This window comes from Barbatula barbatula (assembly GCF_947034865.1).
Source record: "Barbatula barbatula genome assembly, chromosome: 10".
Lineage (NCBI taxonomy): Eukaryota > Metazoa > Chordata > Actinopteri > Cypriniformes > Nemacheilidae > Barbatula > Barbatula barbatula.
The window spans coordinates 22,476,730-22,548,818 of NC_136773.1; the positions used below are offsets into that span (position 1 = coordinate 22,476,730).

At 38.6% G+C, this 72,089-nt stretch overlaps 3 protein-coding genes across 10 annotated transcripts; 2 read left to right on the top strand and 1 right to left on the bottom strand.

Moving 5' to 3' along the window:
- Nucleotides 1-918: 918 nt before the first annotated feature.
- On the top strand, nt 919-14,107 carry golim4a (golgi integral membrane protein 4a). Of its 7 annotated transcripts, none has more exons than XM_079465536.1 (17): nt 919-1,013; nt 1,199-1,493; nt 4,694-4,768; nt 5,786-5,835; nt 6,396-6,449; nt 6,698-6,848; nt 7,538-7,620; nt 8,320-8,403; nt 9,193-9,366; nt 9,477-9,707; nt 9,846-10,123; nt 10,276-10,346; nt 10,452-10,519; nt 10,597-10,776; nt 10,913-10,981; nt 11,064-11,150; nt 12,705-14,107. In XM_079465536.1, the coding sequence occupies exons 2-17, from the start codon at nt 1,220-1,222 to the stop codon at nt 12,843-12,845; spliced, it is 2,070 nt and encodes a 689-aa protein (XP_079321662.1). In that variant the 5' UTR covers nt 919-1,013; nt 1,199-1,219; the 3' UTR covers nt 12,846-14,107. The 7 variants fall into 7 exon arrangements, with proteins under 7 accessions (XP_079321662.1, XP_079321666.1, XP_079321665.1 ...); XM_079465540.1 differs by having other exon boundaries at nt 923-1,013; nt 9,858-10,123; XM_079465542.1 differs by having other exon boundaries at nt 995-1,107; nt 9,858-10,123.
- Nucleotides 14,108-21,442: 7,335 nt separating this feature from the next.
- On the bottom strand, nt 21,443-37,467 carry serpini1 (serpin peptidase inhibitor, clade I (neuroserpin), member 1). Of its 2 annotated transcripts, none has more exons than XM_079465422.1 (9): nt 37,262-37,467; nt 27,029-27,291; nt 26,585-26,809; nt 25,178-25,372; nt 23,987-24,191; nt 23,707-23,816; nt 22,805-22,891; nt 22,404-22,493; nt 21,443-22,323 (listed from the first exon to the last, which is right to left on the bottom strand). In XM_079465422.1, the coding sequence occupies exons 1-9, from the start codon at nt 37,333-37,335 to the stop codon at nt 22,250-22,252; spliced, it is 1,323 nt and encodes a 440-aa protein (XP_079321548.1). In that variant the 5' UTR covers nt 37,336-37,467; the 3' UTR covers nt 21,443-22,249. The 2 variants fall into 2 exon arrangements, with proteins under 2 accessions (XP_079321548.1, XP_079321549.1); XM_079465423.1 differs by lacking the exon at nt 37,262-37,467 and adding an exon at nt 36,095-36,166.
- pdcd10a (programmed cell death 10a) lies at nt 36,551-43,454 on the top strand. The gene is made up of 8 exons (XM_079465426.1): nt 36,551-36,704; nt 38,733-38,902; nt 40,208-40,261; nt 40,669-40,786; nt 42,066-42,192; nt 42,367-42,445; nt 42,765-42,847; nt 42,965-43,454. The coding sequence occupies exons 2-8, from the start codon at nt 38,813-38,815 to the stop codon at nt 43,044-43,046; spliced, it is 633 nt and encodes a 210-aa protein (XP_079321552.1). The 5' UTR covers nt 36,551-36,704; nt 38,733-38,812; the 3' UTR covers nt 43,047-43,454.
- The last annotated feature ends 28,635 nt before the right edge of the window (nt 43,455-72,089 follow it).

A 72,089-nucleotide genomic window follows, 5' to 3' on the forward strand; every position in this document is an offset into this window, starting at 1 on the left:
TTGTGTTGCTTATGTAGTAGATCCTTTTAAAAAAGATGACAACCTGTCTATAACCACGAAGGTAGAAGAATAAAAGGTGTCATAATTTACAAGTGCAAAGAATGCTAAACAAAGAACTCAGAATGTGTATGTGAAAACCTGACCTCTATAGTTCTCATAGCTCTCTTATGAGGAGAAAAATAATATGCCATGACCAACCTAATGCAAAATAAATCATTTAAAAAAAGTAAGATGTTTAGGACGCACCATGTTTTAAAAACAGTGGTTATCTGCACATATATTTATGTACAATTTTATTGCATTTTTTTGGTTCAAATTGTGAGCGTATCAAGAGACTTAATACTCAATGGTCAGAGTTTTGGCACAGGGGGAAGGCGAGGATACACATCCTACATTTCTGTTTGATGATGCTTGTGGCACAAATAATACTTAATTCAGCTTTAACCAGGAGGGAGGATCTTTTTGTAAAAGGATTAATTTGAAACAGTTCAAAGAAAAGGCTTCTGTGCAGTATATAACATTCCCAGACAACATGTCTCCTGCTGCGTCTATAGCTAAACATTCATTCTTTGCGAACAAAGCTGAATGCATGTGTGTCTTTTTTTCGTGTTTTTCCCTTTCTAACTCTTACTCCATGAATCAGAACAGATATTTGTGCAAATTTCATTGTTTATTTACAAAATAAACAAACCACATGATTTCTCCTGTTGTCTGTAGCCCACTTGTAAACATCTAGTATTCTATAGTTTTATTTTGATGTGAAAAATATTCTACATAGATGTATGTAAATAAATGTCTTTACATAAAGTACTCAGTTTCATGCATTGTGCAAAAGACCTTTTTAAGCTGACAGAGACTCGAGAGGAACACACCCCTCCCATCGCAGCAAAGCCTTCTTGATCGACGCCAGCCTCGACCAATCGTAACAGCGGAGCGTTCGCAAGAGGCGGGACTTCCCTCAGCTCCAGCGCTGGATATATTATACTGCGGCTCTAGGTGACACGTAACGAAAGGTACGTTAAGGGCCTTCTTAAACTTTACACGAACAAGTTAAAAAGACTTATTTCCATAATGTAAGTAACGCTAGTCAACTTCGACCGAATTCAAGTGAGATTCACCTTCGGAAACTTTGCAAAAACAAATAAACTCGAGACTTTCCGAAAGACATTACAGACAGATATGCGTTATGTTTTCGTAGCATCTGGAAATATATTTGTTCATGAGGAGTCTCGGAGTCGTCTCGGGTAAGGAGGAAATCATTCCCAGGAAACTTTCTGTGGACTCCGGGAGGAGGAGGACGGCGATCATGGGCAACGGCGTGTGCTCCAGGAAGCAGAAAAAGATTTTCCAGTCGCTCTTACTGGTAACGGTGGTTTTCGGGATGATTTATGGTGGGATGGTGTCTTATGAGATGCACAAACAGCTGCAGAGGACAGAAGCTCTCGCATTAAAGTACCAGCAGCACCAGGAGTCTCTTTCAGCCCAGCTTCAAGGTAAAACGCACATGACGTCACGACGCTGATCCGTCACATTGTTGCAAAGTTTAAACATCGTTGTTTGCGATGCGTCACGACCCTTGTTGTACAGTGATGTTAATCTTACCTGTTGTTTGGTCTGGGCTGGTAAACAGAAAGTTGTCGTTTGAATAGAATTGAATAGAAGCTGTATTACAAAAACACACCTATTAAGTTACGTCGTTAAAACCCATTTTGAGTTTGTTAAATCTTAATTTGGGCTTGATGATGGGATGTCCCTCTAATGTGGCCACTGGACAAGTAACAACAGGTTTCGGATTATACATTATAGTTTTGTTATGACACATTGAGCAACTTCTAGATCTAGATTTCTGCAGGGTTGCCAACCATTTTTGCGTTTATCTTAATAAAGATGCATTTGTTCTTTTATTCAGAAGTTGGCTACGTCGCATTTACACACAGCTGATCTTGGGACCGAAAGAACTGTGGCATGTAAACTGTGTTTTTTTGAGTGTGTGTCACCTCTAGCACATCATATGCAGCGCTGCAGTAAAACAGGTCCATTCATGCGCAAGGAATAGTCAAGATCAACAGCAGTTCCTCGGTTCATCTGGTTACAGGAGATTCTTCACATTCTTGTCCAACGAACCTGTCCTACAGTATACGAGATTTAAAGTATTTGAATAAACTACGTTTGTGTGTAACGCGGCATTACTGGACACACAGGCTTCGTGCGAAGAAGGATGTGGATTGTGGACAGATCTGGTCCACTGTTTTGCACTGTTGCAAATCCGCTTTAGAGACTATAACGATATGTAGATAAGGAAAAAACTAATACTGAAGAACAGGAAAATGATATAATACACACATGCTCTTAAAATATGTGCATGAAAAGAGAAAGAATAGAAATCAAAATTTGCACATTCACTAGATCGATTTTGTTGAAGAATAAAGGAGGGGATGAGGTTCATTGATGAATTCACTATAGTATAGGATTGCTTCTTAAGATTAGAGTATTTATTTTATTTTTAGTATTTTAATAGGACTAAATATGCTATTTGGTTAGGCAAAGAGATAAACCCGTGTTTATGCTCACTTTATTGGCAAAGCTGATGTTTCTGTGAGGTGGCGGTCAGGTCACGAACACAAACACAGCAATGTTTTGATAGAGCCACAGTGTTTACACTTTTCTGAGAGTCATCATGCGATTGGTCTCTGCGTAATAAGCTCAAAGTTGAAAAACGGCCCGCATCACCTCTCATCAACGGCTGTTCCTGAAACCAGCATCAATTTTTCCTGCACAGCACTTAACCTCACATTACTACTGCGAAACTCGACCTGTGAGAAGTCTACCGTAAGGCACTCTGTATAAAAGCATTGGCTTACTTTACGATTTTACTGTTATCCTAAATGTCATTTCTGAAATTTGAGAAACAGAAGAACGGACACGGTGCGGAGTTCTCTCCTAAAGACATTTCTGTTTGACATCCTGCTGGCATCGCTTCCACACTAACAGTCACGCAGATCCAAGTTTTTTTTTTCATGAAGTTGGTCAACTGCTCTTCCCGATGCCCTGGTTTGATTCACCAGACTTACACTTATCAAAAGGTGATCGAATGCACTGAAAGTCACTTTGCATGGAGTTGTCTTTGCATAAGGGTGTGTAACAGAGAATAAGAACAGAGACTAACTTCCTGTGACCTCGGCGGGCAAACATTCTCTGTGTAAAACATAAACAAGGCATTTAGGTCACCACGAGATCATATTAATCCAGTTCAGATGAATGAACACTTTGGTTATCATGACTGCTTTTTTGTGTATCTGCGACTTCGTTTCAGAAGAACATTTGTTGGCTTTTAACCTGTGCCTAAAGTCCTACTCTTTCACTTTTGTGTTTGTGTGTTCTGGCACGATTCTTCCCTCTGTGAGTGTGTTATAGCTACAGAGAGGAAGAGAAGAAATGACCTTTGTCTTCAGATTAAATACAAAGGAAGCAAAACTAAATGAAACGGTTAGCAGTGACATATTCAGCCGGTTTGTTGCTTTGCCATATGGACTTTCATTTGTTTCATTGCTAAGTTTCTTGTATAGCTCTTTTAAGAAGTTTAGAGTTACGTGTTTTGCGTGTGTTTTCTTATGCAAACATATTTTGTTTGTTTGCACAGTATCGATTTATGTAATTTGCAAATTTGTATGTTTAATCATGCATTTACGCAAACAAATAATGTTACTGTGCAAAAGATTACAGAAGACCTGTACATATTTTTGTACGTTGGTTTATGCAGTAATGAATTTAGTTGTAAATGAATTTAGTTCATATGTGATGAAGCAATGTTTCCGTGGACTGCTTTCGAGATATACAGCCATGGAAAAAATTAAGAGAGCATTCAAGATTTTCATGAAATTCTCATTTCTAGATTTCCTTTTCTTAAATGCATGTAGATATATGTTGTGTTGCTTAAAAGTTAATATGAACTTGTTTTCTTTGCCGTATTTGAGGTCTAAAACATACAGAGCTTAATTTCTGATATTTTGACCCATTCTTTTTTTTTCATTTTTTAAAAATAAATGCAAATAGAAACAATACTTTTATTTGAAATTCATAAGTTATATTTCAGAGAACGAAACAAAAATGATAATTTTACACATACATATAAATAGTAAATTCAGAAAAACTGAACATAATTTTGAAAGGGTCTACCTAATTTTCTTCGGCTGTAATTGTTTCATCCCTTTTTACTCCAAAATGACTAACAGAGTGCATCAAGACATGCATTTTATGAGCACTTGTTCTCTCAGGATCAAACCCATGAACCTTTGTGTTAGAATACAATTCTCTACCATATTTTACATTACTGGATGTGTCTGGTTCGTCATTTTACTTGGAGGATTTGAGAAGAGACGTGAGGACAGAACCGCCCCACACATCAAGACTTCTCCCTGATGTTGGGACCAACACAAATATGAGGAGAAAGTGTCCCGTCAGGCTTCATTTCCTGTGGCATTTGAGGTTCAAGGAGGGTCATTGTATTGCATTCACTGCTCATGTTACATTTCAAAAGTCTTTGCACATTTAGAGCAGATGGGTAAACTTTTGCTTCTGATGATCGGAGACATAAAAGAGGCCAGAGCTGGCAGTGGAAGGGTCACCGGTTCACAAATTGGAAGTACTCTTAAAAAATAGCACTAGTAAATTTGTCTTTGTCTCTTTCTTCTAGTTGTATACGAGCATCGCTCCAGGTTGGAGAAATCTCTTCAGAAAGAGCGTCTGGATCATAAAAAGGCTAAAGAAGGCAAGTGAATTTACACTTTTATGACTGCATAATTATTCATCGATGAAGAGGAAATGACTCGCAACATTCCAAAACATCCATGATGGACACAAAGCAACTGTTGCACGCTGAGAGTACAGCGTAATGTTAAATGCTTGTTTTACTGGCTTTCGCAATATAAATTGATGTATAAATTGATGAACGAGATCACAACAGCATAAAAATCTATTCCAGTTTTCACATCCTGAAAGATAAGTAAAGTCGTCTTGTGCCGTCTAATTTCTAAAGAGGCAACACAAAATAGATCCTATGTTTATTTATTTTCTGTCCATATTATAGGTAAAATCATTCATCTTTGTGCTTTACTTAATCATTTTTTTCCTGTTGAATACAAAAGAAGATATTTTTAAGGAAAGCAAATAGTTCTTGGGTACTTTTGACTGACATTGTCATTTTTCCTACTAGTCAATAGTGGCCAAGCTTTCCTCCAAATATCTTTATCTGTGTTCATCAGAACAACGAAATGTATACAGGTTACGAACAACTAAAGAGTAATGCTGTGGCCACACCAAAAAATAATCGGTCCGATTTTTCCCCTTCCAACAGTCCTAGGTAAAGTAAACGGCTCTTAAAATAATCTCATTAGATTTCCCTGTGGTGTGATGTGTGTAAAGAGTGAATGAACCTGATCGGAAGAACATCGGAACCGCCCCGATCACGAATCTTAAATATTATACATACATGTACACATTTGTTTATATTGAACACATAAATAATAAACAAAGCTTACAGTGCAATAATAAATAACTCATTCTGAAGTCTCAGAATTTGAAAATCTGTCCACACATTATAGGACCAAATGATTAAATCTAGGATTATTTCTTCTCATGTTTATGGTCTCTTACCGTTCAAAACTCTTATAAGATTTGAAAAAAATCTTTTGGTGTGGCCCCAGCATAAGTAAACTATGACAGAATAATCATTTGTGGGTGAAGTTCCCTTTAAACCCCCTTACCTTTTGTTACCTTTGTTCCTCAGATTATCTTGTATACAAATTAGAAGCCCAACAGTCCCTCAACAAAGACAAGGTAAGTCATCCAAACCATGACACCAGGTCCCCCCCAAAAAACCCAGCATCAAATACATAGATTTTGGTGTAAATGAATGGTCGGTCATTAGCAGATATTTAGAAACTGGTATATTGGCGCAATCTGGTACGTGAAAATTCTTGCATTCCCTTTTATTATTTAATTTACCACAAGGAATATTTTCCCCGAAAAATCAAAATTGTGTCATCGTTCATTCAACCTTATGTGATTTAAAACTTGTATATGGCTATTTATTTTATGGAATAAATAAGAAGATATTTAATCTCAATGGTTTTGTGTCCATACAATTGAATGGGGGCAAAGTTTGGAATGACATGAGGGTGAATAAATGATGACAAAATTTTGGGTAAAGCAATAATTGATATGTTTCACAGCGAGAGAGTATGTCTCTGTCTCTGTATGGTGATATTGAAATCAAACATGTACTTGCCCTGCCGCCTAATGCCCATCTCTTTCCTGTCTTTGCCTGCCGTGACCTTTGGTTGGTATCATGATGCAATGACCACATCTATTGGTGTTTTGTGTGTGTTTGTTTACAGCAAGATGCCAGCATCAGGTTTAACTCTCTGCATTCTCAGCACCAGATATTGAAGGTCTGTGGTGTCCGATTTCCGATGCTTGTTGTATAAATCATCTGATAAGTTTTCTCGTCATAACCTTTCAGTGTTTGGGTATTTTTATAACAAAAATATAAAGTATTATATTGGGTAGTTATTGTGCGGGAGCCTTCATTACTGTATATTGTTATGGACAATTGCGAATCACTGATATAACTTATCAGTACTGTAGCAAACAGTTCTTTTTTAATCCACTGTTGTGTGTGTTTGTGTTTATTCACCAGAATCAACATGACGATCTTAAAAAACATTATTATGAACTACAAGAGCGACATCAGCTACAAGGAGACGAACACAACAGGGCGGTAGATGAACACAAACAGAAACTAGATGAACTTCATCAGGCTAAAGAGTCTGAGGTTTCTAAACTCCAAGGTATCACAAAACTCTTTCCCAAATGTCTTCGCACACTCACTTGTTTATTACTTTACTATTTGCTCATGTTTAGGAGTTTATTCTAACGCTGAGCATTACATTTCTGCTCCTGAACAATAACAGAGGATGAGTCTCTCTCAGTCATTTAATTATAGAAATATTATAGAATGAGGTCTCGTGCTGACATATTTAAATAAAATATTTGAATAAATAATTATTGACGTATTCAAATTAAGTTACTAATTCAACAAGTGAAGAGTTAATTTACATTTTAAAAACAAGTTTTAATTTTGCATTCCTATTAATATCAATCAAACCGTTAATAATAATTTTATACAATAAAATACAGCTTAACAAATAAAATAAAACACAATAAACAACATGATTTTTGAATTATTCAAAAAAGGAGTTATCTTTTGCAATAAATGATATGTTTACGGGCCCAGAATATCACAGATATAGAAATGCCAATGAATTTACTAAAATCCATCCCAGAATGTTTTAACATCACTCTGGCAACCACCCACAACCCAGTAGCATCCTGGTGGCACCACAAAACTTTACACACAGTAAACTGCAACCTGGTCAGGGTCTTAGTGCTCATAAGGTTTATGGCTCCACCTGTTGTTTGTATGCAGTAATTACAAGCTGCAGTCAGTTCATGTTTCTCTTTTCTCTCTTTTCTTCAGAGAATGTTTATAACCTGCGTGAGGAGAACAAGCAGTTGAGAAAAGCCCATCAGGACATCTATGTCCAGCTACAGGATAACAGGGTAATGTCCAATGGCATTATGGGTATTGCGGTTTATTTGCAAATCTGCCACACGCAAATGTGGGGCATGACATGCAAAAGGAATTGTTATTAAGCCTCATTTCCAAGAACCACCACATTTTTGTATAGACTGTTTTAACATTAACAACATCAAAAACGTGGCCCAAACTTAAAGTTTAAAGATAGTTCAAAAAGAAGACATTTTGAAGAAAGTTATTAACTGGCCCATGTTGAATTACATTGGTTTTGAATAGAAGTGAATGGGGGCCAATGCTGTCCGGTGACCAACTTTCTTCAAAATATCTACTTTTGTGTTCTGCGGAAGAAAGTCATACAGGCTTGAAACGTCAAGAGGGCGAGTAAACGATCACTTGGGGGGGAACTGGCACTTTACCTTCTGGTAGACCTCCGCAAAGAATCAATAGCTTTTTAGTAGTTTTTGTTTAATTTTATACAATGAATAAACAGTAAAATATTAATATTTCTAGCCAGACCGATAACCAAACATAGACCAAAAACTAACTTGGGGCAGTCACGTGTGTCAGTTGAAATCGTCTATATAACATTCTCCCGTCACTACATACTGTTAATATTCTTTTGTTCATTAACTGGAAAGTATGATTATATTTGTACGCTTCTGGGTGTCAGTGTGCAGTTTGGCTTTTTAAAATGTATGCTTTATCTTTTTTTTCTCTCATAGCAACAGCACAAGAACTTGAAATCGTCCCATGACCAGCTTGTGTTGACCCTGGAGGACCACAAGAGTGCGCTAGCAGCAGCCCAGGTTTGTGTGTGTGCCTGCGTGTTCGTCTGCGTCTGCATGCTTTAGACTAGTACAGGGGTACGTATACTGTGCATGCATTTCACCAACTGCCCTGCTGAGATAAAAGCAGAGATGCACCAATATTACATTTCTCCACCGATACCGACCGACGATTTTTTGTGCTGAGACTGATTAAATGAATATTTTTTAACTGTTATTAATTCATATTCAACCTCACACTGGTGATTTTTCTTAACATTTTCTTTATACCGAGCACAAATTCATTGCATTTTCCTGTCTTCTTTTGATTGACAGGATATGGTTTGTTGTTAAACTAGCGGTAGTGTGAAAATGGTGTATATATATAAAACGATTTATCGGTGCATCTCTACTGCCAAATGCATAAATGTAAACATGCCACCAACAGAAGCCAGTAATAAACACACTGCCAGTAGAGATCCAAAGAGATTATTATAGTTAAATCGCCGCAATTCACATTTGAACTCATGAATCCATCAGCGTTTCTGTGATGGTTCTTTCAGCAAGGTGATCTAGGAAGAAAAACCACAGAGCATTGTGGGAAATATGCTCCGGGCATGTTTCAAACATGCACGAAACTCTGAAGTATTTATTTGAAGTTTATTTTGCTGTAGTGTGCTGTTTAGTTGATACTCTCCTCAATGTGTTAACCCCAAACTCACCGTATAAAGCACAATACCACAGTAATGGCTTCAAGGTAAACACACATACTGAGCCTTTGTTCTGGTGTATTCTTTGATTGTGTTTCTTCCCGGTCTCTGTGTTTTCCAGGTTCAGGTGAATGAATTCAAACAGTTGAAGCAGACTCTGAATAACATGCCCAGCACGAGACAGACTGCAGCTCAACCTCAGCATCATGTGGATGCTCAACCTGTGCAGACGATGCAGAACAGAGCGCCCGCTCATCCAGAAGAGCATCATCAGCTCCAGGAAACCCATCAACAGGTATTAAAGCCTGTTTCAACCAACAACCATAATCACAATAGCATCCGTCCATGTTAATTCTGAGGTTTTACATTACTCACATATGTGTCTCATGTGTTTTTCTCAATCAGCTGGAGAAACAGGAGTTGGAGAGTCCAAAGTCGCACCACAAGGATGAAGAAGGAGACGTTGGAGGGGCTGAAGAGAGGAGGAGGGAGCTCGCGGAGGAGGAGATGGAGCAGGCGGGGCAGCCTCAGAAACTGGAGGAGGAGGAGTTTGATCTTGCCCACAATGAGGGGGAGGAGCCTCAGGCCAACCAACCAGATGAGAACGCAGTAGAGAGAGAGAAACGTGCTCAAGAGGTGAGACGAGATTAAAATCATTGACATGTCCACTCGAGTCCAATTGCAAACATTAAGAGACGATCCGTGACCCAAAATTTACATTTTTGGTCGTCAATGTTTCATTCACCTCTATTCTGTTTGAATGACATCACACAGTCTGACCCCCAGGTGGCGCCAGCAGAGGCTCGGGTGCAGCACCCGCAGGTGGACCGGGTGAAGTCTGCGTATGAACAGCAGCAGGAGCAGCAGCGTCTGGCTGCGCAGCTGGCAGAGGAGCGCAGGCAGCTGCATCTGCGTCAAGCGGCTCTGCAGAGACAGCAGTTACAACAGCAGAAAGAGAGAGAGGAGCAACTCCATCTGCAGAGAAAGAGAGAGGAACAACAGAACAGAGAAGCTGACCTTAAAGACCAACAACTCCAACAAGAGATGCTCAGGTTAAAAGCTTCACTTCTTTTCAAATCACCCAAATAGGTGCCCACAGAATGGATTAAATTGCTTAACATGCCCTTTTCAACCAAAGATATATTCAAACTAATCCGCATTAAATTAATTGAATAAATATGGTGTCATGTTGTGTATTCATCAGGAAGAGGGCACATTATGAGAACATGGATGCTGATGTTGTCCAAGGAGAAGCACATATCACAGAGGAGAAAGGTCAGACTCCATGACGTCACCGGCAGTTGGAATAAAGTGAATGTTTAGTGCAGCCCTCAGTGTTTTTCCTATTTCTGTGGGTGATATTTTGTCTGCTATTTCTAGAGAAGAACAAACATGAAGAACAACTGGAGCATGATGGAGAGGACCATGACCTCCAGGAGGAGATACAGGTGCGTTATAGCAGTAAAATTCACCTTTATAAATGTGTGAATGTCTTTGTTTTCTGATGGTATACGTCTACCATTAGCACCCTGTTGAAGCAGATGTTGACCCAGAGAATGACCCTAACAATCAGGGCGAGGATGAGTTCGAGGAGGCGGAACAGCAGCAGCATGGTGAGGTAGAGGATGAGCCGGTACCCGTGGGACACCCTGACATGCACTTGCCCAATGCGAACGAACGCCAGCCTGCTGAGGAACAGCTGGTGGTGAGTGACAGACATGCAATTACAGCCAATTGCAACGTATTTGTTGTTTATTTTACTACTTTGGAAAGTAATGACATTTGGAGATTAGTCGAAACCGAAATGGTAGCGTTTAAATTTAGTTTTGTGTTTTGTGCAGATTGCTGGAAACCCGGACCAGCAGGAAGACAATCTGGATGAGCAGTACCAGGAGGACGGAGATGATGAGGTCACAAAACAACACAAACACACTGTGACGTAAAACACAGTGACAATAGATTTTCTTTAACATGATGATCTTGTGACTGCAGGCTCAGGACGAGCTGATGGAAAACAAGAAGCGTGAGGTGGGGAGAGAGGAAGAGGGAGACCCCTATAATGAGGAGAATGGAGATCAGGTACAAATGAAATTGACTTCTTTGTGTTTTTGGATGTATTATACATCGTGCTGTCATTAAGAATGAAGCTTGTGCGTAACGGAAAATTTGACCAATAGGCTTAGATTAAAGCATTTGTATCTCCAGATTTATGGCTGGGATTTTATTCAGGCCATTTAGTAATGATCTACCCAAAACAACTTTAAATCACATATCTACACTTTAGCAACCAGCCACGACATTTCAGTAACTTAAATGTGTAAGCACCCCAAATGATTCTTAAAATGTAAAAACAACAACATTTTTAGCATCAGTAGTCTGTAGCATAAATCAAATACTGTTAAGATGTTAGCAAAAAACTAGAATAAAAGAAAACGTGAAAGGTTAAAAATGATTACTACATAAAGCAAAAGGGAGAGAAAGGAGTGAGAATTAAAATATAACAAAAAAATATCCAAAGTGTATCATACTTTCTTTTATCCTGATAAGTCATGAAAACTAAATGTTACAAATTGAAAATAGCCTGTTGTCTTTTACATATTAACAATGATGATAATAATAATAATAAGAGAGGAATAGAAATAAAAAAACAAAAATGCCATCATGTAAAAACCAGCATGTAAAAAGAAAATTTCTATGAGGACATCTCCCCGTATATACTGTACATGCACAATAATAAAGTTAATAATTCAATAAATAAAACGTGGCACAGGGTGATACAAAGAGCTACACAATAGGGAGAATTGAAAAAAACAAGTCATGTATGCAATATGCAAACAATTTAGAAGGAACATGAAGAAATAAAAAGGATACAGATTCATTCAATATCATATCATCTAATCTCTTTTACCCTTGTTCACAATTACAAAGAGTTTACCTTTTAACATTTATGTTGCCTGTCAATATTTAAGTATATTTGAATATCTGTGATGCACAGATCTAAATCTTAAATCTTCTATAACGTGTGTTTATTATTAATTAATTTTATAATTCATTTATTTACATTTATTATTATTTATTACTTTCAAATGAACGTTGTTTTGTAAAAAAAAGAAAGAGCAGGACTGTCTCACATCTGTTTTTATTTCAAAGCACTTTAAAACTCATAGTAACACATATATAAACTGTTTACTTGTTTATGTTTGCACTTCTTCTATTGTACAAGTTGCCTGTGTAACTGTAGACGGGCGGCAGCGGCACAGTCGGGTGAATCAGATCAATTCCTGGTGTCCGATTACTGCCGTGCCATCTCATGACTCGCCTCAGTGCACTTTCCCTTTTCATCTCATCTGTGACATTTAAGCAGAGGTCTCGGGAAATATTTCTATGTACATTTAACTAAACAATTTTAATGAATAAATCATACAGAGCTGTGCATATTTAGAGGAAAATGACAACTTGTCAAACCGATATGACCCTAGTTTGGCCTGCAGTACGTCGGATGAAAAGGTTTTACTTTTTTTTAGGTTTAAATGACACTTGAGTAAATGTGAGGTTTATGCATCTTCCTGTCCAAGCAAGCAGTTCTTGTCCAGAATACGTTAACCAGATTTTATGTACTCCGTCACCGTACAGGAAGTTGCCGGACATCCGGATGCCGCAGTGAAGGAAGATAAACTACCCGCTCAAGATCCAAATGAGGAGAACTACGAAGACGAAGAGGAGGAAGAGGAGGGCAACGCAGATAAAGCAGCCAATGGTAGGGCAGAAATGTGAGCTGTTGGGAATGAAGGACAGCTGGATTTAGATCCTTTTGAACATTGAACCAGATGTGTTGGCTTGTTCTGATGAATAAGAAACATGTTTCCGATCTGATCTGCATTAGTCAAACTAAGATGCACAAAAGCGGCGCTGACCACTAACAGACCGGACGCCCTGCGGTCTGCCTATGCCGTTTGTTCAATTTAAATGCATATGTTGGGCTTTTTAAATGATGATGCCGTTTTCCTTGTGCGGATTTTAAAAGCGCAGATTTCAGCCGGCAGAAAGATTTCCCAGGTGACACTTTTCATTTGACATTATTATTGCATTACGTCTTTCCTCGCAGCGGCACGTGTCTTTGAAGTTATATTATAAAAACTATTTTAACAAGACACCGCTTTTCAAATGAGTGTATCTTCCATTCAGCTGTTTGGAAATAATATCATATTTCTCCTGAAAATCTTTATTTTACAATGAAATGATTCACACAAAAGAAACTCAGCGTAAAGGACAGGCAGCAGTCACCAATCAGCATTAAAAGCTCAATTTGCCAAACACGTCCAGCGGCCACATTTCAATCAAACTTGAGGGAACATATATGCATCATCAATGTGATCTGACATAACGCATTCCTGTAATGACACCTTTAGATCCAAACATGATGTGGTGACGTCTTTCAAGCACACAAGTGTTGCTGTCGACAATACCGAACCAAAATCCCTGCATTATTTCTTCACTTTTTATATTTTAAATCAAGTGCCTCATGATACAGAAGAGATTGTGACAGTCTCTTGCCAAGATGCTTCGGCTACTGACCTCCTGTCAGAGGTCTCCTTTGCGTTAACACATTTGCGTTTTGTTTTTTATTCCTTACGGTCAATTCACATCTGCCAACTAGTATTCTAGTATAAACTTGTACTGGTATTCAAAGCTGATGGGCCTAAATGTCTTATTGTCACAGTAACTTTTAACATCAGACTGTCAAGAGTTTAGTGGCACATTGGAAGAGAATAGATGCAGACATAATGTTCAGATATTTGAGGAGTAAAAAACAGTTGCACGATTTAAACACGATTATTTGTCCAGAATGTACGCTGAATCACTACAATAATGGAGTATCGTATTTATTATGTATGTACTTGTTCTGTTTTATACATCGTCGTCTTTTTTTATTGTTATTGTTAGTTGATGAAATTTTTGTGAAACCAACTTTCAGTTTTATACATTGTATTTAAATAAATGTATCTGTATGTGTATTAAAGACATTTTCTCCTTCACAGTTTTGTTAACGTGAAATATATCCGTTATGAAAGGTTATTTACTGAGTGTGTGCCATATTGTTGATAAAAGGATGTGAGCAGAATCAAAATTGGTGGAAGGGTTTTATAGTTATCTTCCTCTTTCAATCGTGCACAAACGTTGAGACTGGAGGTTGACCTATTGTTGTTTGTTGACCTTAAGTAGAAAGAGAGTTTCTGTGAAGTGAGAAATGAAATTTTTTTATCATTCCAAACCTGTATGACTTTCTTTCTTCTCCAGAAAACACAAAAGAAGATATTTTAAAGATTGTTGGTTACCAAAAACAACATTGACCTCCGTTGTCTGCGCACAAAACCACGGTGACATTTTCCAAAATATCTTCTTTTGTGTTCCACAGAAATGACAGAATTAACAATATACGTTTTATTTTCTAATCTTTTAATACATGAACACACTATAAACTAGGTCTGTGTTTCACACTGTTAGATAACGTTGCAGTCATTTGACTATATAAATACATTTTGGTTTGTGTTATTCTTCTTGCAGGCATGTGTAATGAATCTTTGCAGATGATGTTCTCCGTGGGGAAGCCGCGGTCTGGTGACAAACAAAGCCGCCTCACAGATTTAATAAGCTGTGTAATTTTGTCAGATCTCTCGTTTCTTCTCGGCTTAGGTGTCAGAGATGGAATCTGCACCAAAATTAACACGCGTATGAATACGTGATGGAGGCGAACTATAAAGCGTCATGGTACACATTGAGTGTAGGCTTAAATCAAGCCGTGGTTTTTTCAATGTGTGAATTGTGAAATTCAATGAGGTCAGGGTTTGGCTTCAAAGTGTAAATCTAACTTTACTAAATACACCAGTTTGAAAGAAATGTGTAGTTAATGTATTATCATTATTATTGCCTATTATATCTGTAAAGCATTTTGGATCAATTACAAATTTAGCTCTAAAAATGAAGTTGAACCAGACTAACCGTTTTCAGAAATCGCGGTAAAGCGAATACACGTTATTTTGGAATTCTTCTAGCTTGTCATTTCTAAGGAAACGCATCCACGTCGTGATTCTGGACAACCACCTGACCCTCTGATAACCTGCGGTGACATCATTAGCCGTGTCACATTACTGTATCTGATTCAATCTCTCTGCCCTCTTTTCACACCATGTCAGCTGAGCATCGAGCAATAACACCCGAGAACCGACTCGGCTGTCAAAACAGTCTTCAGGATAGTGTGAACATTAAGATCAGGGTCGGCTGAGCCACCGAATAGCCAGCAGCAGACGTACTATGCTGCTGATAAACCGCACAATGTTAACCAATTACAGATTTCGGGTGTACAACTGAACTTTAAATGGATGAAATGTAAACCAGAGGTACATACATAGCTTTAATTTGTCATGAAAATGTACTCGACCATTTAAAACATTGCATTACAAAGACTTCTACAGTATTTAACAGTACAGTGCATTGGATTGGACATTGGCTTTGGGTTCTGACTTCGAGGCGTGAGTTCAAGAGGTGCCGTCACAGAATAATGCAAAACCTGGATGCCGCCCGTGACGGAGGAAGCGCACAATCTTCCGGCAGCTTTGGGATGCCATCCAGAACCTGGAGGTTTGGCAAACAGGCGAACACACTGCAGAGAAAACACCAAGGTGAGTGTGATTCTCTTGGCTCGCTCCGAACGCTTGATGATCGAGCAGTTCTTGAGCCAATTCTAAATTATGATCTCATAATCTCATATAGCTATTAAGTCTGGATGTAATGTGGTTTTCGAGACAGATGACCCCCCCCGTATGGCTTTTTACATTAATTGAAAGATGTAATTAGCTGATGAGATTTATTGAATCCACTTGCACTTCTCCCGTTTGTGACATGGAGTTATTAAAAGCCGAGTGGTGTTCTATAGATAACCTGAAGATAAATCCTCCGGTCTCACCGTGAGCGGTAGTGCTCCAGAAACTGGCAGGGGTTGCGTTTGAGGGTCAGAGACCGCAGCCGTGTGTTCCTCAGCAGACACAACTCGCTCAGGGAGGAAATACTGTTTTCAGAAAGGCACAAGTGCTGGATGTCGGGAACCTTTGGCAGCTGACGGACGGACGTCAAATGGTTCCGATGAAGATTTAGTATTTTACATCTGTAAACAAAGGGCGTGCTCTTAATCACATTTAATCCAATTTCGTTAGCGATTTTATCTAGAATTGAAATCTGTAACTTTGTTTTGGTTACAAATAAAAAAGATAAAGCTTGATCAAATAAGTGTTGAAAAGGGTCTGTTTTTTCTTTACCCCAAATCACAACCGTTTATCAGGATGATGAATGATGGTCTACTGTATTTTGAGCTGTCAGGTCCAATTTCACAGAAAATCCGACATCAGTCTGATGTCTTTTGATTTATGTAAAGCAACCTTTAAATTACGGCTTGCAGTTTTTAAAAGTAAACCAATAGAAGATCACATTTTGGTTTTACTTCGATCAAAGTGACACACATGTGGATGTATTGTGATGTCTAAAATATTTTATACGCTAATATTTGTATTCTCATTTCACACCGCAGTGTGTTTATAGGGCTGTCGAACTATTTATAGCAATTAAGCACATCCAGAATAAAAGTTTGTCTTTACATAATACTTGTCTGTGTACTGTGCATATTCATTTTGTATTTATATTCACATACATGCATGCATATTTAGGAAATATTTACAGTATTTATATTTACCAATAATTTATATTATATATAAATGTTTATTATTTTTTATATTTTTCTTAAATATATGCATGTTTGTGTAGGTGTTAATAAACTGCACACTACCTATATAATGTTCATTTGAAAGCAGATAATCGCGATTAATCATTTGACAGCCCAAGTTTATAGAACTGAATCCGCTTGCGATGCATAATAAACAGTTTCCTACTTACTGTAAAATAAACTCGTCATATGAGATTACACCACACGGCTAAAGTTGCACAACATGTATCTTTACACAACCTGTTACCAAACAACGTCCAGTGAAAGCTCACTTTCTTGCAAAAGGGAATGATTCTTAATGCTACATTACACCCCGTGTACAACAGATTAGATGACCAGATCATAGTCAACATCTGTACGCTGTAGTGTTAGCAGTATTTACAATCAAGTTATTTAGTTTTATACCTTGGCAGTTTGACAGAACTGATATCTTTCAGGGAGTTGTCCACCAGCTGAAGATGTTCCACTCGAATGAGTCTTTTCAGAATACGAGTAAAGTTGTCGAGCTGGTATGGATCACCCAGGTCCTGATAAGACAAGTTCAGTACCTACCCATAAAACAGAAAAATCACAGACGACATCGCTTTAATTGCTCAATTATTTCTCCTTTTTTTTAAATCTATTTTTCCAGATTGTTTTACGTCTACAATCCACATTCATTTTAAACCTGCAATACTCTTTTTCTGTTTTAGTTTCTTTGCAATTTCATCTCAAAACATCTAAGTTCGAAAGATGCAGTCGCTAGGGTGTTGCTAGGACATGGTAATCAATACCAGTGATGATGTCAGCATTATGATTATTATAAATAAATAAGTGTGGCTCACCACGCAGTTCTCCCAGTTCTCCTGAAGTCTCTCCTCCCATTTCTGCGTTCCGTCCTCTCTCCTCTTTCTCCTGCCGCCTCTGAGAAATATGTCTTCAGTGTTAACAGACAGCTCCTCTTCAGCGGGGCCTGTTTGAGCACATCATCCAAATATATGCAATGAAACGGTGTACTTTATATCATAAATCACTTGATGAATGACCTCTTACCCTCTCTGACTCTTGGGCAGGCGAGCTGGTCTCCGCACACATCATGCTCCTCTAAACAGTGCCACGAGGTGAACCTGAACCGACTGGACGGCAGCTACATACAAGACACCATACAGACACATGGGCTGTTGATCAGAGCACGCTTTTCATTCACGATACTGATCGAAGTAAGTCGTTGCACGATTGTGCTTCATAGCGTCACGCTTAATGCTTGGAGTGTTAAACCTTGATGAATGAATTATTGTATTGCTGTGGGTGCTAAGCATCACAGGGTTCACACACAGAAAACATCTTTACTTTAAGCTTTTATGTATAATGCATTGCAATAAGTAGTTTTAATGTATTCATTGTGCCTTGTAATGCACCTTTTAATGTCTCATGAATAATTGTTACTACAGTTTATACATGATAACACTTATAAATCCATTGTTACTATTCGCATTTAATGATGAATTATTCTTAAGCAACATTTAATAGATTATGAACAATTATAATGCACCATACCATTTAATAACCCGTAATAATGCATTATACCTATATATTAAAGGATTTAAGTAAAGTCTAACCAAATCGGTACTTACTGGTGTGGCAACAATGCCGGAGTCTGGAGTCAGTTCCACAGAGAGAGGAGTGTGTGTATCGCTTAACTCAGAGAAGTGAGAATGAGACTTTGGAAAACTTTCACTGCTGGTGATCACTCCAGAGGAACTAGAGAGAGAGAGAGAGAGAGAGAGAGAGAGAGAGAGAGAGAGAGAATTTCCCAAAGTATTCAAGCAAAGTCCTTTACATTTTTAACCGTATACATTTTATATGTTATTATGGTCAACAATGGGTGGTATTATGGGTGTTGTTTGTTCATCATTGGGAATCTGTTCTTTGCCATGTCTTTGAACCTCGTGAGCTGCCAACCTAGAAAACATTTTGAGTGACAGGAGCAATTTTTGCCGTAATACTGAAATGATTGAACTGTTAACGCATAAAAGACATAAATATAGCTTTTGTTTAAGCACGTTTATGTGGTTAAGTTGACAGAATCATATTAAACGTAATTGTTCACTTTAAATCACGATTTCACAGTAATAATTCAACGTGGCGATTCATTGTAAAGTCATTTTTTACAGAAACAAAGACCTTTCTTTTAATGAAATGAATAGGGTATTATTTTATCGTTTTCTAAATTGTCATATAACAAAGAACAAAATAAATGCGACCCGGTCTGTGAAATTCAGGATTAAGTCTCATAATCTGATTATGAGATAAGGAGTCAAAGTTCGATATTCACCATGATTTGAAATGGCTTTAGACAATATTAAAGATATCAAACGTATATTTTCCCGAAGTGTTCTTTACATTACTGTATGTGATCATGAGGTGATATTATATAGCATTAAATAACCAAAATGACCTTCTGGGTTTACACGTGAACAAATGTCAGATGATTTTTTTTGTAATTTAATAATTATGCAAAACAATTTTTAAGGTGCTTTGTGAAACTACTCGAACCGCTTTTTAAAGCATATCTGTCTGATGCCCAAAACACAGCACACACCCATGATGTGCTGTTGAATATGTTATGGTATGGTAGGCAGCTCAGTAGTTGTTGAGACAAAGCCGCAGCATGTAATGAGAGCCTGGGCGTCCTCACATCCGCTGGGCTGAGGTTCTGGTGTACATTACTCTGAACTCTGCACCCTGATCCGAATTAAAACCACCTGTCACTAGCATAGCACGTCACCCGAGCAAACTCAGCCATTGTATCAACAGATTTGATAGAAGAATAGATAGATAGGATAGAATAGATTTGATAGATATAACTTTATTGTTGATATTTTTAAAATTTAAAATTTTGTCGTGTTGCTGCTTGCCTTATAGACAAAATATTATCCCTGCTAAAATAAACAACAATAGCAACCATCAAAGATATTCTAATGGATTTAATGGTTATAATGGGAATTGTATTGATTTCAATGGATACTATAATGGTTTCTGTTGGGAATGTATTGGGCTAAATGGGGGGCTGTTATCTGGTGAATCATATTGGAATAATGCACAAAACACACCAATATAAACCATTAAATATGTTATAGTGGTTTTAAAGGGATTTGTACTGGCTTTAATGGAAACTGTAATGTTTCTACTGGTATTTGATCGATTCTATTGGTGGGATGTTAAATCCTATTGGAATAATGCACAAAACACACTACAAAAAGGAATTTTGTGAGGGTTTTAATGGAAAAATCTATTTGGTTCATAATGGTATTTTATTTGAACCCTTTAGAATTTCTGTAATGGTTTCTATTGTTTTTTTAAGCAGGGATAGTATCAAACCAATAGAAACCATTAAAGATATTATAGTGGTTTTAATGGTTTTAAAGGGATTTGTACTGCCTTAATGGAAACTGTAATGGTTCTACTGGTATTTGATGGATTATATTGGTGGGATGTTAAATTTCATTGGCATATCCCCCAAAACACACTACAAAAAGGAATTTTGTGATGGTTATAATGGAAAAAGCTATTTGGTTGTAAGGGTATTCTAATGGGAACCATCAGAATTTCTGTAATGGTTTCTATGGTTTTTTTCAGCAGGGATGGAAAACACAATTCCTGTTGTTTTATTCACTTAGCGAATAACTTTAGTGCCATGTAATATATGCAACATTAAATATATTTTGAATATAAACTAAATGATAAATAGGTTTATAAGATCGACTTTAACATACAGTCCACGCAATGCCCATTTTTGATGCAAAAACAGCATCTTAACGGTGTAAAAACAATACAATTAAACCCACGAAGCAGACATTTGTTAACAGGATACAAAAAAACAATGCGACATGTTCTTACCTTTCGGACATGTCCTTCGCTTCTGACGGATCCCTTTGGCATCGACACGCAGTTAAGATTGTTATTACAGAAGAATATAACGCGCTTTCCCATTGGTGATAGAATAGCAGCCCGTGTTCAAGTGCGACAGGTGAGTGCGAGTTCTGCGCATGCGCGAAACGGCATCAGGTTCACCGATCCGCGCGCCGAGGTCAAACAGGGCAGCGGGTGCGCGCGTTCGGTGTCTAAGGTTGCACTTCAGTGACTTTAGGAAAATGTCCCAGTTTTACTAAAAGCAGTACATTTGTTTCATATACAAACATATAAAGACTTATAGTGAAAATGCTTCTATTTTTATTACAAATCAGCATAAACATGTCAACTAAACGATGGATCTAAAATAAACATGGGTTTTAAAAGCTTTAGTGGAAGTGTGTGCTATTTCTAAATGATTTGAGAATGTTGAATCTGACCTAGAAATAGTACACATTATTTCATATTTATTTTTCATTTGACATCATAACGTTGTGTTTCAAAATCTTAGTGTTATTTGTTCAAGTTAAGCTTTGTTTTTTTCTGGTAGTTATAAATCCCACAGATGGTGTGCACAAACGCAGCATGGCCTGCATCTTTGTTGTTATTTTGTAAGCAAATCTCTTTTTAAAATGCTGGAATAATTCAAAAGCACATATATTTTTGAAAAACACGAACGTATTATAAAAACATTACATTTCATTTAGGCATTTGGCAGACGTGAAAGAAAATGTTTTATTAAATGAAATACTACGGTTGTTCACTTAACATTGATCACAACCGCTTCTTTGCGAGTTGTCTTTGTTACATTGTTCAATAGCCTAAGTGTTTCAGTCTGAACGGTTGTTTTTGTGTCAAAACATTACATGTCAAACTCAACCCTGCCGTCACTGAAAAACCGAGAGAGCTCTCATTGAAGACATTCATCTTTATTTCTGAAATAGAGAATACAGCTGGTATTTTTTTAAACCATCATACCAAATGCACTCTCTCCGGTCCGCCTGAGTTTCCATGGCAACAGCGCTACCTGTACATTCGCAAGCTTATATTAAATCAAAAACTCTTATTTATATAATAAGGCATATTAGTATGTGAGCAGTACTCGAGCCATGTAGAAAACCATAAGGGAACAGTATTTAAGGACTGAGATTACATTTGGAATACTGCACACATCATAAACACAATAGCAAATATACAGATCTAAGAATACAGGAGTGAATGATGCTGGTGTGGAGTAAGACATGTGATGGAACATGAGTCCATGTAATGGAGCGGCCGCAAAGACGTATTAAATATTTACAGCTTCGTATTTCTGGTGTGGTTAAAGCTTATCAAAACACAATCACCTTTATCATATAAATATTCTGCGTATATAATAGTTCCTCATGTGTTTAGAAAAAAATGGCGACGTCATGAACGGATAAACTTGTTATGTGTGATGATTTATCTTGTGATTTGTAGAAGATGCAGTAAGTAAATCGGTGGGTTCTGTCACATTGCGATCACAGCAGTTTTACATATCAAAGTTGTCATCAAAGGGCTCAATGACTTCAGGGGTCATGACGCGGCCCATGAAAAGGATTGACCCTATGAAAAAAAGAGAAATCATTCACAGATAATACACTTACATGTTTGTTTCTTTGTTTTTAGTTTAGTGGCCATTATACCTGTTTTTCTGTTTCTGATGATGAAGAAGAAGGGATGATCGGCCATCACCTGAGGGTACAACACCAGCGTCCTGGTCAATGACATCATACCTGCAAGAGATCACGAAGATTCGTGAAAGATTCTTACCAAGACCACACGATGACTGTGACACGTGGTGACCAGCAGGGGGTGCTTTTAACATTAACAATCTTCAAAATTCTCCAAGCAGTCTAGTGTATATAGCGCATATAGATTAGAAAGGAAGTGAAGGTCAAAGAAAAAAGACGAGGTAAAATGAAGATAGACTGTGAGGAGAGAATTAAAATAGGAAATGGCACAAGAGGAATGAAGCGTGGGGAGTAATGGAGAAAGTGTGAATATTATATAATGAAGTCAGAGTAAAGAGAAAAACTAAAATCACCTGATCCCGCGGCCCCCTCTGCCCCCTCCTCTGTCACTTCCAGACAAGCTTTCTGTACCACCTTCCCAATAAACAGATTCTGTCCATCTATAGACCAACAGAGAAGAAACAAAGAACAGTATAAAAATGTATTTCCGTCACTAAATTATTCATTTGCTGATATAATTAGGGATTCAGAGAATTGGGAATTTGTGTATAATAATGTTTTCACGGACATTTAAGATTCACGTTATTTAAACATGTAGGTTTAAACAATAACATTTCTTCAGCTTATCATTATGAAAATCTATAACAAGTGCCGTAGAACCGAGTCCTGCACGTCCTTCAGCTGTCAATCACGTTTTGGTAGCCATCGATACCCATAAGAAAGAAATAACTGTTAAGATCCTTTTCTTTTTTCCTAGACGTTAGTGAGATTAAATGGAGAGCAAATGGAAACTTTTGCTTAAATGAGGTTTTAGCGGCATCTAGTTGTGTGGTTGAGAATTGCAGCCAATGGCTTCCCCTCCCCCCTCCTTTCCAGGCAACTGACATGGAAGGAGATGTCGTCACGTTTTTGCTTCTTTAACAAAGGAGATAACGTATTTACAAAACACTTTCTGTAGAGCAGTTTGTCCGTCAATATTATTTAAGATCTTAATATGAATTTAAACATTTCTCATCAAATTGACCCAAATCCAGATTATTTTTATTTTATTTTACCTCTGCATTAATTTTACACCTCTGTGCTGTTCATGGATTTGATCGTCATTTGTTTCAGTTTTTTATTTCACATATTATTTATCATTTCTGAAGAAACATCATAGATACTCAGAACGCCGCCAAATCCTCTGAGCTTTGCAAAAGCAACACGTGAGCAATAACATTTTCAAAGTTGACAGGTCAATAGATTTATCGAGTACCTTCTGTCTCGGCTGTCATGGCTGACAGATCCGCGTCTTTGGTGTAGATGTTCTTGATGCCCAACAGCTGCAAAGTTTCCTTCAGATCCATCTTCTGTTCCACCTTAAATCTAAAATTGTGAAGACACATGAACAGGTAAATTTTTGGCTTCATTGCTTTTGATGCAAAAATATCAAGTGACTTTACAAATACGACAAAAAACCTCCCTTTTGTTTTAGATTTTGCCTTAAATGAGCGTCACACCCTTTCCATTTGTCTAAGTGATGAGTCATGACTCACCTGGGCAGGTAGACCTCCACCTTCTGTCTCTTGACATTGTTGGCCCACTCCTCCAGCAGCTGAGCTTTGATGATGGGCTCCAGGCTGGCCAGAGGAACCTCTTGACGGGGCAGGACGATCATCATGCTCATATCTTCACCTTCATAGAGCATCTCCAAAACCTGGTACACCCCTCCTGCCTCTGTGGTGCCATCGCTAAACTCCCCTGAACACGAAGAACTGGGTGAGGTCGGTGCTTGAAATGATCATGGAATCTACTGTACTGTTTGTTTGAGGAAACGGAAGGTCGAAGTGCCACATTTTCATTTCACATTTACATCCTCATGTCGTTCCAAACCTGACTTTCTTTTTTTCTGCAGAACACGAAAGAAGATATTTTGAAGAACGTTGGGTAGGAAACAACACTGAGCCTTGTTGACTTCCATTGTATGAACACAAAAATCACAGGGACAGTTCTGAAAATATCTTCTTCTGTGTTCCACAGAAGCAAGAGTCATATACAGGTTTTGACGATGAATAAATGATACGTTTAGGACTTCCAGGGTAAACAAATAAAGCTTCAAATCACAGCGTGCATGTGGTTACGTGATATAATCGTGTGTTCAGCTTTGTTTTTATTTGTCGTTCATAACAATGTCGGCTTCGGCCTGTCCTCCACCCGTTTCCCATTTCAAAGAGCTCAGCGTCTCTTGCTTAGAAACATTTCAGATCATTTTCTGTCCTGTCTCCTTCACTCTGTGTCCCGCTTTATTTATCAGCGGTTCACCCTTCCGTTCTTTTGTTGTGTTTTTCCCTCTTTCGCTGGGTATGATGATGCTGTTTCTATCAGATTTGTTCAAGTTTTCCCTGCCCCACATTTATCTTTGTGTCTCTCTCTGTGCTTCTCTTTTGTTCTGTGGGTGAGATGGATGTGACAGGTGCACTGCAGTCATTCTGCGGGACCCTAAAGATTCAACCTGACCAATCAGCAGTGAGCCATGAAGAAAACACACATCATGCAAACACAATCAAACACACAGAGTCCAAGAAGGAATATAGCACAGATCGATCCATCTGTCTGATAGATTTCTCCTTGGATCATGGTTTACGATTCTTAATTTTTCATTCTGAAATTGTTTTTTGGTGTCCAGATTGAAGTGGCATATGTGGACGGACCACATCTCTATACCGCACAACATTGTCTGTTCTTACCATAGTAAAACTCTCCCTGCTGGTACATCATCAGGGTCTGGACCTCACTGCCATCGTCTTTGGTGAAGGAGAAGGTTCTGGTGTTTTCTGGTCTGAACTGGTTCTTCCAACTGCCCCTGAAGTACATGGCGTTCCCCAACATGATCTTCGTAACGCTGCTGAAGTCATCTGCCGACACCAGGTTGTGGATCTTGCCTGAAAAAACAAACCCATAGATTGACGTAGATGTCACATCTAACCCAGCTTCACTTCTTCTTGAAACAGGAAAGAATAGGTGAGATCTACAACTGCATAAAATCGTGATCCGATGCTTTGAATTTGTGCTGGAATCTGACAGTCCTTTTGGAGAGAAAATAGATCTGTCTGGAAATCTCTTCAAGCAGAGAATGACTGATCTACTTACTAGTGTCCTACTTTACTAAAGTCAGCTTAATTCTCCCGAACACTAACCATCCAACCATTTTAAAAAGACCTGAAGAAAAGAACACATTACTAATTGGATTATGAGCTATGACTATATTGAATGTGCATTTCTACTTAAATGGCATCTGATATAAATGTCAAAATGTAAACTAAAATCATACAGGAAATCATCATAACATCAAACTGTTATAAGAGTTTTCTGATTTTTGGTCTTGTTCTATTAGGTGTCATCTATATGCTAGTGTACTCTTAGTTTTTAATAATGAACTTACGGCAGATGTAATATACATAATGTAAATAGATATACATGTCAGATTTACTTATCTTACTTGAAACTATTTAAAGCTGCAATGCGTAACTTTTCTAGTTAAAATCTTTTTGTTTAATGTTCAAAACTGTCGCCTTACTTTACCCTGATTTACAACTATAACCTTAATGATCCATAAATCGGGTTATCGTGTCAGATTTTGCAGGAAATGTCATTTTGACGTCATCCTCATAAAGATAAAGTACACAAAGTAACCTGTAAAGTAATATTTGAATTTAAGTTTTCTAAAAGAGAAATGTCTACGGAGGCAAAAGTTACAGATTGCGACTTTAAAAGACAAACATGATTCCTTCCATTTGTCCTGCCCCGTCTTACTGTTTAATTGGGAAACCTACTACTGTACCGTTCACACGCCAGAGAAAAGCGATTTTTTAGTCATACACCAGCGATAAAAACTGTTGGCGACATGATGTGGGCGTGTCTAGCGACGCGACAAAGTTGAGAGTTGCTCAACTTAATGCAAACGATGAGCGACTTTCTCTAGCAGCTACCAATAGGAGTAAAGCGGTGGCGGTCACGTCATCCGTCAGTTCCAGAAGGGTTTGTTTATAACTACTAGAGCAACCAAATCTAGGAACACCTTCTAACGACCTCGTATCAAGAGACGCGACACCCAGCTACAGAGTCTGAAGATGTATGGCTGGGAGTTAACTTACTCTCTGTGTGGTTTTCGACCCATGAGTTAATGTGTTCAGCCACGGCTGCTGATTCGCTGAAGTCCACCGTCTCCACCTCAGCTCTGAATAAGATCTTCATGAGTTGCAGAAAGTCTTTGTTAAAGCTGACCCCCGTCTGCAGGAAGAGCAGATTTACCAGCCGTACCACATACGTGTCGACAGACAGCGCCCGGGTGAGGTTGCTCATCAGCGAGAACTCCTCATCTAGGGAAAACATGTGGAAAAAACGCTTCTTCTTCAACTCATGAAAGGCCAACGTCTTGTACCTTTATCATTATTCCAACGTTTAAATGTTTGCAAATGTTATAATGCTATGATCAAGTACGTTTTTAGCTCATGAATAGGAGTTCACAAAGTACAACGTTGGAAAAGGGTAAACCTTAAAAGAAACCTAACAAGTGCTTCGCGTTTTCATGCTTTCACCTTCTCTTAAATGACTGTAGCCCAGCGCTTGTCTGGTCTCCTCTAAAGAGGAGCCGCGGGCACCCATTTCCACCATGCCCAGAGCCAACTCCACGCTCAGAGGAGAGAAGATGATGTTCTCCTCACCCCCCAGGATCTGAAGCTGGTGGTACATTCTGACCGAGAACTCTGCTGTTACGTCCAGGGGAGCGTCTGCCGCCTGGCAACAGCAACCCCTTAGCAACATGAGCGGTAAGAGTCCGAGCAGCAGCATGATCAACGTGCTGGAGAGAGATGAGAGAGAATGTGCGAGTCAGTGTGGATGACGGACACGTCACTGAATTAAACATGAAAGGGGACATGTCGTGGAAAACTGGATTTTGTTTAGAAAGAACAGTTAAGTGTACTATAGCAGTGTCCTTCCAAAGAAGCATATTTGTTGCTCATTTTGTGAAAATATAATGTGTGTGGGACAAAATGGAGACAACACTAAAATAGTTATTCGTGAAAAAGGCAAACTACAATGTATTCTGGGCCTTGACACGGTAAGCTTTGTTCGTGTGTTCTGTGTTTTAGCCAAGCCTCTTTAAATTCTTCTCAAAGCTGAGATTCAGTTTACACGTCAAGCACAACACAAAAATGCATACAGAATGTATAATAAATCTTTATAGTATTTTAATAAAGGCTTTTGTAGGACCTGCAATAATACCGTGAGACTTGTACTGTGTATTACATAGTATACAATGCATAGTGTTTACAACCGTAGAAATCACATAAAATAATATTTTGACCTTTTCCTAAATACATGCGCAATTATGAACTTGTTTTCTTTGCAGTATTTGAGGTCTGGAAAAATTTAAACAGAAGCAATATTATTGCTTAAAAATTGGGAGAAATGTTGTAAGTAGTTAACAGACTTAAACAAAAATGATGAAAACATAGCTATAAATAGTATATTCTGACATATACGGATATGTGCTTGTATGTGTCTGCATATGTGTGTGTATTTGTTTTCTCTTTCCTTCTCTATTTCTTATAGACTTTTAGGTAATATGTACTCCACATATAGCATATCTTAGTTTTTCTTGTGCAGCTGCAATGCAAATTGTAAAAAGCAATATAAAAATATTTTGACTTGACTTGACATACACAGTTCATCTGGCAAAACGGTCATGTAACTAAATTACAGAAACGTGAATAATATTGTTAGTGAAACGTGATGCTGGGTTGCATACGTGTGTACAATACGGTCTGTTTAGTCATCTAAAAAGCATTTATGCATCTCTGCAATATGTGCAAGTAAAAGGGCACATGACTGAATGTATACACACACACACACACACACACACATACACACATACACACAAAGACATATATAGTACATGCATGTAACTCTACCTTCATCATAACATGCCAAAGTCAGTGCTTTTGTTGTTGCCTGGCAACAGTGCTTTCCACAAAAACAAAGGATGCAGAGAAGAATGTGGCCTTGTGCCATTGTGTGATGGAGGGAGGCGGCGCAGGTCGGGATGAAGACTCAAGTGTGCGTGTGGGTAACAAGCATGTGCTGCTATTTCATGTTTACGTATGTGATGTGTTTCAAGAGTTCATTTGCAAAAACAGCTAATGCAGTTTTTATGCATCTTTATGGATACCATTTTATGTAATGCATTCGAATGAAAAACATGATTTATGAACATTCAGGCCCGGTTTCACAGACACAGTTTAGCTTAAGCCAGGAGTATTCCTTAGTTGAATTAAGATATCTATGTCACTTTTATAAAAACGCCTTAGAAGAATACATTACTGGTGTGCATCTCAAGACAAAACAATGGCACTGAAATATATCTACAACATATATCTAGTGATATTGAGTTAAAACAGGTCACACATTCATTTTATTCTGGGACTAGCCTTGTCTGTGAAACTGGGCCTTAGAGTCAAAAAGTAGACGAGCGATATTAGTTTTTACATTAAAAGATAATACCTCTTATGATACCTTCAATTTACATTTTTGCATTATTGTGCGTCTCGTTTTATTAAGTAGCCAAGGTCACGTGATGGAATTGTACCAACCACCAGTTCAGAACCTGCTGTTCTCAGGTCTTCAACATTATGATCCGTCATGACCCCAGCCCTTCACCTCAGACTGAGAAATTGACACGCACAGATGCTGGGTTTGTGTAACCGGACCTGACCCTGGTGATCAGGATCTGGCCTGAGAAACAGACGACCGGTTGTGAATGCAGGAGAAATGTGTGGGGTAGACCCAAAAACACCATTCCTCTCTTTCACTCTTGCACAAAAGTCTGAAGGCCACCCGGGAGAACACAACCAGACCCACAACCACCCTAATGGTCCCAAACGGAAAGGAACATTAGACCCTCATTCAGCTCAACTTCTGGCTCTTGTGTGGGCTTTTCTCTTCTCTGGTGATACCTTTGGGATGGTTGGTAGGAATACGTAAAGCCTTCACCTTCATTAGCCCATCAGCCCTCATTCATGTGTGTGACTTTCTTTTCTCAATTGAAGACAAATTACATTTTTTAATCATAAATAGCTTTACGTCAATGTTTATGATCATAACTAAACTGAAAAATGCCAATTATTGGTTATCGTGTGATATGATATTTCGTGATATTTCAAAACACGTGTGTTTAAGTAAACGATGGACGCATGGGGTTTTTCGGCCTTGACACCGATAGACTGTTTTCAGCGGCAACGACATAAACAAACTTTATGTGGCCCAAACGTAACGTCCGGTAGATCTCCGCAAAGAATCAATAACTGTTGAGTGTTTTCATTTAATTTAATACAATTAATACTGTATACACTAAAATATTAATATCAATAAAATTGTTCTATTATAACCAAACACAGACCCGAAGTTAACTTCGGGCCAAGCGCGTCACATATATACTATGATAAAAAATCTTTGTGCTCAGCTGAAGAAAGGAAGTCATATACAGTTAAGTATAAGAGAATTTTCATTTTCTGAGAGTAACAGATACATTTCCCATTTTTGTTTACTCCAGTACTGTGTATTTGACAGAAGACCTGTACAGAAAAAAAAATTTCAGAGTATTGGTTCTTGCATGATTTATAGATGTTGAAGGTGTTTGTTAGACTGTTTTGATGGTTGTTGCTTCTCTATAAGTGATACTAATATTGATGCTGGCCTTAGCAAACAACATTAATGAGACTATGACAAACTGCCAGTGTTTTTATCATCACACCGAGGTGAACTCAGGCCAAAGACTTTCTTTTACTGCAAACGTTCAGATTTTTCACGACTCAATGCCAACAAAATTGTCAGTTTTCCCCACAGCAAAAATCACACTTCTGCATTTCACTTAAAGGGATATTTTGAAATAATGTTGGCAACCAACAGGTCTGAAGCACCATTGACTGCCATATTATGAAACAATTAAATGGCATTTAAAAGTGCACCAGAACTGTTTGTTTTCCTACATTCCTCAAAATATCTTCTTTCGTGTTCAACAGAACCATAAAATGTGTAAATTGGTTTTCCTACTTAGCAGTCAATGATGCTTCAGAGCTGTTGGTTGCTCACATTATTCCAAGATATCTCTCTTTGTGTTCAACCGAACAAAGATAAATACACGTCTGGAACAACTAGAGGGTGAGTAAGTCATGACATACTTTTATATAATTTTTGGGTGGAGTATCCCTTTAACTCTCCACACACACATAAAGCAATTCCGCTAAATACGTCTTATCCTCCCAATTGCCTTCAGACTCTACTTGCAAGTGCACAGTCAAGACATTTCCAGAATGAGGGCAGCGTAGGCGCTTCTATTTAGATCGGACGGCTGTCTGATAAATTCGTGATGAGGACAGAAAATAAGCACTAAAGAAAAATGTCTCGCGATTGGAAAAATTATTTTTGAGGTAAGTCAACTTAAAAATATTAGTAAACTCTACGAGTTTAGAAATTAATTGAGTTAACCAATATTTTAAAGTTCAATTGCCTCAAAGTTTTAAGGCAACCAGGTTCATTTTTTCTTATTTAAGTTGAACCAACAAAAACCAACAAATAATTTTTTACAGTGAGTAAGATGTATTTGTTATTCAAGTGTTATTCAGTTTTCATCTTGAACAAGGAAGGCATACCAAAGAAAACTCATTTTAATCCAGCGACTAAATAGAGCTTTTCATTTTCCAAAGATGATCATGCAATCAGACTCGGACGCATCTGTCACCATCAGGACAGCATCCTTCACATCCATCAGCCCTTTGACAGGACGGTCCAGAGAATGCGGAGCACGCTGGGTACAATGTGACTGAAGCCTCCAGAGGACAGACCTGCTGGAGCAGAACCGTCAGAGAGACCTGCGTTCGACTGCATGTGAAATGTCAAAGCAGGCCGAGGATTCAGACATTCATAACATAAGCTGCAGATGCATTGAAAGGCGACGGATGGTTTTAGAGGGCTGGTTGAGGAGTTAAAGAGGCATGGCCTGACAGCGCTGCGGTCAGGGAACTCCACTGGAGACTGGAGAAGATGGTGCGAGACGCGGGTCAGCTTTAATTAAAATCTTTTCCAGGCTCCATCGCCTGCAGAGTACTGCGGTACAGGACTGAACCAGACCGACTCGTATCTGTCTGATCTTTATTCTCAGATAAGAGAATTACTGGAGGAAATGTTATTGCTCAAAGGTTGCTCTTCCACAGCTCAAGAGATTTGATGGAGTTTTATATAGTCTCAGGAGAAATAAAAAGAAACAAATGAGACAGATGTTTACATCCACGAAGAGTATGGAGGTGTAAATGAATAAAGGATTTGGGTAAAATGCATAGATATTTAGATCTTCAATAATATTGGCAATTTGGATTGCAGACTTATAAATCTGAGCTCAGTTTGAGACATTGTTGACATCTCTTAGGAATCTCTAATGGAGACATTTGTGAGATTTCTGACTCTTTTTTTGTCTTAAATGTCAGATTAAGGAAAAGTTTTCACTTGTCCCCTGGTTAAACTCATTTATGTCTATGAGAAATAATTGAGATATTAATGAGATCTCATCTGTCATTTTCACTTCTGGGTACGAATGCAGAAAAACATCTGTCCACGAAAATATTCTTCCTACTGATCTTGACCAGCTACAGACTCAAGTTTAAGTTATTTTTCTTTAGCATAAAACTGAAACCCCAAAAGAAGAGGATTTACAGATTGTATGAGTTTTCAAACTAATGCCCTCATCCTCCCTGTGGTCATGTACCACTCGGGTCGTACTGCAGCATCCAGCATCATTACACATTTAACATCTGGCTGTTTCTAGGGCTCAGAGTAAGAAGCTTTAATCACAGTGTGTGTGCTTGTGTGTGATATTATCTCTGTCTGTCCGCTGCTGGAAAAATTCACAGAATAAAAATCGCTGCCACCAATGAGACCACATGCATCTTGCTGAATTATAGATGACACAAAGCATATGATCTTCATTGCGCTGAAGACCCAATAAAACATATCTTACTTCCTTCTGCATACATTGTCCTTTTGCCCGTGTCTCTTCTCTTCCCGTAAGATCACAGAGGAGATCTCTTAAATATCTCTATACATCAATGAGATTTAATGGAGAGTCAACTTTTGCTTATTTTTGCTCCATCTCAGATGTTTCGTCATGCATGTCCCTCTCTCTCTCTCCCAGCATGCAATCCTTAAAGTATTTTTTTCCCAAGTTCAAAGGCACCCTCTCTCTCCTTGCTGACGAGAGCAGACGTGACTCGGGATTGCTGGCGTCCTTCAAACAGGGTGAGAGAGTGTCGAACCCAATCGCTCATGGGCTGCCAATGCTCAGCCTTCTCAAATCCCGGCATTTATTCAGCCGTCCTTCCACAACTGCAGTTCAGCATCATTTCTATATGACGTTTATATGCACACGAGACAGCATTTCCAACAGAACAGCCGATCTACGAAAGAACTACATGTAATCAAAATGTTATTATTGATTTTCTTCAATATAATTTAACCTCATTTTCTAGAAAACAAGTCGAAGTCCTATTTGCACTTACAAAAGAAGTCACTGGATTGAGATAAATGTTAAACTACTTTTAAACGTTGAACCATAATATTTATACAAATACAATTTATTAATTTGTATGTACAGTATATTTGTATATCATATTACATTTTTTTATTTATATGTAACCATATATGTATGGCTAAGGAAACATGGCTCTTATTATTATATTATATTATAGGGTTTAAATAATTGTTTGGGTAACTTACAGTACAGAATTTTTATTAATGCATTTTGCTGTATACATTGCTTCAGCGCATACAGACATTACATATATATTTTCTGCGACAATGCATCCACATACTATATGACTTTTCATTTCTGTGGTTGTTAAGCTTCGCCATCTAGCTGTAAATCTCATTATTTTTAAGGATTTGCATCTGATAAATCACACACAAATGCAGCTGGGGAAATAGAAGCACACAATGTAACCAATGCATAGGACAAAATGAGAAATATTGAGACTAAATGAATATGTACTTGCTGTAATGAAAGTCAGGGAAATGAAAAATCTGCCAGGCTCCCTTGAATAGAAAGAGACCTCTATCCATATTGTGCACACATTCTCATAGGCAGAGAAATAATCGCTCGACGCCTGCCAGCGGTTCTGACTCAATCTGCATTGAGGCGCATTGAGTAATGATGCCAACAGCATAAAGATGCAGTCCACGATCTTGACACATCATTGAAAAGCAATCAATAACAAACAGATTTGCATATGTTTAGAAAAAGAAGAGAAAAGCCCAAAGAACATGTCCTGAAACGCCAGCAGTAAAGTTGGATATGTCATGTATACTAGAGACACTGCCTTTGACACAACGCAGACGTTTTCATGCAATCCGTGCTTTCCAGGGGGCAAGCAATGATAAAAAACTGAGAAGGCTCCAAGTCACTTACAAAACCCAGCCACGCTGTCATCCAAAATCAATTTCTATTGGCTGATGGTTGCCTAGAAAATCTGATGTTATATTGCGCTAGTCTGACAGTATCAGCCATTTCATTTAAAAGATCATTGAATGTTTTCCTCTCAGAGCTGAAACGTGCAGGCAGATACAGCCATGGGAAACAAAGAGATCATTCCATGTTTTCTTTTAATCATCCTTTCTAGATGTATTGTGGTCATTCCAGTCCAGCGTCTGTTGAATTTCAACAAAATCAAACTTTAGGAGTGACAAAGTCATCCAACAATGTGAAAGGCTCATGAAAACCAAGTATTCACATAAAAAATTATGTTTGACTTTTTCCTAAATGCATGAAGATAAATTACTGTTGTAAATAGTTAATTCAGAAAAACAGAAAATAATTTCGAAATGTCATCATTTTTTCCTCAACTGTGTGGACAAAACGCAGACGATGCAGGAAGAGTTTATTGCTTAGATGTTTCTTTTTTAAAATCAGATTAAGTTCTCAGTCGTGTTTCTTGAAGTATCAAGTTAGTTTCAGATGTTTTTTTATTACAGTAGAAATAAAAACAAATGCGACTGTAATTGTTGAAATCCATGAAGAGTGTGGAGGTGTTCAATGAATGTTGATTATGGAGTAGTAAAATAATCTGGAACTTTGTACATTTGGTGATCATTTTTGTAGTAAACATTGAGATCTTCAATAATATTGACTTCGGATTGCAGACATGACACATTTGTTTAGATCTCTTCTGAAACTCGCATGGCAGAGACACCTGTGAGTGTCTCTTTTACTCCATATAATCACAACGATGTCTAGAAGTAATAATTAAGATATTAATGATATTAAACTCAGTTGTGATATTTCATTATATTTGGAAGTACACTAGAAATAAATGTATAAGATATAGTATTTATAGTCTTCTCTAATGTGCAATATTATGGAGTAAAAGTGGAAAAACAAATGACGTCCATTTCGTTTTCCACCGCACTAACATTGCACGTGAATGCTTTTCATGTTTTTAAATTAGAGGCTCATCCACACCTACAGAACAACGATCAATCCAGGAATCAATATGCATGCCAATTCAAAGTGACCACCGATGAGTCCACACCACATATGTATGTGCGCTCGTGTGTGACTGCCAGCCCTAGCCCTACAGAAAACAGCGCATGGTTTGATACAAATTGCTGCAATTCTATTCCAACTCCTTCGCATCTTGATGCAGCTTGTTTTCTATTGGTTTCCACTCTTCTACCTCGCCTTCTCTCTCTCCTTATCGATCTCTCGCTTTCACTGCCTCCCTTCTTGTACCAATTGCCCTTTAACACCTCATTTTGCCTCCCTCTCCTTCAGTGGTCCCCGTATCTCTCTCATACATCCACATTACAAACTCTCTCCAGCACACCTAATCTCTACGTGAGCATGTCCCACCAGCTTTGGACAGAACAAACCAGTTATTTTCGCACCAGCCCACCGAGGGGGCTTGAAAGGGAGGTGCGGTCTCTGTTTCACTCCTCCTGCGCGTCTCATTTACAGAAACATGAAATAAGATTTTCTCGCAGGAGGTGATTTATGCATCCCCAGACGCGCTTTCCCACGCCCAGCTGTGTGAAGATGCGATGTTGCCCGTGGTCCCCAAATCCCCTCTGTTGTCCCTCCATGATTCAATGGAAACACTTTAATGATTCAATCTAAACCATAAGGATGAAAAGACAAGACCACGTGCGGGGTGGCGAAATACATGGTTATTTAGTGTAAGAATAAATTATATAAAGACAAGAAAATGATGCTGGATTTGTTTTTCTGCAAAATGATATTTTTCTCTGCAGAAAAGATATACGTGAATGCACGTACGGCTGCATTTACATTCTAGCTATATAAAGTATAACATCGCAAGTGCAATGTATAAGTCTTGTTCTATTACATATGCAAAGAAATATCTATAAAAGACAAATTAAATGGAAATATATTTAGACAGATGCAAATCCCTCACTTCATTAAAGGGCATCACATCTGCACCGTATCACGCAGATATCAAACCATTAGAAGATAAATAACCTGATCACTATCAGTTAGAAAACTTGCAAGATATATTACTATAATAGATGGGTTTTAATAAAAATGCGTAGAATTTTCCTACCGTAAGATTTGAGACGAGATGGTGATGTTGGGCGATGCTGATGTTCAATGCTGCTTTCCTCCGCGCACTCACACACCTTTATTATGAGAGGCGGGCCCGCCCCCTCTCTTTCCTGATTGGTCAGACCAAACACTGGCTTTACGAATGTTAAACGCCTGTTACATGTACCGTTTCTATTCTTTTAGTTGTCAAGTTGCGTAACTTACTTTCGTACAAGACTAAAAAGAAACAGTTCCTTTATAATAAAATAAATCAAAATTGTTCATAAAAAGCGTCTCAATACTAGGATTGGCTAAACCGGACGTCAGTCTTTTCACCGCACCTCGTTCGGTTTCGTGCACTAATCGTGGGAGTTGTAGTTTTAAGTCAAGCCGCTGCGCCTCCCGATGTCGTTCGGCGGACTACACAACGTCACACCCCAAGTCGTTCTATTGCAACGCTGTCCCCTGATTGGTTCCCGTCGGATCACGGCACCGCCCCTCGGTCTTTAGATTGGTCACGCAGAAAACTTCCGTCTTTCGCAAGCGATTTCAGACAGAAAGGAAAATATTCAAAAGAGTTATCGAGGCGAAGCAGCGGTCGGATAAACACCTTTACTAACTCCACACAGGTACAAACATTCCTATACGTTTCATCTGTAGTCGACGGTGTTTGTTTAACGTTAGCTTTGCTTCCCGTGAAAGTAATGCGAATTGGTACAAGCAGTCATTTAGCTAACAGAGTGTTTAGCAAACCTGCTAACCAGCTCATCACAATAGATCTTAAACCAAGAGACGTTTCAATAATCGTCTTATTCAAAGTATGTTTTTTTTACACCCACACCGGGTCAGTATTTAACAGGGATCTGGTTCTGATGACGATTTACAGGTAAATCTGTTTTCCAGACAGCAAATCAAGGCCTGCTGGAGACTTCAAGAAAAACAAGGAATTGAGACAGTGTTTTAAATGACATCATTTAGAGGCTTTTGTCTTATATAACCATTAAAATCGTATTGTGTAGTTGTTACATTGTTATGTTTAACATAAGACACGTTCATGTCTCGGATCCTTTAGGGTCAGTCTTGAGAATCATGGCTGTTGTGATAGTTGTGATGCATGTGATGACGTTATACATGGGTGTAAACATGAAACATCTCATATATTTTAGGAATTAAGCATTTCAGTCACCTGAATCCGATTGAAGCAGTGTAGCACAATAGCACATCTATTTTTATCCTCAGATCATCATGTTTTGAATGCATTGACTTGGCACTGGCAAACACTTTCGTTTCTTTATTTGTTCAGCTTCTTATCAATGGTGTCCTCCTAGAGTAAATAAAGCGATTAAGACATGACCGGAGCGAAGATCATATTTATACACATTTCCTAGTGTAGGCTTGAGCAAAATAGATTGAAATGCTAATCACATTCTTTTCCTTGATGTACTGAAACGCTGTTTTGGGAATGATTGAAGTTAAACGACTGCGTTGTTCTTCAATTGTAAGAAATTGTATATCTGATATTAAAACCAGAGTTATTATTTTGATTATTGATCCGAGAGACATTCTGCACAGTTATGAAATTTGTATATATTTTATTTCTTTGTTAAATAATTTATATTTGTATCATTTTCACTAAAATGCTTTGATTGGCCAATGCTCAGAATCAGGTATTCCAGAGATCTGTGCACGGGGCGGTACATTCATTTCTAATCGGCTATTACAATCTTTATCCACAGATTATAGGATGGTCCATAAATATCCACTTTGTCATTGGAAGGGTTGAATCATTCCTTCCACTCATTTGAGGTCAGGCTTTGTTGTATAAGTAAAAATGCAGCACAGGTGGATCTGACTCACGATTCTCCTGCATTAGGGGCTTATCTGTTTCAGGCACACTAGAGACGCTACAGGAACCAGGTGTTGCTTGCCCTTTGTCAAGAGGGAAAACGGAGTCATTACAATGCGTTTGTATGCGACCTGGCAACCATGTTTTATAAGAAGGGTGCTTGTATTTCCAGCCAGTGAAAGTGACGACCTGCTCTATGTAATGACATCACAGTCTGATCTCTGTGAATGTCACTCAGATAAGGGGCCAAAGGCCTTCCGATGAGGTTGGAATGAACGTGACTCATGGCCCTTTTGTCCATTAGCCAACATCGGTGGTATTGAGATAAGTGTACCTCTCTTTCTGGAGTTTATGTTGTTTCTTGTAGTTTGAGAGGAGCCGTGACCTTCTGGAGACAACAACTACAAGCGCTATTGTTTAACATGTTTTAAAGGGCAAGAATGGTATGTTTTTATGGATGTTAAGAGATAACCTGTCTCATTTATTTTATTACCCGCTAGTTTACGCATATCTTTTGGGGCAATAGTTTTATTTATAGAAAAGATTCGGAAATGATTTACTTTTATGCAGTCAAGAATAGATGTGTTTTGTGTTATGAGCAGGAAATGGCCTTTATTCTTGTTTTGCTGGGCACGTCGGTAACGCCTTAATCTTAAGGGTCCAAAATGGCAGATTCAATCAAAAGCTTTGCACTTTTCATGGATATCACATCTACCCTCTGATTGGGTTTTGAAAAAGTCATTTCCTTACCTGTGAAATGAAATCCAGCTACCCTTTTATAATCTCTTCCTCGTTGGTGACCTTGTTTTAGCGACCGTCTTGGCGCCTCCTCATCGCGAGACCCCCAGGAGTGAATGACGCTCCCCCTTTCCCTTCCGCACCCTGACGAGGATGACAATGGAAGAGATGAAGAATGAAGCGGACGCGACCTCCATGGTTTCCATGACGCTCTACGCCGTGATGTACCCTGTCTTCAATGAGGTACGGTGCTTGAAAGTGGTTGTGTTAAGGCAAACAGACACTAGTTCAGGATTGCAAGATGCAAATGGTCCACACCCACCGGGCTGTATATTTACGTTTTTTTGCACATAGCACCGGTGCTACAGAGGCGTAAAGTTTTGTAGCAAACAGTTGCAGCACAAGCTTAAAACTACAGTTATATTAGAATTTTATTTGACACATAATAAATATGTATGTGTAGTTTTTCACATAAATAGGCAGGTAAATGACACGGGACAATAATGTTACAGTTGGGAAAATTAGGGCCATATAATTTTCTGTATTAAATGTTTGTTTTTCTTTTTCTTTTTTTTACTATACAATAAGTACATATTTGTCCATATCCTGTAGTTTATGCTACAGCTGCCGTAAAATTCCTCCTTGAGGAGATACAATAGTGTTTTTTAACCTTGCTATAGTAAATATTAGTTCAGTAAACTTATGCTTAAGAGTTTATATAGTTTATCAATTTACTACTAGAATGCTTTAAACGCAAAAACAACAAAAATAGTGGCGCACCATCGCCTTCAATCGCACTCTCTCTCTAAATTATGTGCAAAACTGTGTTGCATGCGTGCTACTCTGGTAAATGTATTTTTCGTACATTTTATTTGCTACCTAATATATTAAAGTGCAATTTATCTGATTTGCACCGGTAGTATTTACTAACCCTCAAGAATATTTATTTCAGTGTACTGTAATGAAAATGAACATAACACACTCTGTATCTAATAAGACTTTGAATAATCAACCATTTACATGCTAAATACATTTGCGTTGTTAGAATGCACTGTGAGACGTTTGATATAAAAACGGGGACTGTTAAATTACATTTTATCATTAATATGCGTTTGACGATACCAAAGTAGCGGCACGGCGCGGTAGCTTCAGTGTAATCCAGTCATTTATATAGATCAGTGGATCCTATGCTGAACTTTATATTGTTATATGACTTAGCATGGGTTAGTAGATTCTTTAAGAATAACACAATGAGTTAACCCGTAAAAGACACACTAAATCACATTGGTTTAACGCCAAGCGTATAATCCTTCAAGTCAGAATTGAAATCTTCACACCGAGATAAGACAGCATGTCTGCTTCACACACAGCCCACATGCTCTCTTGTGGATGAATTCAGATCTCTTTAATTAGAGGCAAAATCTACACCCACGACAGACCACATTTCCATTTTTATTGTGCTGATAATGACTGTATGTAATGTATGCAACACGAAAACCAAATAGCCTACTTTATCTTGCATTAAATGAATATTTGTGTTTGTTACAGCTGGAGAGAGTAAATCTGTCTGCAGCACAGACGCTGAGAGCCGCCTTCATCAAGGTGAGAAAAACGCTCATCATTCGGATGTTTTACAACTTATGTGAAAAAAAATAATAACTTTGAATACGTTAACTGTGGAAATATCAATAGTTTGTTTATAAATCATGCTTGTGTTTTTAATACTAAAATCACAAGGTTAAGATTGTCATTTTTAGATTTTGGCTTATTTATAACAATACCCAATGTATTGCACTGCACATGTCCTTTGATGATGTTGTGTAACAGTCATAAAAAATATTTGAATTTTATGGTTAGGTTCAAGGTATGATGGGAAAATCTAATACGTTACTATAAAGTTAACATGCAGTGTCCTTTGAGTTGGCATAGGTGGTATTGTTCATAGTTTAACCCAGATAAAACATCTTTGGAGGATCTTTTGTACTAACTAAAGTCTTTGTTTGTATTAGGCAGAAAAGGAGAACCCAGGACTGACTCAGGACATTATCATGAAGATATTGGAGAAGAAGAACGTGGAGATTAACTTCACAGAGTCTTTATTACGCATGGCTGCAGATGATGTTGAAGGTGAGTGTGTATTCAGAGAGATGTGCTTTATTGTTTGCAGTCTCAGGTTTTGTAACATTACAGCCTTTTGCATGTAGGGGGAGGTGTTTCCCTATGAATTAAAACGGTTGTGATGTAATGTCTCTCTATATCCAGATTTATGAATGCACGGACTGTAATGCTTCCTTGTGCTGGTTTAAAATGTAAAGAATGATACAAAATATTTAATATCATAATCCAAGTTTTGTGTCGGGGTTTGTCTATTTTTGGCTGTGCTTGTTTGTTTTTGGGTTGAATAGAAATGTTTGCTTTGCATTACAGAATCTGTGCACATACTGTATTGAGGATTCTCAGTGTTGCGGATTGTCAATCTTTATCCCTTTACAAATCTATAAAAATCTTTATTGGGCGGATGTTTTGTTCAAAATAATTATCCTCATAAAATATAATACACATTCTTTCTGTTTGTAATAAAAGAGCAATTTCTATTAGACAGAATTCATAGTTACTGTAAGGAAGTGCACGGGCAGGCAGTACACATCAAAATACAAAAATATAGACACAAGAACTTTATGTGTGTTGCTCAAGGATAAGAAATATGATGTAACTGTGTGTAAAGCATTGTTTACGTAGAGAAGAGTCCACCCACTGGAATTACGTCAGTATTGGGTTAACCAGTGTTTCATTAATGCTGAAAACTACAATATCAGGCTTTAAAGGGAGATCGTCACCCAAAAATGAAAATTCTCTCATCATTTACTTCTGTCATGTAATGCCTGTATGTATTACTTTACAACAAGAACAAGAAAGATCTTCGGTAGAATGTTAGTAATTTTCAGTTCGAGGACATCATAGCGCCCGAGAACTTGTTTTCCTAAATTCTTTAATATATCTCATTATGTGTTCAACAGAACATGAAAACGCAACAGTTTTATCCTACTATGGTAGTGGATGATGTCCTTGAACTGAAAATTGCTAACATTCTTCCAAATATCTTTCTCTTTGAGTTTATACAGGTTTGAAACAACATGAGGGTGACAAATGTTTCATTATTGGATGAAATGTCCATTCAATAAGAAAACTTACTTCACATTCATTTTCAACTCGACTATAGTTTGCTTCTCGCCTTTTACAAACTAAGAAATGACTCTGAGGATTTTCTGTGCTTAAAGCATAAAATTAGTGGATCGAGTTTAACTGCTGCCAATCCTCAATCGTTCTTTTAATGACAGGTTTTGAGATGGCAGACATGTTACTATGGTGACTGACCGTTTCCCATGGCCGTGTGCTTTGTGTGTAGAGTATATGATTGACAGGGCCGAGCGGGAGTTCCAGGATTTGAACGAAAGGGCTCGTGCGCTGAAACAGATCCTCAGTAAAATCCCTGATGAAATCAACGACCGCGTCCGCTTCCTGCAGACAATCAAGTAAGAACACTTTCACGCTGATGATGAGATTTTCTTACCGTGTTAATTCTCATTTATTAACACTGTAAACTTGCGATATGGTGTTGGATTGGATAATAGTAGATAGCAATGCAAGCAGGGGGGTTTTTGATCCATCAGGTTTTGATCGGATTGTGGTGTTTTTGGTGTCCACAGAGACATAGCCAGTGCCATAAAAGAACTCCTGGATACAGTCAACAACGTCTTCAAGAAATACCAGTACCAAAACAGAAGGGTAAGAGCCACACAGAATCACTTTCATCAGATGAATCCACAGTCATGACATCTCTACCTCTTCTTGCCTGTTTTCCCTTTCGAGAGCCATTTAAATATATTTAATATTTATATATATTTTTTATTTTAAACAAAAAAAGATACAGATTACCACTTGAAGTATTTAGCCTTGTTTGGCCATTTTACTCTTACTTTATTTAATACAGAATCAAACCGATATAAATACATGTGCTGGGAGACGGATGGACGAGTCTTTATGATGGAGTCTGTATTAAGTCGCTTACTAAAAAATGGAACGAAACTGACTTTGTGTTTTCCAGGCACTTGAGCATCAGAAGAAAGAGTTTGTGAAACACTCAAAAAGCTTCAGCGATACTTTGAAAACGTACTTCAAAGACGGAAAGTATGTTGTTCCAGCTGTTGATTCTCAATCATCATTAAGACACTTTCATGCATCCCTAGAATTTGAATGTGCACAAAATGAAATATGTTCATCCAATTTTCTTTCTCTCTCTCTTAGGGCGATAAATGTGTTTGCCAGTGCCAACCGCCTCATCCACCAGACCAACTTGATACTTCAGACCTTCAAAACTGTTGCATAGTAGTCACAGAAGTGTATTTTTTTTAATAGCCTTTATATGAACAATGTAAAAAACCCTTTGGACTGTAATTTATGAGTCTTGTCTCCAGGAGCTAACACTTAAGGCTGGACGGCTTCTTTTATCATTTTTAACCCCACATCTAATCTGCTTCATTAGCTGGAGTGACCGGCTAGCGTTTCTCTCATCCTGAGCTTTACACTCACGCTTTCTCCCTCTGTTTTGCTTCCGATGTGTTTTCATTTTTTCTTGTCAGTCCAAGAGAATGCCTGGGAGCTTTAGGGGGAGAGAGATGCAGGCATTCCAGACGTGCTTGTGTCTCCTCTGATGCTTTGAACTTGAATGAGAGATGTATATTTAATAGACATTTGGTAACAGAATTATTCAATAAACACAGCACATGTTGGAAGATTTAAAGTGATGTGGTTTGGATTATTTTGCGATGGGGAATATTGGCACACTTTCATGCTTTCTTAACCAGGTGTCACGACGACTTTTGGGTGCATCAGCAAATCATGTGGTCTGTTGAAGAGAGGTATGCTTTTACTCTTCTAAACTTGCTTGTCTGCTTAACAAATGTATTAGACCACTGATGTAAGGTGTGTAAGCTCTTTAGTACTTCTTCTGCTTTATAGTTATTGTTATCCATGAGTTTTCGAATTTACAAGAAAGGCAGAAAAAAGCAAATTAATTATTTCAGGTGCTCCGTTCAACAGATTTGTGAAAAAGTACATAAAAACAAATGCCAGATGTGACCAAGGACATACAAACTATGATTTTTTTTTATTATGTGTGATATAGACTATTTAGTTGTTATTTGTCTGATACATTGGTATTTTAAAGGGGTGATTTAGCTCGGTTTCATGCATTCTGACTTCTTTGCCATGTTAAGCGTGCTGTCTTCTCATGTTTAAAATGGTCAACAAGAAAACGAGTTGGACGTATTTCAGTGCTGAATACACTCCCCCGAGGTTCGTAGAGGTTTCGTAAAGTTTTTTCGATCATGAAAAAAGTTACGTAACAACATTTATTAGTCGCTTATTGGGCAATTCTCCCAGAAAAGCACTAAATATTATTATATATATATTCTAGTAATGCAGGAATAGTCAACAGTGACGGAGGAATAATGCGATATTGTGTGCTTGTGATTTAGTCCCACACCCCCGGGAGGGTGCATGCTTTCTGAAATAATGGTACCGCTGTATCCGTCTTTTATAAATGTGATCAAACTAAATACTCTTCGATGATACGAAGAATGCAAAAAGTACTCAAGATTTAAATGAGATTGGCAGAAACTGCTCGGACCTTTAATCCAGTTTTTGACAATTCAAAATTTGTATTCTGTTATTATGACAGGTGGTCTAATAAATATATTAAACATTGTTCATTGAAGTAGGAAACTACTAGTATTAAGTTACATATATACAAGGGTATCTTATGTATGTGTGTCTATATGCACATTATTTACTATATATCCATAAACTTTGCAAGTATTTTTTATTATATACACTATAATACCATTGTGAACTGTTAACCATCCCTGCTGAAATACATTTGCATTTAATCATTTAGCAGACGCTTTTATCCAAAGTGACTTAAAGAGAATACAAGGAGCAAAACAGCCATATGGCATAAAGGAGAATTAATACATAATTTCAACAGAAGCCTGAATAAAACCTGTTGAGAGAAAGAGAGAGTGTTAGTGTTTTTCATTTGTTTGTCAAGTATTTACAGAAGATATGGGTTTTAAGTTGTTTTTTGAAGGTTGTGAGAGATCTGGTTGACCGGACTGAATTAGGAAGAATGTTCCACCAGGAATGAGCGGGAAAGCGATTTGCTGCACTTTGGAGAAGGCAATACAAGACGCTGCTCGGTTGCTGAACGCGGGGGTCTTGATGAGGTGTAAGAGGGTGTGAAGTTTGCCGGTGCAGATCCAGTGATAGTCCTGTAGGCAAACATCAGTGACTTGAATCTGATCCGAGCTTCAACCGGTAGCCAGTGGAGAGAGATGAAAAGGGGAGTCACATGAGCCCCTTTGGGCTGTTGGAAGACGAGGCGTGCTGCTGCTTTTTGAACCATCTGGGGTGGTTTGATAGCCTTTGCTGGAAGACCAGCAAGGAGAGCGTTGCAAAAATCCAACCTTGAGATTACCAGGGCCTGGACCATAGAAACCCAACAGAAACCGTAACAGAAATTCTAATTGTTTCCATTAGAATACCATTACAACCCAATCGCTTTTTCCATTAAAACCATTATAAAATTCCTTTTTGTAGTGTTGTTTTAGGTATTAATCCAGTAGGATTTAATATCCCACAAACAGAATCCATCACACACCAGAAGACACCATTACAGTGTCCATTAAAACCAACACAAAATTCTTTAAAACCATTAAAACGTCTTGAGTGGTTTCTATTGTTTTTTTGTCAGCAGGGATTTAAGCCATTACAAAATTCCTGTGTGTATTGTCTCTTGGGTTTTACTGGTTCCCATCGACAGAACCCACCACATTGCCAGTAGACCAACAGTGACCATCACAGTTCCCATTAAACCAGTACAATTGCTTTTGATGGTTCTCTTGTAGATGTGCCTTTCGTAGAACATCCTTTCATTGCGCTTTATTTTCTTTCTATGAGAGACGACTGCAGTACATCAGGCTCTTAATAGTACCATCACTTATTCATCCCATGCATTCACTGTTTTCCTCAGGTGTTTGTGCTATTGCTCTAATGCATAATGCATCCAGGTCCTGTGTCCCAGAGAACCTCCTCTCTTCTCTAGATTTTGATTGACAGCTGTTACGACCTGACGCCACGGAGACCGCGGAGGGATGCTGAGCGCTTGGAATGTCGGCTGACTGCGAAGACTTGTGAGAAAGTGAATGTTAGAAAATGGGTGCTATGATATTCACTTTGATACGAGTGTGTTTCTCAGTTCCATGGCTTTAAAGTCCCAGTGAAATAAAAAATTACAATACCTACTTTTTCGTGAAATATTGCAGCGTTTATTGTAAATAGCTTATCAATGTGGGTCAATCTTTAGTTCAATTCTGAAAATGCACTTCTTTCCTGTAATGATTATCCATCTTAAATGATGTACGTTAGGCGGCTTGAGCTAACTCCTCCCCTTCAACTGTCAGTCTGCAATCAAATCGCAGAGAAAAGCGAAAGCCACGCCCATTATTTCCCATTAGAAATTCCATTTCACTTGGAAGTTAATCAAAATACGGAACTAAAACAATTGCAACTTCCGGTTCACGGGGACTTTTAAGGCGATGTTTGTGTAATTAATTTCACTTCTATGAGGATTATTATATTGCTTTGTAGGGAAATTTAGGGAATTTGATTTGTACATAATTCTGCTGTTTTCAAAGTGACATATTTCTACTTTCTGTTTGTCACGTCCTGTTTTCTTTTAAAAGTCTATATTGGCTTAGTACTGTAAAGCGGGGCTATATGTGTAATGAACACGTCAGTGCCCAAGTGTCTAAATATGATTTGAAGCATCCGACGCCTGCGAGAATCAACAGCCGACGTGGAGTGGAATTTGAAGGACTCGGCCTCATCTAGACAGCGTGCATCCCTGTGCACTCTTCACCACCCGCATATCAATTAATATGCAAATCAGTGGCGTTTTATTAAACCCTTACACACGTGACTCACTGCCTTTTTGCTTTTTATGTCTTTTTGATGTCACACCCAATAAGATCCAACAGGGCAATTAGGTGTTTTAACGCCTCACTAATATAGCAGATCTCTCTCTCTCTCTCTCTCTCTCTCTCCCTCTCTCTCCCTCTCCCTCTCTCTCTCTCTCTCTCTCTCTCTCTCCCTCTCTCTCCCTCTCTCTCCCTCTCCCTCTCTCTCTCTCTCTCTCTCTCTCTCTCTCTCTCGTATAAACACACATACATGCATTCAAGTTGAATTATATAAGGACTCTTCTTTTCTCCTGTGGCTATTCACCTTGTCACTCATAATGGTGCTTGTCATAATGAAGGTCCTCGGGCGCTCGCTCACTTCAGTGCCACCGGCGTGTCGGTTACCGTCAGCAGTTTTCCGACTCTGGATTCGAGCCTTGTCATCGAATCATCTGGGATATGCTCTGCTCCCTCATGAGATATCGGCCCTTCCTCCACCAACATGTAGATTAGTTGTTAACTCCTTTGACTGACTCCATTTGACATGCTACTCCCCATTCATTTCTTATTTAATTTCATTTAACGGTGGGCCGTTCTCAGTTCTGTTTACAGGCGTATGGCCCGAGGCCTACGCTTGCATGTTTTACCAGAGAGCTTTTCACAGGTGTTATAGATTCTTTCTGTAGGTTTTATCGAAAGATGCACAACCACAAGCGTTACGAGTCGACGGTGGGTGTGTTGAGCCCCTCCCTGGACTTGTAGCCTTAAGCCACGATCCAGAGCGTTGTGATATTGGACGTTATTTTTGTTGTCATATTGACACTGGGGGGCCGTAACTCAATGCTTGATATGCTCGTGTATACGTTTGTTTGGGTGGGTTTCGGTGTTTCTCCCCCGAAAGATTGTTCTGGAAAAGAGTTGGAAGTAAACAAGGAATAAACCGAGCCGGCACAACGGAACATGAAAAAGACTTGTTAATTGAAATTGTGGGGTGGTTTATCTCTGGAGCTGTGGGCGGGATCCTTTTGAAGTCTCACTTCCGTGGGGAATCATTTTGTGTTCAGGATTAGACACGCAACGCGTCTCGGTGCATCTGTGTTCAGCCTCAATCCTGTTGCCACTCTGGCCGGATGGATGGCGTTTCCCATAATCCCTCAGCTGCTCTTCAGTATAAAGTGTCAGCTCTCAGTTTTTCTTCATCGTGTTTTATTGATCACAGGTGCCTGAAGATTTATCCTAATATCACTATACATCAAATTGTGGGTTGCTTTGTCTTGTTGCAGTTTTTAAGTTGCGTTGGAACTGCTCACTTCTGTCGAGTGATACCTTCTCTCTCCTGTCATCTCTTCACCTCTATTTTAAAACATGGATTTGTTTGTGTCTCTCAAGTTCCGCTCACTCGCTCTACACCTGCTGCTTCCAAGTTTTTTTTTCTTAAACTGCCTCATTTTCATCCGCCGGTTTCAGAGCTTCCTGCTGATTTTCCTCTTAGTGCCTGAAGAGATAGAGAGAGAGAGAGAGAGAGAGAGAGAGACCAGGGCTTCTCAAGACTTTAATTTCAGGACCATGCTAGGTGGGTTTCATCTTCCTCGAGACCCACCAAAGTATTTTTGAATTAAGATGGTGGAAAACAACACTTCTCTCTTTTGTTTGGTTGAACGCAAGAGAAGATATTTTGAAGAATGTAGGAAAGCAAAATGTTCTGGGACATTTAAGTTTTCCTACTCTGGCAGTCAATGGTGATCCGAGCACTCTTCCAAACATCTTTCTCTGTGTTCATCAGAACAGCAGTACAAGTTCATTATGATCTCAGTTTTTCGAAGTGAGGAGGGTAGAAAAATGTGACATGAGAGATGCTGATGGATGAGAAGGAACGAGATGACAGCAGATGTGAGGGTGAAGGAAGAAGTGTGGAAGTGATGAAGAGGAGGGGGCTTCAAACACACGTGTCACCATCTGATGAGAGCCGCGAGGAGGATGCCAAAGGAACAAATGAAAGGTTCGAGGAGGTTGAGACTGAGCCCGAGAGAATTGTACCCCCTTTCTGTAGACGTTTTAAGTTAAAAAAGATACTATCAACACTGGATCTGCCTTTTCATGGTGTGGAGTTGTTAGAAGACACTTTCTCAGATTTTGTTGCTTTCTCTGCAGGTGCTGGAATCTTACCAAACACCGAAACGCTTTCATGAAGAAAAACCTCATCTTTTCATGTCCTTCAGCAACACACTTATCTTTGCAGCCCGGAAGGCCGACAGGAAGAGAATGACCAGCCATAGGAGAGCCTCGTCACATGTGTCCTGTGCAGTTCTATCTTCAGACAGGTGGGGGCAGTGTGGAGCTGTGCTTCATGGGCATGCTGCTATTTACATTCAGAAAGCTTTGATGAGGTGGGAATCTGCCTTATATTGGATGAATTATTTATTAAATGGTTTAATAGTAATGGAGATTTAAACCTTTACAGACCCCCACCCAAAATTCAAATCTCATTCATTTTATAAAATATAAAAAAGATTCTTGATATGTTTTTTATTCTTCTTCATATATCTGCCCACAAGACCTGGCAGATATAGGTTTATAGAATCTATTTGTAGGTCAAGTTGCTGTTAAGTTTTGAATTGTATTTCTTTAACATGTAAGCTGTTTATTTAAAATTAAGTCACTTAAATGAAGATTAACCGTAGTCTATACTAAAATCGAAAATACTTCAAAATATTTCATGTGTCTCAGAGTTTCAGAACAGCCCTCAACGAACTCAGATTAACCATTAATCCAACGTCTGTAATAAAATAATTAAAAAAAAATAACTACTGAGATCAAATGATCAGATCTGCGCTGCTTACAGCAATGTTATGCTCTTTATAACTCTAGCATCTACATAACATTGTTGTCTCATTTGTGTCTATTTTCAGTTCTCATAAGGAGTTTAAAGAGAGACGCTTAAATCCAGTAAAGCCAGCTCTGCGGTGACCTGGTTGCTAGTGGACACAGGTCAAAAGGCGATGCAGTTTGCCGGTCGTCATGGCAACTCAGCATCTTCAATCATAATGCTGCATCACACATCTGTTCACAGCAGGTGCAGAAGGTGGGTTGGCTTTATTGGATACAAACAAACAAAATACAATTTCATGTGTTGAATTTAGATTCCGAGTTTTTATTTGTTGTAAATAAGTGTTATTCTAACGCTTATAAAAAGCCTTTTATAGATGCAATGACGTTTTCAAAATGGTTGGTTATGGTTGGGCCAGTTGATAAGTAGATTTGTCATGATCCTGCCTCTCCTTGTCTTGGTTTTCGAGTCTTGTGGCAGGATCATGTCAGTCCCATGTGTTTTGTGTGGAGAAAGAGCATTGTTTTGGTTTGAGACGCCATGCTCTCTCTCCGGTGTCGTGTCCTTTAGCCCCGCCCCCTTGTTTCCCTGTTAGCGGCCCATTAGTGTTAGTCTTGTCTCCAGCCCTGGTCCATCTTTCCCTTAGTGTTTCATTCCCCTAACCTGCCTCGTGCAATCCTCCTGTTAGCTTTCCTTTAGATTTTCATTCATGTCACCTGCCGCCACTCTCCCTTTGTATTCAGTCCTCGTTAGTGTTCCCCTTTATCAAGCCCCAGTTTCCCTCTGTCCCTTGTCGGTTCATTTTGCACGTTTACCCACCTTCATCTGTCCTGATACCCTGTCTTCCATTGGAGTTACCTTTTTTTTGTTTCAAAGTTTCTGGACTTATAGTTTATTTGTTATTCGTCTTACGTCGTTTGTTTTCTCCCCCTTGTGGGAAATTTTAGTTTTCAGTCTTGTCTTGTTTTTGTTCATGTTTTCCCCATCGAGGGTCTTTGTTTAAATAAAGTTTTATTATTTAGCAAACCGCTGCCTGCGCTCGGGTTCTGTCCATACCTCATGACAAGATTGGCATATTTTTTCATTCTACAGAGCATCAATTGTTTTGGTTTATTCATCTGCTAAAAGTGAATTGTATCTGTTGTACTAAGTTTGTGCTACAGCACAATTTCAAGGTCTGCAAAATGTTTACATGCCCCTGCTCAATCCATTAAGACTTTTATATTTTTTCATGTTGGAAAATAAGAGCAATCAAACAAGAAAAATTCAGTTTTTTATTAAATACTTCCATGAGGGAATGTAACCCTGAAGCTGTCACTGATGTTCAGGGACGCAAGACACGATATTAAGCGCAAATGTTATTTTAACTTTCGAATGTAATATATTTGTGTAAATTAAGTTATTATTTCGTCTTGTTGAATATGTGAATATCTGTTATACGGCAAACAGCATCCCTTGGGCAGTGATAAAGCATTTTTCCCTTTTATGGAATCTTATTTATTTAAATGTTTCTGTTAGGGATATGTACAAGCTTATGAGAACATTGTCCGTCTGTTTCTTTGTGTTTGAGGATTTGTGTCTAAACAGAAACTGTAAGTTGACATTATCTTATGAAAACATCTGCTGAAAAGAATAGTTTTTGTTTGTTTTATTTGTTTGGACAAATTTGTTCTGTTTGGACATTTTGTGCATGTGTATCTGACAGCATGTTTATTTTTCTGTTTGCTCCCACACTTACAGAAAAAAAGTAATTTGTTGTTGGTTAAAATATACTTTTATTGCTGAGACATGGTGTACACAGTTGAATGTGACAATGTTTCTCTGGATCTTTTGTCTGTGTTTCTTTAGCATCAAACAATGTGAGTTTTGCTTCATGCAGGTTTGCTAACGCAAATGTTGTATGAAATAATTTTTTTATTCTGTCCCATTGCATTCTGGGATTGTGTTGCCTTCATTTAGTTTTCTTTTTAACGTTTCTTAAACTCTCTCTATCTGTTCAAGATTTAATGTAGTCGGTTCTCTGTCCAGTTCTTTTATTTATCATGCGATGGAATCCCGACTGTCACATTCTCATCTCCTCATAGGCTCATCACAGTTGTAAACAGCCCTCATCTCTCTTTCTGCTTGTGTCCTCTGTTCATCCTCTGCCCTGTGGCCCTCTCGTCTCCCGCGCCCTCGTTTTCTGCTCGATATAAACAGCAGGGATTGTTTGAAGAGCTCTCATCTGTTTTACCAGCGTTATTCAGCATCTTAACATAATGTGCTTGTCTCTTTCCAAGACTCATCAAAGAGGGAACCAGAACAGCTCGCTTTTATCTCTACCCGGGTGTCGAGAAAAGGCACAAAACAGTTTGCGTTTATGGAAATGAAAGTGTGTGCGTACATCTCTCTGCATGTTTGTCTGTATGTCTGTCTGGGTGTGTTTTGAATGGCAGAGGGTAATCACACAGACGTCTGTGAGAGACGATGAAAGCTTTAACAGTGTCTTCTCTTGTTTTATCAGAGAAAGTTTGTGTTGACTTCATTCGCTGTACTGCCTTCAAACTGAAACAATGCATTGTGCTTAGTGTAATGAGCTACCTTCAGACATGTACATCTAAACAAAACAAACCCTTATTTATGCAATTTTAATAAAGCTATTACAATTAGGAAATGACTGGTCAGATTTTCACAGCCTTTTTTCATACATACTGTGGTTAGTAAGGAACCTTACGGTTTTATGCTTCATTTGCAGCATTCTATGGTGTTTATGTCTGTAAATGTTTACTATGTTTGTATTGTAACTCCCATAGGCTTACGTCTGATGAAAGAGTGACCAGAGCCACATCAATGGGCCAGAGACCAGCCCTGACAGCTATTCAGAACACCCTAGCAGACACCTAGAAACCACCTGGAAATTGCTATAGAACACCCTAGCAAATAGCTAGAAATGCGTTGGTAACCATGCATTACATTCTGAAACTTCAAGAAACTTTCTGGTAACCACCAAGAACACCCTAGCAAACGCATAGAAACACCCTGGTTACCACCTAGAGATGTTTGGCAACCACCCAGAACATCCTAGCAACACAAACAAATGCCCCGGCAACCACACAGAACACCCTAGCAAACACATAGAAACACCCTGGTTACCACCAAGAAATGTCTGGCAACCACCCAGAATATCCTAGCAACACATAGAGATGCCCTGGCAACCACACAGAACACCCTATTAAACACATAGAAACACCCTGGTTACCACCAAGAAATGTCTGGCAACCACCCAGAACATCCTAGCAACACATACAGATGCCCCGGCAACCACACAGAACACCCTATTAAACACATAGAAACACCCTGGTTACCACCAAAAGATGTCTGGCAACCACCCAGAATATCCTAGCAACACATAGAGATGCCCTGGCAACCACACAGAACACCCTATTAAACACATAGAAACACCCTGGTTACCAGCAAGAAAGGTTTGGCAACCACCCAGAACATCCTAGCAACACATACAGATGCCCCGGCAACCACACAGAACACCCTATTAAACACATAGAAACACCCTGGTTACCACCAAGAAATGTCTGGCAACCACCCAGAACATCCTAGCAACACATACAGATGCCCCAGCAACCACACAGAACACCCTATTAAACACATAGAAACACCCTGGTTACCACCAAAAAATGTCTGGCAACCACCCAAAACATCATAGAAACACCCTGGTTACCACCAAGAGATGTCTGGCAACCACACAGAACACCCTAGCAAACACATAGAATGCCCTGGCAACCACATAGATCACCCTAGCAAACACCTACATGTAGAGACGCCTTGAAACCACCCAGAACACCAAAGTAATCCTCTAGAAACATCATGGCAACTGACCAGAAACACTGTCTAGAAATGCCCTGAAAACCATATAGAAAACCCTTGGAAACGCATCAAATGTCCCGGGAACACCTGAACATTTTAAGACATTGTTGAAGCTATGTATGACTATTGCACTGGTGTTCAGCTTTTCCGCTACTGACAACTTTACAGAGCAATGAGAGGACAATTAGAGGATGATGAAGTGGAGAGCATCGTACTATGCAAAACAGTGTGTGCGCGCTTTTGCAATAGAGAACGCACTGTAGTGTGAACGGAGCATAACTAACAAGCTATTTGGAACATTCGTCCTGTCTGGATTATCCTGACGCTCAAATTAAATTATGTTTATTGAAACGGGCCAGGCGTGGACAGAGGCGCGACGAATCTGCATAAGAGAGAAACTGTGTTTGACTGGAGGCGGATTGTCCCTCCATCAATATTCAGTCTCTTGACTGTGACGCACACTTAATGCCAATGTACCTCAAACTTCGTAATTATACTGGCAAAAACAAAACTTTCAAGTTATAAACTACGCAAAACCGTACTTTATAAGCGCCCATTACTACAGAACCGTTAACAAGGACACGTATTAACGTTGCGAAGGTTTGAGCGCACAATACGTGAGCGGGAGACTTGTGATTTATCCCCCGGCTCTATCTGCACACCTCAGCTACTGCATTAGCAGACTGATTGGAATGGATGCCTGTCATGTGCTGGATAGTTGTTTGGACCTTGAATAAGTATATGGCCAGTGGGCAGATGAATAATGGAAACTGTGTGCTGTGGCTCATTTTCTCTGCACCAGAAGCCATAACACAGACATCTTTAACATTCCTCCGGTTGCTTTCGAGTCTGAGACATCAGTTTTAACGTAGAAAACGAGAGAACTTTTTGAAATGAGCCTTTGATGGACTTTATTTCTCGTAGGGAGCCGTAATGACGATAATCTTACCAAATAATGGGGATGTTCTCTGTACATTCTACACAAAGTCTTGTCAAAGTAACAAGGCCAGTAAATCTCTCTTTGTGTTTCGTGTTGGACTCTTCTGACAAAGTTTGTCAGGTTAGTGGCACGTAAAATGTTTGCAGCCAGCCTGTGTTGAGCCCAGTTTCACAGTGGACGTATTAGCTATATCCGTGATCTGAGAACTGCGTTTAAACTTTATTTAAGCAATCTAGTTTTACGTAACTGTTCCTGTGTATATTTGTATGTTAAAGCTTAAAAAAGCACACTTATGAAATCACACACAAACACGCCAGATTCACAAATCTGTTCTTAAAATATAAAAACTTTTTAAAGAAAAATGATAGGAAGTTCTTAAGTGCAATTATCAAATATTTTCTTATTAACACACCCAGTCTTTGTCAATGATTATACTATAAGAGTAATTTGCCAATTTATTAAACTTTATTTGTGTAACAAGTTAATTTGCATATTTACAGACAAACTGTGTTCATGTTTGTAAATTGTATATATTGATTTGTATGAGCTTCTCCATGTGGGTGGTCCAGAGAAGCGCACGACAGAATTAATAAAGCAGAAACACTATTATGTAAAATTTTCTTCCCCTTGCTTGGGCCCCAACCGCACATATAGGCGCCCGGGCCCATAATGCCCATCGGATAAACCTTCCCCTACATGGCGTAATACCAGAGAGATCGTCCGATAGCAAAGTGGTTTTGGATTAGGGACGTGTCTGAAAATGAATGCAGGAACCTCCCTCAGAGTTAGTCATCGATTTTTCTCGTAAGCACAGCTCAAAAAATCATTACCATCTTCATGACGGGAGATATTTTTTGGAGAGAAATGTTCCTTCCCGTCACTGCTACGGTGATCGTTTCCTTTTGTCCTTGAGAAACAAAGCGAGCCCGACATCGCAATGGAGTGATCGATGACTCGCGAGCGCCGTGTTTATCAATCCCCCTAACTTTTGCCAAAATAAAACGCTTTATCCAATGAGGATGGATTGGATTTCCATTTTCATTTTAGTGCTGTAACAACTCATGATCATTTGTGGCCACACATAGCCGGTGGACGGAACGCTTGTTTGGTGTAATGGCTTAACAGACAGTGAAATGGAATACAAGTTACCTCTGGCTGTAGTCTATGTTTATTTTTGGTCAACTTTTTATAGTTGGGAAACAGTCTGTACACACATTTCTTCACACAGATGTAGGGCACTAAATTTCCAGTGTGTACTTCAGAGCTGGTATCAGTTGTATATAACATAGCAAAACTGTGTTCTACTGATGAAAGAAAGCAGTGTGGGTTAAGATGACAAGAAGGCGAGTAAAACACGATTTGAATTTACATTTTTGGTTAAACTATTCCCTTATATTCATACCAGGGCCATGCCAACTTTTATAGTTTGGTCAAAACTACAGTCAAACTTCTCTTTTGTGTTGAGCGCCTGGTCTTTTCTTCTCTCTTCAGGTGAAACAGAATGAATCCGGCAGACGTGATCTTGGTCTCAGTCAGACTGATCCCATTGAGTTTCTGTCATTTAGTGCCAATGCTGAGACCCCGTCAGACTTGATCTCCCAGTCTGTCTGCTGGAGACGACCGACCTAGAGTGAAAGATCACTTCTCATCCTGAGGTCTCGCTACAAATGATAATTATCCCTCATTGTGGAAAGAAACATATTACAGTATGGGTGAAAAAATACAGTTTTCTGACCGTCACTTGGCTGAGAGCTCTCTCTCTCTCGCTCTCTCGCTCTCCCCCTCTCTCTCGCTCTCTCTCTCGCTCTCTCTCTCTCTCTCTCTCTCTCTCTCTCTCTCTCTCTCTCTCTCTCGCTCGCTCGTTCACTCACTCTTTACAGTCTATTGCACAAGTGTGATCTGACAGCTGTTCTTTAAATTGTTTAATGACTCCCAAACAATTGAGTCCCTTCATTACATGATTGCTTCAGAAGCTAATTCATCTTTCATAAATCACTCTTACAAGTTGTACATGCAGACGTTTAAAGGTTTTTAAGGTGAAGACAGACTGAAGAGTAAAGCGTGCATGCGCCGTAGCATAACAAGATGCAATTGGTAAAACAATTAAGTTTTTCAGACAACATTGCTAAACTTTCGAGTTTTCCGAATGATTCCTTACGTGAGGTTTTAATATAGTTTCCTTTTACTTTCTTTATCTGCTGGCCTCGTGTCATTTTAGTTGTCATTACAGAAACTTTGGTGACATTTAAAATGTTATTCTCACGCACTTGGACCCAAAGGTAGTAGATCACACAGATTTATTTGATTTCAAGCGTCTCACAGTGGTAAGCAAGTTGTGCAAGAACTACATCAGGGTTAAGATCTCCCGGAGGTCCCTGCGAGATAAATTTTTCTGACAGAATCAGGGATTTTGTGTGTTACAGCAACACATACTAAGCTGCTGATTTAATTTATTCTCTAGGGGTGAATGTTTGCTATGAGAATAGTTTTGTCCTTCGGTACTGGAAACATAAGTTACATGAGGTTGAAGTCAACATCAACATTTACTACCATAGTAGGGGAAATAAATACTACGGGAGTCAATGGGGATGAGATCTGTTTGGTCACTGACATAACAAAGAAATGTATACAGGTTCGGAAAAATCTGAGGGTCAGTAAATGATGACAGCATTTTCATTTTTGAACTGTCCCTTCAATTGCTGTAATGTTTTAATGTTAACACTATTTTAATGGCTGGATCAGCAAATACGCATGTGCATTTTATAGACAAAAACACAAGCAATTATTTGATCGAATATCCTTTCGGAAGGCTTCCATTCCTACAAGCCCCCTTTTGAGTGTTGCAATTTCTTCTATTCATTTTTGCACAAGTGGTCTTGTACTTGGCTCCCCTTCTGCTGTCTCTATTTAGTTTCATAAAATAATTTTCAGACGGTCTAGAAGTCTTTAAAAAGTGTGGTTGTGTAAGAGAAGACACCCCCCCCCCCAAAGAACTATTGAAGAAAGTACACTTTAAGGATCCCAAGGACACCCTGGAGATCAGGTCCATGAGAAATGACGGCAAAGGAAACAGACAGCCAATTTTGTGCAAGCAACTTTACAGGTTTCATAGGAACTATGAAAATAAACACTGACACTTTAATATTTCTCTGAATTTACCATATTTAAAATCCATTCTAGCAATAAGGGGGAATCATTTTAATCCGTTCTAAGCATTCTATTTTTGAAAAGCAATAATATGTTTTCCAAGGTTATTTTGCTTACAGTATTTTATCTGAGCATATTCACTCTTTTTTGCAGCGAAACACATTTCTTTCAGCACAGGTTATTTATAAAATAAGATATTTTTTTTACTGTTTAAAAGTTTGTGTGTTCTGTGATACTGTGCTGAATATTACAGGATGTGTAGTCATATATTGATCACCAACCAGAAGCGTTTTTAGAGAGAGTTTTTTGTCCAATCAAACGTGGCAAGCCGCAGAAAATCTTATTCGACTTGGCTTGGTTTAAATCTTTCCAGATTTGTGCTTCGAAATCTTGTTTCTTCAAATTCCCTCTCCATATAACACTATATTAAAAATCTAAATATATTGACCGGCTGATCTTGTGTCATGCGTTAGTTTCATGTTTAGAGTCAATAAAAGGACTGTCTGTTACCAAAGCTTAAATTAATACAATCCAGCGATATGAGATTTCATTCTTAAGCATTGCTCACCTGAACATCGTCTCTGAGACGTGATCATAGATATGCAATTTTTAAAGTTGAATAACTTCTGAAAATATTTGCCTGGAAAGAATTAATAGTGATTGTGCTGCTTTGTAGAACAGTTGCAGAAAATCTAACTGTGTGAACAGATTTAGATCCCTTTTGGCTTCTCTGTGTGTGTTTGTTTTCAGAGTGTGTCCAGGTGTTGTGTTTTGGCAGACCGTACTAAACAGATGCTATGATGTGTGTCCCTGCATACTGTGATATCAGCCTGCCCTCCGTTTCGTTGAACTATGGAAAATGAACAAACATCAGATCTCCTCTCAAGGAGTGTATCTGTGAGTTCAAGGTCAAGGGTTTTCAACATTTTGCATGTCTAGCCCAGTATTTATCCTCTGGAGATCCTAAACAAACTTTGAAGGGGCTGTCAAGATGACTTGAAATGATTTATAAGACCTTTTCTAATAATATGTTTTGGACATTTTTGATGCACTGATCTAGATTAGACATCGTATCTTGATGTTGTTTTCTTGGCACTATCAGGTATTTTTGCCAAAGTTCCCGTGTGATGGTAATATCATACTAGTTTAGTAGTCTTCCAAAGGTAGGTTTATATAAAGTGAGCATTAGGCGTTGATTGACGCACATTAAACTGTATGACGTCTGAGAGCAGAATTCAATGAAACCTTATTAAATATTGAAATGTGAAAGTGACCTATTTGTCAATTATGGTGAACCATACCTGAAATGTGACCTCTGCATTTAACTCATCCAGAGAGTAGTGAACACACGCACAGCAAGTTGTGAACACACGTACACCCGGAGCATATTAAGTTTGCAGCTGGCTCAATAACTTGCGCCTATGACTTGATGAAGTTAAAGACTTGGGCTCATGCTAAATTTTGCTTTTTCAGCAGGTACAATGAAGATGTGGTTTTCAACAGTGGATTTTGGAGTGCGAACGTTTGAATGCTTCCGAAGAAGAAGACTTAAAGTTGGGCTTCCAAAGTCAGCGCAGATACGTTTTCCCCCCTCGGCTCTGCACAGGCAGCAGTTGGTTTGGCGCTTTGGACTTGTTTCAGCCGATGATGGAAAAAATGGGCACAGTTCATCAGAGCTGTGATCCTGACGTGAATAAGACCATCCATCCGTTACCAAGCAACGGTTCGGCTCGCTCCATCATCAGTGCCGGCCCAGGAGACAGTACAGCAATGTTGTTATTGATGGCTCCGTACACTCGTCTAATCTCTCGGCTGACACAGAGGGTTTTAATAACCACAGGAGAGATGAGGACAGACGTCTGCGACTATACATGCCTGTTGCACCACCGGCAGAAGAGTCAATTCAAGTTGGAGAACTTTTGAATCCGAGTGAAAAGTGAGGTGAATTCAAGCCAATTAATGACTTAAAATATTCCTATGTGCCACTGTATGATTTACAGATGCTGAGGGCACCTTTTGCTTCTGGTGTCCTGAGAGATGGTGGTAGTCACCCTGGAAACAAGAAGACTGTAAGTTATTCGTACTAGACAGAATGTGCTGTATATGTCTCCTAGTAGACAAACAAGAAGATGACACCCTCTGTGATCAGTGCCGAGTGTGTAGGTAAGATGCTCACTTAATCTCCAAGAAACCATTGAAGGTATTAAAAGGATTTTATCGCTAGACAATAAAAATACCCCATCATTTATTTACTCTTATGCCATCCTAGTCAAATTTAGATGAATATATTGGCTCTTCCAAATAACTTTGAGTGGTGCATCCATCTATTATAAAGAAGTATCTATACGACATGAATAAATGTCCTCTGAAGGGAAACTGTGTGTTTGAAAGAGGATATATAGAGGACAAAAAGGTTTTGTGGTGAAATATTCCCTTTAAACAAGTTTGATGATCACCAGTGCCGGGGAACATGCAATAAGATTTTTTTGTATTGTCTGCACTGATGATAAAATAATTCAGCATGATGGGTTAAAACGTATTAAAATAATTCTTCAGTGTTATTGGTAACTGAAAGCATAATGAAATTGAACATTCATTTATTATTGATATTTATCAAACATGCAGTAAGACTCACATTTGGACAGTTCTGGGCCGGGTTCACGAAACTATTCTTAAGGCATCATCATATATGATTGATTTTGAGATAAATGATAGGAACCTCATAAGAATGCTCTTTCTTTAGAAGTTCTCAAATAGCTTCTGAAGAACATCTTAATTTTTTCACAAGAATAAAATGACACACTTTTAAAATCACTCTTGAGAAACCAATTGAGAACGGTCTTAGGAAGTTTTTTTCTTGAATCAAAAACATTAAATGAGAATTTAAGAAAAATATAGCAGTTTTCTTCCTAAGAAAGTTATGTGAATTCACCCCTGATGAGCTTTCTTTGGAGTTGTTCAGGTGAAGATTCATATTTCCGAGGCATATGGTCTCATCACTATACTTCTCTCACAATATGATCCTGTTTTAACCCTGTTTATATGAGGTGTTGGGTGCTACGGTTTCACTTGATCTGCAGAAATGACATCAGCAGTGCATGTTGGGAAGAATGTTGTGAAATCTCACCCATGCACTCCTCACACTACCTATACAACATGCTCAAAAGGAGAAAACACACGACACTCATCTGAAATTCTAATTCATCCTGCGCAAGCGATTTGGACCCCGAATTCTCAATTAATTTGATCCATGGTGTATAATGTATGTGTTGCATACAGCTCACGGCTAAATACAAAAGCATCAACCGCCTGAAAGCAAAAATTTGAGTGCTGTGCCTGTGAGCTTGGGCACGTATTAGCATTTCAAATTGAGTTTAATAAGCAGAGCAGTTTCCCTTCTGTTCTTAACAAGAGAGCACTGTCATTTTTCTCTCAGTCTGTTATCCTTGAATAGGACGACTTTTAAATGAGTATAAAAGTTAATCTTTCATGCACGAGCATAAATATGTCCTCTAAGTCAACGTAAATGGACTTATGCCACAAAACAAACTTTCTTTCCGTTGAGTCAAACTTTGGTAGTCTCCCCAGACACCCTTTGCAGAAATGGTTTATTTTTGGAGGTAATGCAATAAAATGTAATGTCCTGAAATGGTATGAAATGTTAGGCAGGTCTTTAGCAATCCTCCGCACTGTCAAAACATTAAGCAGGGATCAAAGACGAAGGTCAATGCCCGTATCCTGTGCGTCCTTACAGCACGCAGAGATAAGATGCTGTTGTTCTTTATTATGAAGCAATTTGATCTGGTGGGAAGCAGAGGGGAAAATACCTTAATTGGATTTCTGTTCAAATAAGAACTGCAATGATGAAGCGGCTGAAATGTACACGGATTGCCATACACACTTAAAGCAGAAACTTGTACTTGTACTTGATAAGAAAATATTATCGTGCTTCTTTCGTTCAACCATGTTTTTCTCATTTAGACACAGATATAATAGAACGCACAGGGTTAGTTTTTGGTGGGTGGTTATACTGTAATATCTCTAAACTTAAATATTGCTGACCTTAGCATTCCCTTTAAAAACATAGCATTAATATGGAATCCCTGCTGCATGTAAAGATGCTAATTTATGCAATCTAATAAATATTCATGCCTCTATTTAAATGTTTTTGCAATAAATTGCACATATGTATATACGCTGCTACTGTATACAGTATAGAAGCCTGTTGGGGAAATACGCTGAGAAATAGGGTCAAACACATTTATTATTCTAAAGTGTGCCTAGGAAGGGTGTTTATTAAATAATAGAAGTAATATATGAAGTTCAGTTGAAGATGGTGTTGGGTGAGATTCAGGGTCAGGTGTTTTGCTGGGGCTTGTCCCTGTCCGTGGTGCTGATGTTGTTTTAATGTAATGTCTCTGGAACCTAACTTTAGTCTGCTTTGGTACATGGATCTAACAAGCCATTTGCTAGTAAAAATAAATTTTTACAGTTAAGCACTTACAAGTCCAAGTCAAGCTTTATAGTATTTTCTGCTATATATATATATATATATATATATATATATATACATATATATATATATATATATATATATATATACCCATCACGCTCTCTAAGATCTCAAAACTCAGGACTTTTGATAAATCCTAGAATAACTAAATCCACCAAAGGGGGTCGAGCTTTCTCATACGTAGCACCTAAACTCTGGAATAGCCTTCCAGATGCTATTCCACTACTCGCCCAATTTAAATCTAGATTAAAGACACATCTTTTCAGCCAAGCATTCACTTAATGCAAAATATGCAAAATAAACCACCGGGAGACTGCATTTATTCGATTTTATGTAACTTGTTATATAAACACCATGTAGTGTGTTTGACCTTTTTTGTGTTTTTCGGTTTCTTATTTTCCCCTATAAAGCTGCTTTGAAACAATGCAATATATATGTGAAGAGTTTGAGATGTTTTTATTTTGTTTTATTGTGTTAGATAGCTGTCATCATAACATTACATCAAATCATAACAAACCAACTGTAGTTTGATTGATATCAATTGGACTGCACAATAAAAAAACATAATTTTTGTTATCTCATCTTGGAACCAAACTCTTCATGTATATATGTACATATATATTGCTACACGAAAATCATTGAAACGCCGTTTCCCTCGGACCCCTGGTGTGCGACACACACATTACATGACAATTATTAATTTAACATTTATTTAAAAATAGATAAAAAATAAAGAAATAAAACAAAATTTAACATGAAATTAAATTAAAGTATAAAATAAAATAGAAAATGAACTAGCATAGAATGACCACAAAGAACTTAAATGTAATTGTGAAACTTCTGTCGTAATTTATTCGCCTTGTGTGGTTTTATTTCAGAGAGTGAAATTCTGGAGGGGTGCCACTAATGTGTGATCTATGCCACAACAACGTATATAAACCCCTGAGACCAGAGCTGTTAGAAAGTTCATTTGGTTCTTCATGTGTAAATGATGTGTAATTGTGTAAATTCATAGAGGTGTTTTAAAGATCAACAGTTCTGTCACCTCCGAGAGAATGTAGCTCATAGTGAATGTAAAGATAATATGATCGCACCATTAAAGTTGTCCTTACTTACCTTTCTTTATGTAAATGAATGCGGTGAACACTCGCAGGTATTCATTAGAGAGAGACGGTCATTAGCAATGGTTTACTGAATCTGTATTTTTATTAGCTGTTGTGATTGCCAGTAAATGTAACCTTTTCCGCTCTGCTGTTGCTAAATGGAGTTATCATTGTGGCATTCATAAAGTGGCCCGCTCAAATTTGTACCAATTAAGGGTGAGACTGAACTTTATTGGTGAGTGGGTGGCTTAAATCCATTTCTCTCAGGCAGATGTTGATAAAGTCTGCCCTACATTACAGCTTATTTGGAAAAAAACCACCCACATATATACTGTACGAAGGGTCTTTCTAATGTCTTTAAGTATTTTTTTGGGGGGGGGGGGGCTTTTATCATTCTGAAATGGCTGAAGCAAATGTAAGAAGTTGACTGAGAAATCGCTGAAAATAAGCAGACATTTTTGTAGTCTTCCTGATTGCAGTTTCTGCTAAATACAAATGATTTTATAGACATCTGAAAAGACGAATATACAGGACTGTTTGTGTATAACTGCGTGACGTACTGTCAGATGATATTTTGGTAAACTCTCATGAAGGCTTTGTCTTCATAGGGTAAGGGGGGTAAGGTAAAGGCTTTTCAAATCTTTTTTTTGATCTAGGGTTTTTATCTTGTGATGATCCACGACTGTGGCCAGCGTTTGCCTTTTTGTGTGTAACGTCTAGCCGGTTGGATGGTTGACACTAAAATCCATGACATATAATTTAAATATGCAAAGAGTCAAAAGTCCAAGAACTTAACTTACCAAAATCAATGATTTGTATTTTTATAGATGGACGGACTAAGGATGCGCTACTGTACTGTTAAGCTGCTGGTCTACGGAGAGACGCCCAACCGTAGTGGACAAAAAGGAAGGAGTCCATTAGTGAGACGTCCTCCTGCCTGTCTTCCCCACTTTAGTGTAATGAGATCTGAGATTTTTCCTCATCTGTTTCACTTTCCCTCAAAAGCGCGTATTTTTTGTCTGTCTCTTTGTTCGGATAAGCGTGTGAACAGTCGACGATCTGGAGATAAACAGGCTGAGAGCAAATGGATTCTGAGGGAGCTCTTTCAGGAGGCTTTTGTGCACGGGCGCAGATGGGAAGAGGTGTCAAAAGTGCCGCTTCATGACTCAATATAGGAAAAGACAGATGAATGGCTCAGGAACGCAGGGTTGGCCTTTACAGGCAAATGAGATCGCAGTGCTTGAGAGATAACAGGCTGATGAAAACTTTTTAGGTTTGAGGTTTTCGATAGCTATGAGTTAAGATGAAAATGAAAATACAGTGTTCCCGGAGAGTTTCGCGACATTTATGCCACACTTAGAAATCTTTTAACATGACAACTGTACATTATATCTGTTTGCCATGTGCAAATAATGATTTTCTGACCGTTTGTCCTGTTTTCCAATACAAATATCAAATAATTCCTTTATCAAGATAGATTTATCCAAGAAGCTAAATTAAACATTTAATCTTATGGTATGTGATTTTATACTCAAAACATGAGAAAATATCTGCCAGTGGGATAAGAAAAGGATCCATAGCAACCTGAGAAAAGAAAATATCCGATTAGCAACATAAATTACAAATTGTTCATAAAAATAGATGTGCAAAAACGACATACTTTTTGGGAAGTACTATAACTGAAGACACACTTATACTGTAATGCATGCGATTGAAAAATTTGTGAATTGGAACAGAGACTCTCTCTCTCTCTCTCTCTCTCTCTCACTCTCTCTCATGCATTCTTTATCTTTCGTAACTCAAAGTTTCACAAACACATGTACAGACAGTTGTTCAAGTGTTTGTCTTTCTGCTCTCAGACTCTTACTGTCAGGAATAACGTTTCCAAGCGTGTGTGTGCATGCGCATGTGTGGTGGTGCAGTAGTAGATCTGAACCCTGCGTGCAGAACAAAGAGACAAGCTCATTAGAGTCTCATCTGTTCAGCTGACTGACTGCCTGCTCTCTCTCTCTCTCTCTCTCTCTCTCTCTCTCATCCATCTCTCTCTTTCGATCGAAAGGAAATATGCTCCTAATGATATGATTTCTCTCGTCTGATCACCCTGTTCCTGATTCTCATGACCAGCAGACTGACCAGACTCTTAACCCACCATGGCCACATGTGCCCACTCACAGTGTAAACACACTTCACTGTCAGACCCTTTAGACTGATTACGAGTTAGATCACGTACATGCAAAACATTCATCATGAACAGAATTTATGGTAAAAAATGAAAAATCACAGACCGATATCTCATTTGTGGTTAAACCAAATCTGACACCTAATGGTCAACCATTCTTTTTTGTTTCTCCTGGTTAAGATTAGCGTCTCAAAAATGTCTCAAACTCTGTGATTTGCCATGGTGTGTAATGAAAATGACATATTTTAATATGAACGTAAAGCTATCCCATCAAGTTCCAACTATCTGAACCATGATATGAACCATTTGATCTCTTCTTCTGTACGGGAACAGTTTTCCATTTGTTACTTGCTTCCTAATTTAGTAAACATGGCTTTTTTATCAGGTGATGTGTAAATCTCCTAAAGTAAAAAAATGATCCAAATAAATGTATTTTTTCCGTATGAGTTCAAAACTCGCTGACACTACATGCAACATGTTTGATAACTCCATCAAATCTTCTGAGCTATGAAAGAGCAACAAATGATTCTTCTGGGCTCAGTCATTTGTGGTTGACCTGAACATTTGTATCTAGATCTTTCCGTGACACTAATGACGTTAAGCTGCGTCTCGGAAGGCCCTGTCTTGCGTATCCAATCTTTCTTTGACTGATTTCATCTGCTATCTCTCTCTTCCTCCCTTCTCCTTCTGACAGATTCCAGCGAGCCGCTCATCTCGACAGCTGTCCATCAGACCTTCACTGAGGTTAATGAGGAGGCGAATGGAGGCACGCACACATTTTCCCCTTCTACGGGCAGTTTCATCATCTTGACGTGAGGGAGAGGCCATTATGACAGTGACAGATAATTATGTCCACCAATCCTGAACTGAGATTGATAGATTGTGTGTGTGTGCTCATAAGATGCAGTCATCTTCAAGGTCATTGATTTATAAAAAACTGTTTTTCATCATCTAGTTATATCGGATCTACACATTACTACACATTACATGCCACACTTTAATCCTTAAAATGGGCTAAAAGAACCATCACGATGTTCAGTTTAGAAACATAACACGACGTTCCAATGTTTAGGATCAATGTTATGCATTATGCAGTTAAGTTTGTATGGTTCATTCCAGCGGACAGAGCGAAGCAGATTAAATTTTTCGTCCAGATGACATGAGAGTGAGAGGCATTAGTGTCAGGATATTACTCTGTGGATGCTGTGCCATTTCTGTGTGTTAAATCATTCAGGAGAGTTATGGCTTTTACCTCCTCAGCCAGAAAAATACCCAGAATGCAGTGTGACGACGCAGCCCCCGAGCCACGTCCACAGATATAACTTCGGTTCTAATATCTCGTCTTGTCCAATTTCTGTGGGCACGGGGCAGAGGAGCATGAGAGGGGTTATGCATACAGAACGTTCCATCTGTCCTCTGGTCGGAGCCCCTGGAGAGCAACAGAAGAGACACCCAGCTCAAATAATAAACTCTCACACAAATAGGGTGCTGCTAGCAAGTTGTCTCATTTCAAATTGAGAGTGGTTTCGGTCGCTTTCACACTCGGGTTTGGAATGGAGAACCGTTCTGTTCTTTGTTCAGAATTGTTTTAGTTTTTTCAACACCAAAAAAATATCACATGAAATGAGTGACATTTGGTGGTTCCAGACAACCCTCACATTGCACATCTAATATATTCCTGTCTGTTGCTTTTTTGTTTCTACTTCTCTCCCCCGCCAAATTTCATAGTGCTTTATTGGCTTTTTTGTATAATATTGCCAAAGCATCAAAACAACAACACATAAAACATAGGAATATACAGTAGATAATAATGCCCAGTAGTTCCAATATGAAGAGTAATGCTAGTCAATAAAAGCATGCTGTATACAATAAATTATATAATATTAAAGCCATAGTTTATCCAGAAATGAAAAAAACGTCTTTGTGTTTCATTCCAAACCTGTATGAACACAAAAGAAGATATTTGTTGTAGAATGTTGGTAACCAAACAACACTGCCCCTTCTTGACTTCCATTGAACGAACACAAAACCACTGAGACATTTTTTGAAATATCTTCTTTTGTGTAGATGAAAATATCCTACAGGTTTTGAACCTGTGCGTGAATAAAATACGACACAAGTTATTATATTTGGGTGAACTGTTTAATTAATACAGAATAAATCAAGACAAATACTGAAGGAGTGCGAATGGAAGTCAGTGGCAGGTTTTTGTTTCGTGAATTTCTTCTTTACGTCTTTATCTTTATATGATGTCTTTCAGACAGTTTAGGTACATGTGAAAGAAGGCTTGAGAGATGTTTAAAGTCTTTCTTTTGTAAGTTACATCAATGAGGAAGAAACCTTCAACCTCATCAGTGTCACGGTAAGATTGTCTCAATGCTTTTACTTCACTATCTGTGGCTAGATTGTGGTCACCTCTCTCTCTCTCTCTCTCTCTCTCTCACACACAAACACCTTCTTTCTCACGGTCATAGGATTTCCAAAATTAGGAAGGGGAAAGAAAGAGAGGTAAAGATGATAATGCACTTGTCCTTGTTAATCAGATCATCTTTTGGCCTTTTGTGTGTTCGGGCATGAAATTAAAAATGTGTCAGCTAAAGTTCAACCTTGGTGTTAAAGCGAAAATACCGCTGCGATTGCGATGGAGTTGCCGCACATTACAACTTACAGCGACTTGCAAACAAGCGACTCAACTAACTTTTCTTCAGAGATGATTTTATATAATTAAAAACTACAAGTGACTCTCTGCAGGTTGGTGGGAGTGTTGAATGTCACGCAAAGTGTTTTGGGGTTTGTTATTTGTCTAGTGTGTGTGTTTGGGGGGCATAGAGGGGATTGACTCATGCCTACTTTGCTAATTAAATCTCAGTAACACATCAAAGAGGGGCTAAGCTAATGTTTCCAATGGCTCACTCTGGAGGTAAGACTCCGCCGTAATTCATAATGAGGGAATTAAAAGATTATCCTAAGAAGATTACAATGATGCATTGAATAGCCAAAGTTTTATTACGCATTATACATATTGTAAGCCATTTACTTGAAATAATAATCACGGCGCTTGGGTGCTTGTGTGTTATAGGTTTTTATTCGAGATGCACTTCAACATGATTTTAAACATCCATTGTGAAACATGTAAACTTGTAGAATCAGCATCACCGGTTGATCAGAGACCGTTGAGACACAAACTCTTAAAAAGGAATAGTTCACCCAAAAATTTTAATTCTGTCACAATTTGCTCAAGCACCTTTGGTGTTTTAAACCTCTATACATTTATTTCCAAACAGATCTCATACCCATTTACTTCCATAGTAGGGATAAATACAGGGGGCCAATGGAGGATGAAACCAGTCTGGTACCAAACCAGAAAACTGGGGTCTCATCACATCCTCTTCACTCTTAAAAATAAAAGCGCTTAAAAGATTCTTCACAGCGATACCAGAAGAACCATCTTTGGTTCCACAAGTAAAAATTCAGTGTAAGATTCTTTAAAGAATCATATGTTTCTCACCTTTTATAGTCTTTTGTGAAACAGAAAGGTTCTTCGGATGTTAAAGGTTATTTTTGGAACCATTTAGATAAGAAATGTTCTTTTATCTATGGCTTTGTGAAGCATATTTTTAAGAGTGTTATAATCCGCTAACCAGTTAAATCACGTTAGGTTTGTTTTCTTCTTCATCTGAATGTTATTCATTATATCATTTTCATTGTTCATGTACATTCTAGATGTTAACCTGCATTTGCGATGGACATTACTTACTCTCATCTTTGATCATCCCCCAAGGCAAACTGTACCGTATAAATGTTAAGTGTAAAGTGGACTTGAAATGGAAGTAATGCCACCTGTTTTACACCTGTTGTTTGTTGCACCCTAGAAAAAGTCTGATTGATGCTTTAAACTAGAAGGGGAATATCAGTAAAGCCGGTCTTAAAGTTTTGGTGAAACAATAACTAGACTTAAAATGACAATTTTGTTGACATAATTATGTTGTTCCCCTAATTTCTCTTCTATTCAACACAAGGAGACATTTTGAAGAATATAAACGCTGCTTTACAATGCATGTAAACTGTGGCACCCCTTCACAGAGGCAGTTTTAGCATTTCTATATCCCTTAAAGTCTATCAGCATCTGCTGAACGGTGTCATCCGTGGGTATGAAAATGTGTCACGGGGGCGTTTGGGGGTAATGTCCACCGCCGCTGGTCGCATTGGAAGTCTTATCGTCCGACGACAGCCCTGAGTGCGAAGAGGCCGTCACACTTATCTCTTCACGGCGTCTTCAAAAACACTCGATGTGTTCAAACATCAGGTGAGAAGCCACCCTGCTGGCCAAAAAGACCTCAAGATCAAACACATGGTAATCTCTGCTGACATATAAATGCGGAGCTGACTCGATGTTTGTGATCCATTCTGGTAAAAAAAAAAGAAAAACCTTGCCAAAACGACCATTATATATTCAGCAAGAAGTGATTCCAGAGATAAGGAGAAGTCTGGGGTTTAAACAGTTCTGACGGTGAACTCTAGATGGCAGTGTGGCTATAAAAACAGTTCAGCTGAGAGGCGTTATGTTGCATTTCTTTACAGTCACCTAAATGCTCCATATGCAACCGAAACAGGTTTAACAGGCAGAAAGCACGAGCAAAAGGAAGGTTAAGTAAGGTCAGATTGTTTTGTTTTCATTTTTTACAATTTGCAGCATAAGAGAGCGTTCAAAAGAAAGGCCATGGCACAACACTTTCATCAAAAGCTGTCAGGAGATTTACTTCCTCAGATGCCAAGCACCACCTGAAACTAGCCAGAGGTAATATAGGACCATCATAGATTTTCATGAACATTGTAATGAAGTCGTTCGGTCTCGCCCTGAAAAAGATGCAGCCGGATTGAAATGGACGTTGTCTGGAGTGCAGACATGTGTCCTCAGAGTCCCAGGGCTGTGGTGAAGGTGTGTCTCTGTCCGTCACATTTGGAAGACTATGAAAGTTTGCAGATTCGTCAGCAGGGTTCTAATTTAAAGATGTAAAACTGTACAGCATGTTATCAATGTCATTGACTTTTGCCCACCTAAATTCAACTCCAAACATTTCCTCTCTGCTTCTCTTCCCAGTTCAGCCAAGAGAGGAAGTTATTTTAATGAAGTCCAGATTGAAGCATTGAAGATGCATTGAGGGTCTGCTTTGGCACAGGCCTGTGGCTTGTGGAGTCCGGCGGCCGCGGGCTACCAGGTCCTGATCAGAGGACCTTCACGCTAGTCTGATTTTCATCAGCTTCGTATTTCTCTACATAATCTCTCACTCTGCCATTTTCAGTCTCTCATAGCATGATAATCTCTCTAAATCCATATGTCTCTCTCTCTCTCACTAACAATGGTGAGTTTTGGAAATCCTGCTGTCAAAAAGAGGGTCTGCTTTGCAAGTGAAAAGGTCACTTATTCCTTTTTTATCCCGAAGCGAAGGTGCCGACACTACATGTTTTTTGTCTTTAGAATGCGTTAATCTCTGACAGTGCAGAGATTGATGTGTCTGCCGATCTGATATTTGCCCTCAGACGTTTGTGGCCTTGTGACGTCTCCTTGCTGACGGTGTGATAGTGGCTGCAAAGGGTGAGAAAAAGCTGAGCAAGATCTAGAGTGTCAAAATGACCCTTCATTCACCAAAGCATCATGTACAGTATGTGCTTTTGCTTTATAAGCATTGTGTTCCAAAACCTCAAGTGACCTCACTACTCTCTACCATAAAGATATGGCATACATATACAGTAGATGCCACATAAGCAGTTTTTTCTATTGGCTGCTATAGAGCTTGTCAATCTACGTCATGTCGCGTTGAATGTTGCGCCATCTTGGGAGGATGGCTGCTAATGCGTTCAATGCAGTGTTTTGTTTTTCTTGTTTGATTAAGAAATATAATTATGTTAGGTCGGTCTTGCTGTGTTAAAAACTGCAATAGCATTACGCAGAGTCATTCAAGAAAAGCCCATTGTTCTTTCAGTTTCGATTTCTCAATTTATCAAACGCAATAAGTAACGGTACATATCAAAACAATAAGTGGAGTATTACCCTCCCAAGATGGCCACTGCAACATGCAACAAAAAGTGTGACGTCAGCTTCACATTCTCTGTATGTAAACCATCCGCCATACTGGAACTGTCTGACTACAAGTCGACCATGTTAAACATAGTTATGCATTAATATCAAATGTTACGTGCTGTTGTGTAACATAATCTGTTATCAGAACACATTCTTACCTGTGAAAGGTTATTCTATTTGATCAGAAATTTAAATCTTGGGGGTTTCACAACCAGATGCTGTGCAATGTGGTGACATATTGGAAAACTCATTGAATTTTACTGACTTTTTGGCTAATTAGTTTGAATTCATTTTAGTGCGATTTGCTTTCACGCCAGAGACATAAGGTTTAGGGGCGGGTTTGGGGTGGGGCTTCAGTATTGCTTTTGTTGTAATCTTCTGTTTTTGTATAATTAACAATGGGCAAATTAGAATGAATTAGCCACCCAGTAAAATAATAACAAAATCCCGTAAGATTTCCAGGTTGGAAAAGTTGACCCTTCCAAGATGGCAGACACATCAACGAAACGGAACTGACGAATGTGTCATTTATGTACACAGTATTTATGCTTCCTAACTAAGTGTAGAAATTCATTTCCATACTTTATTATTATTGCCCTTTTTAATAGTTCCAGCTAGATGAAGTATTGCACATATTAAAAGTCTGTTATGTTGTTTTTGCTAGTTTTAGAGAAGACAAGCTAAATCAACCAAAGCCTGGCCAGGCTTGAGTACTGTACATGTTTACTTTGAACTGGTTTGTTTTTCAGCATTTAGAGCTCTA

Excerpts from the sequence above, each read along its gene's own strand:
- golim4a (XM_079465536.1), top strand. The coding sequence starts at position 1,220 with ATGAGGAGTCTCGGAGTCGTCTCGGGTAAGGAGGAAATCATTCCCAGG. Across the intron at positions 6,450-6,697 it reads CTCAGCACCAGATATTGAAG|AATCAACATGACGATCTTAA; the intron begins GTCTGTGGTGTC and ends TTTATTCACCAG. Across the intron at positions 8,404-9,192 it reads GTGCGCTAGCAGCAGCCCAG|GTTCAGGTGAATGAATTCAA; the intron begins GTTTGTGTGTGT and ends TGTGTTTTCCAG.
- serpini1 (XM_079465422.1), bottom strand. The coding sequence starts at position 37,335 with ATGCATTCAAAACATGATGATCTGAGGATAAAAATAGATGTGCTATTG. Across the intron at positions 23,817-23,986 it reads GTGGAGGTCTACCTGCCCAG|ATTTAAGGTGGAACAGAAGA; the intron begins GTGAGTCATGAC and ends TCACAATTTTAG. Across the intron at positions 22,324-22,403 it reads CATCAGAAACAGAAAAACAG|GGTCAATCCTTTTCATGGGC; the intron begins GTATAATGGCCA and ends TTTTTTTCATAG.
- pdcd10a (XM_079465426.1), top strand. The coding sequence starts at position 38,813 with ATGACAATGGAAGAGATGAAGAATGAAGCGGACGCGACCTCCATGGTT. Across the intron at positions 42,446-42,764 it reads ACCAGTACCAAAACAGAAGG|GCACTTGAGCATCAGAAGAA; the intron begins GTAAGAGCCACA and ends TGTGTTTTCCAG. Across the intron at positions 42,848-42,964 it reads ACGTACTTCAAAGACGGAAA|GGCGATAAATGTGTTTGCCA; the intron begins GTATGTTGTTCC and ends TCTCTCTCTTAG.